The 72,089-nt window shown below is 30.8% G+C and overlaps 3 protein-coding genes and 1 long non-coding RNA gene across 5 annotated transcripts in view; 1 reads left to right on the top strand and 3 right to left on the bottom strand.

Moving 5' to 3' along the window:
* Positions 1–282, top strand: part of LOC105140196 (uncharacterized) — a 1,177-nt gene extending 895 nt beyond the window's left edge. The window contains exon 2 of the long non-coding RNA XR_845145.1: positions 1–282. This exon is cut by the window's left edge and continues 189 nt beyond it. This is a non-coding gene — a long non-coding RNA (uncharacterized LOC105140196).
* A 1,293-nt stretch (positions 283–1,575) lies between these two features.
* On the bottom strand, positions 1,576–4,124 carry LOC105140194 (ATP12 protein-like protein). Its single transcript, XM_011046933.1, has 4 exons — positions 3,552–4,124; positions 3,010–3,184; positions 2,035–2,312; positions 1,576–1,934 (listed from the first exon to the last, which is right to left on the bottom strand). The coding sequence occupies exons 1-4, from the start codon at positions 3,984–3,986 to the stop codon at positions 1,830–1,832; spliced, it is 993 nt and encodes a 330-aa protein (XP_011045235.1). The 5' UTR covers positions 3,987–4,124; the 3' UTR covers positions 1,576–1,829.
* A 12,366-nt stretch (positions 4,125–16,490) lies between these two features.
* LOC105140193 (phosphatidylinositol deacylase) lies at positions 16,491–32,772 on the bottom strand. 2 transcript variants are annotated; one of them, XM_011046931.1, is made up of 18 exons: positions 32,276–32,772; positions 31,227–31,475; positions 30,731–30,921; positions 30,473–30,644; positions 24,879–25,016; positions 24,629–24,806; positions 23,546–23,691; positions 22,968–23,144; positions 22,624–22,734; positions 21,532–21,651; positions 21,246–21,402; positions 20,682–20,845; positions 20,452–20,538; positions 19,435–19,763; positions 18,818–18,899; positions 18,203–18,342; positions 17,823–18,096; positions 16,491–17,227 (listed from the first exon to the last, which is right to left on the bottom strand). In XM_011046931.1, the coding sequence occupies exons 1-18, from the start codon at positions 32,567–32,569 to the stop codon at positions 16,898–16,900; spliced, it is 3,339 nt and encodes a 1,112-aa protein (XP_011045233.1). In that variant the 5' UTR covers positions 32,570–32,772; the 3' UTR covers positions 16,491–16,897. The 2 variants fall into 2 exon arrangements, with proteins under 2 accessions (XP_011045233.1, XP_011045234.1); XM_011046932.1 differs by having other exon boundaries at positions 17,823–18,072.
* A 27,084-nt stretch (positions 32,773–59,856) lies between these two features.
* LOC105140207 (putative UPF0481 protein At3g02645) lies at positions 59,857–61,494 on the bottom strand. The gene has a single exon (XM_011046947.1). It carries the CDS (start codon positions 61,492–61,494, stop codon positions 59,857–59,859), a length of 1,638 nt encoding a protein of 545 aa, XP_011045249.1.
* Positions 61,495–72,089: the final 10,595 nt, after the last annotated feature.

The following is a 72,089-nucleotide window of genomic DNA, read 5'->3' as shown; positions in this document are numbered from 1 at the left end:
CAAATGCAAAACTTATGCTTCCAAGTAGATTAAGACTAGCCATAGTAGAGAGCGTAAATGAGAAATCTTACCTCTACTATTCTCAAGCTGTCATGGTGTGCCTTCATTTACCATGAATGGAGAGAAAGATCTTTTACTTCTTTTTTTTTTTAATTATTCACTCGACGTTGAACTCAGTTAGAACCTTACAATCCAATATTAGAAGCTAGCACTGATGATGCTGAGAAATCTGTTTGTGAAGCTTGGAATTTGTTTATCAGTTCTAGTTTTATCTAACTTTAATATTTTGTTAATATGGAAGAGGATCTTACAACCTAATTAACAGCATAAAAAGAAACGATTAATAGACAAAAGTGGAATTGATTGCCATAAAAAAGGAAAGCAAGAAAAGGAAAGACAGTACCCTCCAAGAAAACTTGAATAAATGTCACCGGCTCACCGGTCGTATTCTAAATGATATTTAAATCATTTTTTCCTTTTATTTTTAGCAAAATTCAAATTTTATATTGGGTTTCTTTTTCCATTTAGTACTCTGATTCTTTTAGCTTGTAAAGTTGAGTTTAATACAGGGAGTAATAAAACCGGACCACATGAAAATTATAATTTCAAATCCGTCCTTTTAGTTTTTGATCTCCGTGTACGTCTCTGAAAGAATTCTGGCTCCAGTATTCAAGCTCAAACATGGTGAATTGATTTCTCCACTTCGTTATATATATATAAAAGGAAAGGAGCCATGAATATGGAGGAAAGGAACGCTGGAAAGTAATCATCATTTTATAAAGTAGGAGTTAATGAACATAGTTCCAAGACTGGTCCTTGTTTATAACCCTGCTTAATGTGAAGCGTCACAGGATGACTAAGATTGATTGGATTAATTTTTTAATCTAATTCTATATAAAATCCAGGTAGGCTAGATTTTAAATTGAAAAATCGCTAGGAATCTTATCTCATTTTATATAAAACCTGGATTAGACTAGATTTTAGATCAGATAATCACCTGAATAACATGTTAGTTCAGAATAGGTTTAATAAAATTAATTAATGGCGATATAAATGTTAAATTATTCCATTCATGAGGATTGTTTTGTTGCTTGTTAAAATTACACTTGTGAAATTAATCAGAAGTGGCTTTACCATGCCCTCTATTTCTACCAGATTTTATTTATATTTACTTGGGAGATACCGGCGTGGTGGTTCCTCCAGCTTCAACGTACAGTAAATTAACTTCCCAGTTTTCGCAGCGTGTTTGTACTTTGTATCTCTACTATTAACGGTGGAACATGTCCTGTTCAAACATTTCAACCATCAAAAACCACACATCAAACAGGGAAGCAGCTGGATAGAGCACAGAGAATCACATGAATACGTTGAACGCCAGGAACAGATACAAAGGGAATTGCCAGCGATAACATTTAAAAGCACTTGAACTCTAAAGTCAACTTTCTGGTTCTCACAACAGAACCAAAACCATGACTCCGTGAGGCCTTTCACAGATCTGCTGCTAATATTCTCAACTATGGAAAGCATATGATAAATTGCTTAAGTCAATGGCTACTGAAGAAGGCAGAATAGTAGTGATTGTTTAAGCAAAACTTCATTCTTGTTGACCATGATAAATAGTAGTATTATACTATTAGCATCATCAGTTCTCTTGATTGCATAAGCAAACGACACAATTATTGCATCAACTACATCTCAGCAAAATCACAACAAAAGTTCTTACAAAACCTTGAGAGTTAGATGTAGATCTTTGAGATCTACAGCTAAAGATAAAAGTAGTAGCACTGAAACTAACAACTGGGTTGAAAAATATCAACAGTGTACAGAGGTCATTTCCTGGAAAGGCCCAGGAAAACAGCAGCAGAGGAGATTTGTACCCTTAGATCAGCAATATCAATGTCATGGCCACCTTCAACCAAACCCCATGTGTCAACCTGCAAAGCAAAAAACAGGGAGAAATCCATAAAGTTTCTCAAATGTTTCTCTGTGTGAGAAAAGAGGGGAGGGCGAAGAGGAGAGATAAAGAACAAGAACCTGAAAGTCTTCTTCAAGTCTGATAAGCTCAATAGCTTCCTCAATATCCAATTTCCCCTTAACAATTCCAACAGCAATTATTAAAGAGTGTGCTGCAGATGCAATTGCATCAATAACCGCCAATTGATAATCATCGGTTTGTTTTAGAAGGTTTTCTATTGCTTTCACTAGACCTTCCTCCTGCTTGCCACCAAAAAGACACGAGTGCACAACAGGCTTAAAGCCAAATTCTGATTTTATCCAATCAATTAAGGGATCAAATTTCTCCACCTGCCGTTCTGACAAAGAAAAAAGAACAGAAGAGCAAATATTTAGTGTTACTTCGATTAAACAAATATCCATGCATAAAACTACTGTTTACAATAAGTCAAGAATGCATTAGGTGGAGCAGAAATAGGATGACGATTGCACCAATTCAACTCTAAAAGTACTTTCTGGATCACAGTTACTTGCAGGTTATGCCAAAAATGAAAGCTCCATTATTCATAAGCATTTCACTGAACACATTAAAATTAATTTTAGGATGTATTTTCTTGAGAAACTTCAGCAAAAATATCTTCCTAGACAGTACCGGAAACAGCAAAAGAACAGTAGAATTTTCATTTTGATGTTTTGAAACAAACTAAGACATATTCATCCATGCTATTGATGTTGAACAAAATGGAGCAGGTTATTAAACATTCACAGAAAGTACTAAATAGAAGCACAGACAACAACTCTATCCATAGAGAAATACAACAATAATGAAACCGTTAAGTTGCTCTGTGATGGTGAAATATCCACTTGCATTCAATTGAAAAAGAAAACATAAGACAAAAGAGATGGAGCTCTAAAAAAAAAAAAAAAAACTTACATTTCATGAAAGAACATGTCACCTACAGAAAATTGAAGAGACTAATTCAAAGAAAGAGCACAAACAATCAAATGATGAATCAAAACTGAATATAGCATCAGACTTGTGGATGAACAACATACCATAGACACCACTAGTGAGAACATTATCCTCAGGAGCACGACAGAATACTAAATCCTGACTAAATTTCTTCATCAAGTGTTCAATAATCATCGGCCGGGTGAGTGGGACTCTGTCCAATGCAGTGCATGCAAGTTTCATGAGAGGCATTGTAAAAGGCCTGATCCCATCTGTTTGCTACAACAAGTAACATTTCATTACTCCATCCAATCATTCACACATCACAAAATCAAAGAGGGAAAAGAAATGCAACTTTTGAATCGTTTCCATTTGACTTTGGCTGCCAAACGACATAGCAGAATCCCAATTAAAGGAGCATATTTCACATCCAAAAACAATTCAATAAGATTGAATAAACCCCGAAAATCAAAGGCTGGAAATTGAATCTTGCTAAAAACCCAATTGAAAATGAATATGAGGACTCCAAATCGAAGCCATAAAAAGAAGCCCTTTTGAACTACTATAATACACAAGTCAAGAAAGAAAAAAGAAACTCAATTCAGCTCTTACAAATCCAACAGCACTCAATTGAAATAAAGCAAACCTGATAATCCCATTCAGCAGCAATAGCCTTAGCAAGAGCTAGAGTGGGCAACTTGAGAGGCCTTTTAGAAGGAGTTTTAAGAGTTCTATAATCAAGCATCACATTCCATCCATTCCCATCATCGGCTTCTCTTGTTGTCACTTGCTTATAAAACCTCCTGCCCACAATTGACCCTGTCATAGATGACATCGGCATTGTCACAGAAGATGAATCCTTTTCGCCTCTCACATTACAATTTGGAGGTCCCTTCCTCATGTATATATTGCTGTCATTACAACTGCTACTGCTATTGCTGTCGGAATCAGCGTAAGTGAAAGAGGAAGAAGGGTTTTCGGATTGGACGGTGGCGATGGAGGTAAATTGGCGGGTAAGTGGTCTCAAAAGTTTAGGGTTTTTGATTGAGTTTAGGGTTTTGGTTATTAGTGAAGTTGCCATTTGATTCTTCAGCTGGAAATGGAACTGTGATTTCTGGTTAGGGTTTAGGGCACCGACTTTGGAGAAGCAGGGAGAATGAAAAATCGGACCGTTTTGTTTTAGATGATACCTTTTGAGTTGAACCAAAATTTCTTGCAATGTTTATTTTGGTTTAAAAATTTATTTTATTTGTATTAGGTCCTTAATAAGAGAGGAACTTGTTGAGAGATGACAATAAAGAAAAAAGGTGGTTGGTTGTTGCGATTCTTTGCATAAAAAAGATAAAATTTGATGTTTAAATATTTTATTTGATAAGGAGAGTTGGATTGTTGTGATTTTCAACATTTAAATTGTTAAAAACAAAAAGTATATTGGGGCACAAAAATATTGGGGATCTTTGGTTAATTTTTTATTTTGATTGATTTTTGGCAACTTTAAAAATATAATTAGATTTATTGAGTTATGTGTGTTGTTTTTCAAGTGTATTTATTAAAAAACAAGTTATTTGGTCTAAAATATAAAAAACAAGTTTTAATCTAGTTTCTAGTCACTTGGGTTGACAAGTGAAAATTGAGTTGTTTGCTGCAATAAACAACATGTCATCTATATTACAAAATAAATTAATTATATTTTTTTTATTTTTTAAGTTATTTTGTTGGATTGATTGTTTAAAATCTTTAGTTTTTACCCAAATTCAATGAAAAAAATAAAATTATTTATTGTGGACTTGTTAAAAATAATCTGATCTAATTTACAGTTTATTAAAAATAAAAAGTGTTTTGGTAGGATCCTTACACGTATTTTAAAAAAAAAAACCTATTGAGAAGTAAATATTATCAAATTAAAATGCTAGAGCACTGTTTATTCTAGTCTCTCAAAATGATTAATTTGAATGAAATTTGACTTTTTAGTTCTTATAATATCACGAATTAATGAAATAAAATAAAAAAATTCTAATTTTGTATTTTAGCTTAAATGAACGAACTATTTATAGTTGCTTTTTTTTTTTTAATTTGATTGTTATTAGATCAAATTATAAGATCAAAGGAAAAAGGAATCAAAGTTGAAAACATGCTGGGAATGGATGGCTTAAAAAGTTTAGACGAAATATTTAGTATAGTTCTTGTATTTTATAAATTATAAATATTAGATTTTTTTCAGTTTTAAAATTAAAATAAAAAATCAAATTTAATCTAAAACTTTATTTTTTTTATTTCTAGTAAGAGCAAGGTGAGATAAATACATTTTGTCTATTTTATGAGTGATATGTGGCTATTTATTTTTCTGGTTGAAACCATGACTTTTTTTAAAAATTTAATTCATGGGAGGAAATATATGGTAATATATGTGGGAATTGATGAGTTCATGAAGAACCTTCATAGAAAAATTGGCTAATGATTTTTTTCAATGGTGTTGATTTTGTAAAACAAATCTCTTATGAAATGAGGTATATTTTGATGTTTAAATTAATATTTAAATTTATTTAATTAAGTAACAAGCATATATAAAATTAAAAGGATAAAATATATATTTTCTGTCTGAATAGATGCTAATTATAGTGTTTTCTGTCCGTCTCTTGTTTTCCTTTCTAATTTTTCAGCAACTTTTTCAGATTCCTGTTCTTGTCGATCCAGCAGCCATCCTTTACTTTTAATTACTGACATCACTTGGCAACTATTCAACTAAACTACTGAGAAATAACTAGTAAAAATCTAAACGCACCGTCGTTTACAAGGAAAACAATTTAAATATAAACACATATGATATAATTTATTTGTTTGTTTTTATATTTTAAAAATATTTTATTTTTATTTTATTTTTTTTATTAATATTTTTTTTGTTTTAAATTATTTTGATGGCCTAGTATTTAAAAATAATTTTTTTAAAAAAAATAAAAAATATTATTTTAATATATTTTAAAATAAATAATATTTTAAAAAATATCCACAACAAAACCCTACCAGATTATATTTGAAAAAAACTTAAATATCTGGACAATTTAAAAAGAACCTGTGAGCTATCTTTCATAAAATCGAATTATTAGTCGAAATGGCTATCGTGGATCTTAATCTAAAATATAAATTTCACATATATAATTTCTTTTCCTTTTACTGTTCAAATCGAATGTAAAAAAATACGTAAGCAAAAATTTAAGCAAAATGGGTCACAAATCGGTCTTCTTCCTGGTCTCCTGGATTAAATGAGATGATGGAACAAGAAAGAAATAGAAAAGAAGAAAAATAAACACGATTTCTGAATTTAATTCCTAACAATATAAAAAATTACTGTAGATGTACAATACAAAATATTGTTTACATGTCATGAGTTTTTTATTATTTTAATTACACAATGAAACTATCAGAATAATTTTAAAAACAAAAAACTTAAATATAATGTTAAGGGGTAATTTCATATTTTCACAGTAACTTTTTAGTTATTATAATTTAAGTTAAGTAACAATTTATTATTTTTAAATAAAAAATAAAAAATAATTAAAATGCAAGTTAAAACAACAAAATTACCTTTAAGGTAAAATAATAATAATATTAAGCAGGAGGTCAAGAGGTATTTTTTGTTTTTCAAAATGAGTTTTTATGATTATAAAGTTAGCTCGATGAAAATTCTGTATTTAACTAAATAAAAAAAAACAAAAAAGGTGGACAGGTGAATGACACACCATAGAGCACTTAGGAGGCACCCACACCATTCAAGTCGTTGGAAGCGTTATTGTATTGTCTTTCTTTTAAGACGATGCTTGTCATTGGTGGTGATCTAGTTTAGCGCTGATAAGCCTTCTCTCTCTCTCTCTTCCTTCCTTTCTTCTCTCTCTTCTCTCCTAAAAATAACTCAGTGTGTGGGTGACGTCCATGTCATTTAGTGTCTTTTTTCATTTGGAGCGACACGTAATAGCTTACAGTAGTCGAACTGTCACCAATGATCGTTTGATTTTTCTCCACTTCTTTTCTCTGTCCTGACAGATAACGTACATCATTATCTTCTTTGTTTTTTTCCTTTTCAATTTCAATTCTCATTTTGTTAATTTCTTATTTCGTTTCTTTTCATTTATAAAAATTTTATACTTTTCAATTTAGTCCTTCAATTGTAATTTCTCATATATTTGGTTTTTCATTTTGTTCTTCATTTGTTTTAATTTCTAATTTTATCTTTATCACTTTTGTTAAATGTTTTTTTTTTTCAATTTCATCATTCAATCAAATTTTTCATTGTTTTATTTTTTTTCAGTTTGACTATTATTCTTTTGATTTTTTTCTCATTTTATTAAAATTATTTTTCAATTCAATCAAACACTCTTATTGAAAATTTTTATCCCTCTAATTAATTTTTTTCTCTCTTATTTTTTTGGGATCCTTTTATGTAATTTTTTTCATTGTTTCATCTTTTGACTTTTAATTTGATGGGAATTCAGCTTCGTACAATCATATTGTTATGCATTATTTTGTTTTTAATATTGGTTTTTTTATTATCTTTAATTTTTTTATAAGGATTTATTATGGTCTCATGACCCAAGTCATGATTTTTGCATGCCTTTTTTTATTGTAAGTTTTTTTTAGTTGTTGTGTTTCTATTTTATTTTTCAAGGTATTATTTTAATTTATCTATAATTTTTTTGTACAAATGAAATTTATTTTTTAAAATAAAAATATATATTTTTTTAAATTATATTGTTGATGTGTTCAGCCTTGCGTAATATTTTATGGCATGATTTTATTCAATTAATTTTATTTGTGTTTATCTTTTAAGTTATGAGTTTTTTAGGGTGTAATTTATCTTTTATTTATTTAAATAAATAAATTTAATAAATACAATCAGATGAGAGTCTTATTTTATGTTATAAAATATTTTGATCTTTCTTTTATAGGCTTTTTAATTTATATTTTGAGTGTTTTTAAATTGAAGCAACACGCATACCAATATATATATAAAATCATAACATGTGGAATGTCTGGTTATAACAAAAGCTAAATGTGAGGAAAAATCATTGTAAATTATAGTAATAGATCCACTTTTAATTTTTTATCTTTTCGTGAGATGTTTTTTTAACTTTCTTTTTCTTCCTAAGCGAGTGAGTTGCCGCTAGACCTAACTAACTTAGATCTGACATAGCTTCCACACCCAACTAGCTTGGGTTTGGTATGGATGCCAGACCCAAAGCACTTGACATGATAACAAATTGACATGACAACAAACCAAGCTTAGCAAACGTAGGGCTTGGCATGACAACAAACCAAGTTTCTCTAACCTCAATATGATATAATTGTCAAATCCAATTATCATAGGTTTTGGTTGTCAGACCCAAAATATTTAGGTCTGGAATGGTTGTCAAACCCACATGTCTTGGTTATGACAAAGAGTTAAGTGGGGGTTTAAAAATTAATTCACTAGTTTGGGCTTAATATCATTATTACAACATTTTCTTTTAGATAATAATATAAATTATATCTTGAAATTTTACCTAGTAGCTTAAGGTACTGGATTGAGATGATTATTTAATATAGTGTAAGAGACTTGATGACCAAGCGGTCACAAGTTTAAATCCCATCATCTCTATTTATTTGATAAAAATATGAGTGTATATAAGTTTCAAACCCAAATAACTTTTATTTAAGAAAGTATATTAGAGAATAATATAAATTATATCTTAAAATTTCACTTAATAGTTTAAATTATTAAGTTAAAATAATTTTTTAATTTTTTAATTTTTTAATATTGTTTTAAATATTAATATTAACCCACAAAAAAATCACTGGTGAATACCTAGTTTTACCTAAATGTTGTGCATCCCTGAATGAACACATGATAGCTACGAGATAGGAAGGAGGCACTTCTTATCATGAGAAGTACGAGTATTTTAGTTCTTCCCCCACGAACGAGTTATAATATTTTTGGCTTATCTTTCGATTGCCACAGACGGCATTACCACCCTGACGTTTGAGCGTTTTTGTTCCATTCTCTGTGTAATTCATGAGTGCAGATATGGGGTAGAAACCTCGACATCTTTGCATGATGTTGACTCATCTAATTAATAAAATCACTAGACATGCATCCTCTTATATTCTGATAATTGATTATGGAAAATTCTATTCAAATCAAAAAGTCATGCACAAGAATCTTACATGAGATAAATAATGTTGTATAAGCGATTTTCTTCCTATTATATGCGATTGATAAACCATTATATTATACGTTAGTATTCTTTTTTTAATAAAAATAGTTTTTTTTTTAATTAATTTGCAATTCAGTCAAGAATAAATCAATTAAGATTATTTATGTTCTTAAAAAAAATTATATATTTCTGCTCTAAGATTAGAAGAGTTAAAATAAAGGATAAATAGATAATTAATCTCTAACTCTGTGTTCGTTTAAAACATGTTTCTAATTTAATCATTTTCTTTTAAATTAAGAAGAAATTACGTATAACCTCAATGGGTTCTTACTATGCACAATATTTTAGGCCATTGAATATGGACTAAATTGAGGTGAAGATATAATTAAAAAAAAGGATCAAATTAAAAACTCAATTTTGTGTGAAAAAGTGTGTTTTTCTCTACTCTTCTTTATTCCTTTTGTTTTAAGATTATTAGTTTTAATTTATAATTTTATTTTATTCACATTTTAATTCTTGAGATTAAGAGCCGAAAGAGAAAGTCGATATAAATAAAAAATGTGAAAGAGGAAGTCGATATAAAAAAGAAAATGTGAATGAAAGTTGTTTGTTGTCTAAATTCCAATAACAAAAAATAAAAATAAAATTGATCCTGTTGATAATGGATTCCATTTAATGAGTGTAATGTTATTAATGTGTTTTTTATCCTCCATCTTGCCTATAGAAGTTGATTGGAATTCAATATTTTTTTATTCAGGGTGATTTTTTAGTTTTTTAATTAATTAAAGTCTAGTTTAAGGTGGGATATGAGGTTATTAAGGTGTTTCTTGAATGTTTTTAGATAAAAACAAAATTGAAAATAATTTTTTAAATCCAAGAGATCTAACCCCTTCCAGACTTCTAAAGTGTCTGAAATCTTACTAGAATAAACTATAATTATAGCATAATACTATTAATTAGATGAATTTAAGTTACTAATTGATCTTCGTCTCTAGTGTTAATGGAAGAACGCAATAATTAATCTTAGAATAATCGTGTGACTAATGTATTTTAGCTTATACATTAAATGATGATCAATTAGTAAATTTCATTATAAAGTAATTAATTTCTTGGGATAAATTCGCGTGCCTGTAGGGAAAAAAAACCTCTGAGAAAACGACTCACCATCTGCTATAATAACGAACAAAAATCAACCAACATATGATATTATTTCCGCTCTATGATTTATTATTCCAAATCCCTTCTTTAAAAATTATTAAAATGACCTTATTAAATGTATGACTTAATTATGTAGTAAATTCTACAATTATTCCTTTTCATATTCCTCTGAAAATAATAATATGAAAAAAAAATATTTCAATAATTTTATTTAACTCTTAATTATATGTACCTTTAATCGAAGTCAATATATCATAAACAAATACTAAACTATTATTGATAATTTCTTATTATTTATAATATATGATTTTTGATACTCAAAAAACTTAGAGTGATCCATTGAGTGACATATTCGTAAAATATGTAATATCTACCAGCTCAATTTTTAATTTGTAAGAAAAAAAAATATTTGACATGACTTGTATTTTGAAAAATAAAGTAATAGATATTTAGGCATAATATTTTTTTATTTCTTGTATATATTATTTTAAGAATAAAGAAGGGTCATTTTGGAATTTGTGACAATGAAGATTTAAATTAAAATCTACAAAACACATTAAATAATATTAGCTTTATCTCTGGAATATAAAATGACGTAAAAATAACAAAAATTTGGATGAGAACACAACCACCCAAAACAATTATTCATTAACTTCAGTGTTCGGTTAGACTAAACGAGGTCATTGATCTGCACTTTGTTGTATATCAAATAATTTATATATATATAAGAAAATGTAAGATTTGGTAATATAATTTTTTATTTACAAGTAAAATTTTAACTATACATTCAAAACTTAATATATTCAAAGTTCTTTTTTTAAAAACATATTGAAAAGATAACATCTTTAATTAATCTGGTCTAACTCGAGCTAATTTATCAAACTTGAAATTCGTGTATTTAGATTTAATAATATTTGTTTTTTAAAATAAATTTTTTAGTTACATGACAACAAAATATACGTTATCAAAAAAGCATATAAAAATAAAAAAAATACTAATATTATAAGAAAAAATATTATAGTTTTAATTAATCTAATAAATTTTGATCAATTTAAATTAACCCGAGTTAATATATCAAACTTGAAACTCGGTTAATGAATCTGATTAAGTTTAATAATATTTATTTTTTGAAACAATTCTTTTTAGTTATGAGACAATAAAATATATAGCATGAGAAAAGAAACCATATATAAAATAAAAATGCTAATATTATAAGAACAAGAATACTATATTCTTTATTAATCTAATAAACTTTAAATTAATTAGTTGTAGAAAATAAATTTAAATTAAAAAAAAAAACAAAAAAAGCCAAACACATAGGCTTGGGTTGAATTACTAAGCCAAATACTATATTCTTTTTTTGGTTTTTTTTAAAGGTAATAGGTCACTTGTAGTCATAGTTATTAAATTCAAATTGACCTGTCGAGTTGACCCAACCCGGTTAATAGACTAGTTCGGGTTTGCTAAAAGAACGGTCGACTTGCCATGACCCGGGTGATCCGGGCAAACCCAAGTAAGACTCGGTTTTTTTTTTTTTTCAAATGTGGTTTTTCTTCTATATCCCTCATTTCTCATATTTTTTATTTGGTTATTAACACTTTTTAAAACTCAAGATATAAATATTAGAAAAATGATTTTATTTTTTTAATATAAGATTTGAAATCTTTTTGTATATATACTCTATATTTTTTTTAAAAAATGTGTTTTTCAAATGTGGAATTTGAAACCTTTTAGTATATTTACTTTATATTTATAAAAAAAGGTTATGTTTGTTTTTTTTAATGTGAGATTTGAAATCTTTTAGTACATGTATTCTATGTTTCTAATAAAAAAGTTATTTTTTTAATGTGGAATTTGAAGCCCTTTCGTATATATACTCTATGTTTAGAAGAAAAAAAAATGTTTTTTCACTATGAGATAAAAACCCTTTTGGTTTAAATATTTCAACTTAAAAAGATAACATAATATATTTTCAATGTGAGATTTGAAGCTCTTTAGTATATATACTTCATGTTCACAAAAAAAATTATGTTTTTTCAATGTGTAATTTGAAACCCATTATTATATATAATCCTATGTATATATTCTATATTTACAAGAAAAATATTATGTTTTTTTAATTAGGGATAAAAAAACTCTTTATTTTAACTTAAAAGCATAACATAGTATCTTTTTAATATGTGATTAAATTTTTTTTAAAATATTCTTTTAAACTTTATTATTTATAACATATATAGCCTATATTCATATAGATTCTTTTTTAATTTTTTCATATAAAAAATTAAAATTTTAAATATATTTTTTGAAATTTTTAGGGTTGACCAATAAAACTTAGGACGAGACCTCTTGGCCACGTCAACCCCTAACCAGGTTTGTTAACTATACTTGTAGTGACAAACGACCTATCTCCTACTAAGCTGTTGCTCAAAATTATGGCTGAAAATTATGGCCGGAAAATCAAATGGGTTCTGCTTAAAAATCTATTTTCCATGTATGTATATCTAAAAACACCAAAAATTTCTATAAATCAATTATCGGTTCAAAACACTTAAAAATCACTTAAAAATAAAAAATCAAAAAAATCAAAATCAAGAAAATTAAAATCAACTTATATTTTGATTTTCTTATTCAACTTCTCTTATTAAATAAATTCTATTGAGATAAAGATATTTTGTTAGTAATAGGATTGTGATCAAATAACAACTTTCTCTCACCTATATTTTTTTACGATTTTCTCTTTTATCTTTCAAACTTAATGGGTGAAAAATAAACAAATAAGCCTCTGGATTGAAATAAAATTTCTAAAAACTTTGTGATCGATTATTTCCTTCATGTTTTATACTGTGGTAATCTTACTTTTAATTGTATCATTCTCTTGTAATTTAAAACTTTATCTCATGCAATTATACTATAAAAAATTAAATAAAAAAAGAAAGTTTAAGGACGAAATATTTGGCTCGCTGGCCACAACCCTTTCCTTCCAACCGATCGGGATTTACACCAAAGTCTCAAATCGGGAATTTAAAAAATAATAAGAAACATTGCTTTACTGTTTAATTGAAAAGTAAAGTACTATTAAAAAAAAAAACTAAAATAGTGTATAATAATGCTCTCTCTGGCCAGCCACTTGGAATCTCCCCTCCGCCATGGACACCACTTCTTCCCCTCACCCATGGAGAGAGGAATATTTTGTATTCAGTGCCTTTAAGGACGTGGGGATTTCATAGCATGCTTTTGGGCGTTGTGTTTTCGTTTTGGGGCCAACGGTTTAGATTAGATTCAAAATGATCAAAGGGATGAAAATCATTTCCTTTAATTTAATTTAATAACAAAGTCATCTATATAATTTAGCTTGGTCAACACGATCATCTAATTACTCACCGACCTGAACGCCTTGCTGCCTAATTTTCTTTCTGATACAAAATATTCCGTGCTCCCCAAGTTCCTATCACCAACTCAACTTCCTATAAATTGAAACAGGCAACACCTTGCCTTTCATCATCAAGACAGTTTCTTCCAAATTCAAGCCCGCAATCTGAAGTAGGCAAGATGAAGAGAGAGGGACGCCCACATGGAATGGTTAGGACCTACACGATCTTGCCATCTCCATGGAACTCTAAGCCTTCAGAAAAAAAATTCAATAAGTTCGATGCACCTCCAACAGCCGGATTGTTCGCCAAGGTCCCATCAAAGCCCACAAACCACTCCAAGTTCACAGGAAAATGCTCTAAGCCACGGTGCACAGGGTGTCACATGCACCCATCTTGCAAGTCCAAGGACAAGACCAAGGGATCCCATAAGGTAAAGTCACATGATAGGGTCATGACTTGGGGTGCCGCATTTGAATTTTCTGGGTTTTCTGCGACGGCGATGCTAGACCATTTGGCTACCGACGATGAAGTATTCTGGTAATGATTAATTTGATCCTGGCTATTTGGGCGGCTTTCACACTGGAGGGGACGTCGTGAGGGGAGATATTGATTCACGCTTGAAGATTTCAAGAAATTACAGACTTCAATCATGACGTTAAAAGCTTCGGTGCTGATTATGATAATATCAATATACAATATAATGAAGAAGAAGATGGCCGTGTTTATATATGAGTTTTTGTGATGATGGATTCTTGTTGGACCAACATGTTGAATCAAGGTTAATACATGATATGATCATGTATTAAATGCTACCCTTTTATCACTAAACTATCCTTTCAGTTTACAGAAATCTTATATGTAAACCTACATGCAATAAATGCTAATTTAGACTTGATGATGCGTGTATGTATGCACCTTATCTTAACGCCCATCACATTTAAATTTGAACCAAAATTTCCTCTCATTTTCAAAAAAAATAAAATAAAATAAAATAAAAGATAAATTATCTTATTTGTTAATTGAAGAAATTGTTCATTTTCCTATGATAAAAAACTGGTTTTTGAGTTGTTGAGCTTATCATTGTTCTTGGATGTCGAAATATTAAACTACAGAGTTATAAAATTAAGAACACCAGATTGAATACATAACTTTTATATAAGAATTCTATAATATGTTTGCATATTTTGTGAGAATATTTTGCATACAGAATAACTTTTTTTTTTGAACATATATTTGATAGATAGATTGTTAGAAACTGAAAGCTTTATTCAGTGTATAATGTAGATAGATATGTGAAAAATTACATATTATTCATTGAATATAAATTTGACTTAAATAGAATTACAAATAACTAAATTGCAGAAAAATAGCAATAACTATCCCATGACTAACAAACTCCTAATCAACAGGGATTCTCCTAAGGAATGGGTAAAAATAACTGATTTCATAATAAATTCCTAATAACTAGGAATTTATTATGAAAACAACCAAATAAAAACTCTTAACATAAATATTCTAGTATTAATAATTTCTTCATATTTTTTTAGAAGTTTGTTAATTTTTCAAGTCCAAATAATCATTGTCATAACTCAATTTTGAATCTCATTTTTATATATATTTTAAAAAAAATTAGATTTTTTTTTTAAAATATGTATTTTCAGTAAATTTAGTAAATTTTAATCATGTTTATTTTTATTTAATTTTTGTGTGTTAAAAAATAAATCATAAAAAATAAAAAAATTACAGAAAGTGAAAAAAAATTAGAAAGATAAAAAAAATATAATTAAAGTTAAAATTAGACCAACAATCATCGAGTAACGTGTAAACAATTGAGGAGTTTGGGTCATTAATTATGAGGATTTAATTAAAGAGAAATTGAAGAAAAGGGATTTAAGAAAAAAATTTATTTCAACTTAATTGAAGAGAAAAGGTGAAAATGAAGAGTTAGATAAGTTATAATTGCATAATTTTGAGAACTAGGGATGAAGGTAGCTAAATCTAGGGTCTAAACCAATTTAAGGATCATCAATTCATTCCCTCTCTATACACCGCCGAATCCAGCGACCATGAAACCAGTAGCATAACATCCCTCACAAACCCTCAGTCGAAACCCACTGACCCATTAATACTGGAAATTCTTTTTAGCCTTCAATCAACACAACCAGGCCACCATCACCATTGCGGTCCTGTACTTGATATAGCCCACCACCCTTTTCTCGCACTTGAAGGACAGTGCTCCGATGCTTGAATGGGGAGGAGTGATTGTAAGCTCCAAAACAGGTGGACAATACACAACAATTGAAATGGGAAGTAGTCATTTTCATAGAGAAGGCTTTGGAAAAGCTGGATACTTGATAATATTCAAATTATTGATCCTTGTCACTTTTACCTCCCAATCCAATTGCTATGATATCCATGAGGGTCATGTTAGAGAACGGGGGGTCTGGTGGATGCCCTAGCTGCCCATGATCTCATCTTCGACAAAATGATCGAGTATCAATCTGTATGGAAGAGGACTTGATCAAGGAAAAAGAATTGGTTCTAGTTCTAAACCTAATCGATAATGTCCCTATAGACTGCAGACCTTTTTCAGGTTTGCCCAAAGAAAATCGATGCTCTTTAATGTCCTCGGCCAACAACTAATCGTCCAGAGCTCACCGGAAGCTTCATTCTTCCTGCCTGCATTAGCTATAGGCATTCATTGCCATGAATAAAAAGATTAGCTAGTCCCATACCATTAGCTTACGAGCACCTAAAACCCCAGACCGCTTCCACCTGTTAAATCCCATCGCCTGCTGTTAGTTGGTCTAACAGGCTAGCCATAAGATCTATAGATCATAGCTGATTCCTGGCTTGATGCAATTTCAGACGAAGGTAATAATCTAACAAAAATCATAAATAAAACCAAAGAGACCAAATCTTCAGCAAGTAAACTCTTGAAGGATTACCTTGCTTTGCACAATCAACAATGGCCTTGTTTTATGCCAAATGCAGGATGTATTTTCAATTGCAAAAGCAAGTCCCTCCTCTCCTATGATCTCAAAACAAAATGCTCATATACATACAAAAATGCAAAGCCATAAAAAATCGGCCCAATGGTACAACAACAAAATTTGCTTCTTTGTTTCTGTATTACCCTTCACCTGTTAGCAAGATCACTTCCCTTCAAAGATTGCAGGCTTATTATCTGCAGAAACTGAATGCTCATTTCATGACACCTCCCATCACAAATGCTTGTACAGGATATCTTCTAAAATTCTGATGCTTTTTACACGTCCTCAATGTCTATGAGAACGCTTTTTTCTGCCAAAACGTGGCTCTCCCTTCTCCCTGCTTCTCCTATATAAGATCCTCATGGCACAAGATATGAACCCTATAGCAGCCATGGCATAAAATACTCTGTATGGCACCAAGCCCAAACCAGCAACATAGGAATAGTAGCCAGCGAGCAAGTAGATGAAGTCCAATCTGACTTCCTTCCCAAATATTTCGGGGAAGGAAAACATGGAGTTGAACTCAGGCTTCGAGTTGAGGATACCATGAAGAATGACACCAATGCAAAGAGCTGAATCAAGGAACCATGGAACGCTATGACCCATGCCTATTCTCTGCAGTCACACAAGTTCCTCTATTAAGGACAGATCATGTTCAACCAGAAGTGCAAGGAGAACAGTGCATACACTATGAAGATCTTGGTGCTATAGCATCCTTGTGAACTAGAGATGAATTTATGAAAGGTACGATATTATGCAAGAGCACACAGAATATGCAAACACCACACGGTAGATTGAATATCGTGCAACAGTAACCACATAACTACACATTCATAAACTATTTCTAAATTCATGTGAATCATATTATATATTTTATTTTTTACTGAGAAGCAAACAAATATAACATATCATTGAGCAATATAATCCATTTGAAACCATGCATGAGAGAGAGAGGGAGGGGGAGATAGAGAAAGTGCGGCAAGGGTGGGGGGCTTTTAAACTATTATACCATTCGTTTCTAAAGTTGGAAATTTGGAAGCAGCTTATAGTGGTCATAAAATAATGTCTCAGCTTGAGTTGCCAGATCTATGGGGATTATATTGGCTGTGTGCCACCACAAAAAATCAAAGCAGATGGTCAAACTAAGTCATTGCAGAAGTGATACATTCAATACTCAAGGCCAATAGAGGAAAGAACACGTTTTTCATACCTGCAACCAAGCCACAAAAGAGGGCACAAACATTAGCGCTGCAAGAAGATGCAGAATCAATAAACCATGCCGGTGATGGAATATCTCTAATTGGGTGTCCCCAAAACTTCTTGAAGAGTCTGGACTACTGGAGCTGTTCTCCTCCAGCTGGAAATTCTGGTCGAGTCCAGCATCATGTTTAGATGCAAATTGCTGAGATATTTCATTCCCAACATCTTTAAAATCAAGCAATTCTTTCATTCGTGCATGGCTGCGAAAGGAAGCCGTAAAAAAACTGTTACACAAACATGGAGAAACACTTAGGACGGGTACCACTTGTTCTGAAAATGAAGTGAATGCGCAACAATGATAAGTAAAAGGAATTCAAACTTGAAAAGTACCTGCACAACGCATTATGACAGCACAAAGCATGAGACAAGATCAATATGAATAAACCCAGAGCTGGTTGGACAAAGCACCCCAAGGTAATAGCAGTCAGTGCAGTAACAAGTAACGGATTGACTCTAAGAACCCTCACAACCTGCTTTATGAACAAATTAGATCAGGTGAGCAAGCTAAAGCATAACTTGTGCCCATAAATTTGGGGAAAACAAATATAGAAGGAGATAAATATGCCCTGTGACCATGAGAGAATAAAGAGAAATCAGCACAAATAGACTACCGAACAAAGTTCTACAGGCTTCCTGTAAAGTGGAGTGGTTTCCAGTACAAAGGACTACTTAAGGCTTGATTGAGAGTATAGTTGAGATTACTTTTCAAAGTGCTCAGAAATGCATCAAAATAATAGATTTTTTTTATTTTTTATTTTTAAAATTTTATTTTTTACATTAGACCAAAAATAATTTGAAGCTAAATAAGAAAAGAATTCAAGAATTTTCAAAAACATAGTTAGACTGCAATGCCAAACAGGGCCTTAAACTCTTGTTATGCAACTGATTATGCCATTTTACATCGAAAATGGAGATGACACAATGATTTATCCCAGTGTGCCTTACCTTTAATGAAAAGAAACCAGAGGATAAATTAATAAACCAATGAAGAAATGCCAAGCAAATATTTCCTTCACGTTCTTGCCACCTGCAAAGTATAAACTCTTGCTGTTCAGCATCAAATGTGATACTTTAACATATTAATACCAAATGGATAACTCGTTTGAAGTACAGGAAAGAAAATAGGGGCTCCATTATGCTATGATAAAGAGGGAAAAGAAAAGGAAAAAGAAAAGGAATCCCATCTTAGATCCTGTGTGCATCACATGATTATCAGTTCCCATCGATAATCTGCAGACACCTCTAGGGTAAGGTTGTGGATTGTGATGGTCAAAATAAATTTAATTATGCAAAAGAAGTTAGTTATGGGCATATAATATATTCTTTAATAGGAAGGTCACTTCTCACTTGAAAAATTGTGAACCCTCTAGCTTTATTTAAGCAATATAATAACCAATCAGATATGGAATGATAAAACAGCAATTTTCTTTTGTTTTCATTCTCTCCCTTGCACACCGCCCCTCCTTCCCCAGGGGGGTCTTTGACTAAGACAATTGAAACATTGGTAAACATGTCATCCATATCCACATAGTATGAAGCACAGAGAAGACAAGCATACCAACCTTGACTTGATGAAAACATGTATGATTGCAACCCCATAGAACACCAATTGTGAAACCAATACCAGAAGAATCACAGATCCATTGGCAAAAACATAGCAAATCATTGATACAAAGACGAAGCTTGCCAATGGTGGAAGCGGTTGAGACTTTAGCAAGGAAATGAACAAGGAAAACAAAATGGGTACAAAGCCTAGAAGCAAAAATGGCCATGGAATTCTCAAATTGGACTCAACAGCCACCAGCATTGAAGGCATGGGCAGATCAAGATCCCATGCATGTGCTTGTCGCATCAGAGCAAAAAAGATAACCGCAATGGAGAAGCCAACTATCTGCATTAAAGAAAACTCATGACATGATATAACTTTGATTTACCAAGAAGTAACACTAAGAATCATTAATATAAGCATGTCATCATAACAGCATGAAGCCATTCCCATCTCTTGGAGCATCTGATTTGACAAATGCAAGCATGTCTCCAACAAGATATAATCCCATATATGTGAAGGCTCATTGTCTATATGGATAAATTAACCAAGGAAAATAATAATGCTTCCATGTCTCTATCCAATTTTGGTGTTTCTCATGGTTAGATACTCCCATCTTAAGGACCTTTGGATGACCCAAAACTAATTCTTTCTACCTCTGCATTCCACATTAATCCTGCAACTGCAAGTCTTTTCTTTTGGCCTTGTGTTTTAAACACCATTGCAACACAGAAGGTTGTAAACATTATAACACATCCTCCTCCTAATTAAACTCAGGTCTGAATTTTCATTTCATTACTCCGGTAACTCTTCAATGATTTAAATCATACCAAAAAACCCAACCAATATCTAACCACAATTGCATGCTCAAGGAATTGCCTTTAAATGACAAGTTTCAAAGAAAAGCAGTAAAAATAATAGCAAATTACAAGAAGAAAATGCAAGAAAACAAAGGCACTTTCCAAAATTAATTTTTAAAGTAAAAAACAGAAATGATATTATGCAGAAAATTCACAGGAGGCTCTAGAATTACCTGTGAGCTATACAAAAGCAAAAATCTGCTAGCCGCTGCAGTTTCTGAAACAGCAATTCTTGCTTTATATGAACAATGAGGATCAACCTGAAGAAGCATACAGAGATAAAGACCTCTACTGGTTAACAATTAAAGCTAAAACATTAAATCTATACATCTACAGTACAAGAGTACACATGCAACCACTGTCATAAGAGCACACAAACACACACATGTAAACAGCATCATACCAGTAACATAATGGTGGTTTTTTCAGACCCCTGGGTAGAACTCCATAGAGCAGGTGAGGAATCAACCACAATAGTTTCACTGAACAAATTTGGAAGGATGTGAAGACCTGATGTATGATCCCAGGCAAGCGCTACTGGTGGGAAACACCGCAGTTTACAAAGCCCTGGATTCCAGGAAAGCTAACTTAGTGGAAAAATGACACACGTGTAGGAGAACCTTCAATTGTAAATAAATCCACATGGAATGTGATAAATGATAGCTGTCTACAGGTTTATTTCATATAACCAAAGGGGTTTGTATCCAAGTCAAAATCAAATTACTGAAATAGGGCATGGAATGAGTTCACAAGAGTTCAAAACCCGCAGTTCAAAGTGCAGTATTGATAAATCCATCAGTGAAACTAATTTGAGAAGTGAAAATGAAGCAGTGTGGAAATCCATGATATCATATAGAACGCCTCAGACAGATTTGTAGCAATATGCATGCTTGAGAACAAGAGGATTACATGTAGATCCATTGATAATAAAACAATTGGCTGACTAGAAATAAATTAAATTCCTTACTACTGTTTTCCATGTCTCCAACCTCTTCTGCCAGAAAGCCAGACCTTTGAATTCCACACCCTGTGGTCTTCAAAGATAACGAAATGGGCAGAAGGCCTAAGCTAACAGTGAATGATAAATTGAGAGCTAGGGGATGATCCTCCTTCAAAAGTAATTCCTGCACAAAAAGAAGTTATGATACTTTCAAGGCCAGTCGTCTGAAAAGGCATGATTTAACTAACCCATTATTTTAAGATTCCATGTCTTACAACCCTAAGAAGTTCATGTATTTAAAAAAAACATTAACCTTCTGAGAATGGCTAGATAGAAGCATAAACTGAGCAGATAAATCTCTCTTTCCGTCATCTGGGTTAAAGAACTGACCAACTGCCATGGAAGCTGCTGGTGGAGGCCTGCCTGAAATTGTCTGACCATCAGAATTAATCACATCAATTACCACCATTTCAAAGCATCAGTGAACAAAAGTATAAAAGCACCATTCAAAAGAATGCAGAGATGAGAAAAGGCTAATACAAACAACCCTAGTACAAGAAGCAGTAACTCAGCTCTTTTGGTGATTGAACTACTGGCGGAGATCATACTCCGAATTGCCAAAAATCAAAGCATGTGATTTACATATTAGTTATATTAGTTGAAGCATCAATGGTGTGAGATATTTTTTAGGTTCTCCAATATTTACTTGAAAGAACACTTGTCTGGATTAAGAAACATGTAGGAGACACAAAAGTAGGACACAAGAAGGCATTGTTGGAAGGAGTGATAAGTTGTCAGTAGTAGGGGGGAAGAGGGGGACCTAAGTTATCGTGAAAGTAAGTAGTATTGGAGGATTTAAAATCTCCCAATTTTGAGGCAGATTCAATACAAGATCACATGGAATGGCACAAAGGATCCATATAGCCAAGCCCAACTAGTTCAGGAGTGGTGCTTGGTCGTTGTTGTTGTGTCAAACACAATAGTAGATGAAACTATTATTAAATTACAAATTTATTTGCCAAGCTAATTCATAATCACTCTTCTGTTGAACTGGCAGGCATTTTCAGTGGACATGCAACTAAGATTTGATCGAGGTTAATTCGCAATCCTGTTACTAAGCAAAACCTCAGCTGCTTGTGAACAGCTTGGTGTAGCTGCAGCCCAGAGTCGTTTCCCTTCCTCCAAAGTTTATGTTTGCAGCTATCACTAATTTGACAAAACAAGGCAAGGCAAGGCAATGATGTCGAACATATGCTCCTAAAAAATAATCTATGAGAGGAATAGAACTTTGAAAGAAAAGTGAAAAGATACAGATTAATTTGATGATTGAACTAATATGTCGAACATAATTTGATGCAGAAACCATTCATGGAAAAGGAAAAAAAGCAAGAATGGCCAACAATACCGGACGAGGAGCAACTGAGACAGTCAAGAATCTGAAACCATGCATATCTTCAGGACTCAACCAGAGTACAGCAGATGGAGGTGCTTGCTCAGTCTGACTTCCAGGTTCAATCTGATTAAAAGAGAGAGAGAGAGAGAGAGCATATTCAGAAATAAGAGCAAGTCTATCACACACTTGAGAAATAACAGTCCAGCTAATCTCTGATCGCTAGAGAAACTAGACCTCATAACATATTATAAATTTCCCTAATACAAGACACGGAGTGAATGTAAATGGCAGGCAGCACCAAACATAATTATGGTAAATATATTTAAATGAAAGAATGCAATAAACATATTTATTACCTGTCTTGGTGCTGGTCCTGATGGAATCTGCACCAATTTTGCTGTAACCTCTAGAACCCTTTTACTTGCAGCCATTTCTGACGCAGATTCCCCCTTATCAGGCCATAAATGAAGTCTAATCCCAAAACATGGAGCGAGATTTGTTACAAACATGAAGTGTCCTTTTCCATCCGACCCCTATGCACATAAATTGCAGATAAGTAACTCCACATTTTTTAGAGTGGTCTATCAGAAAGAAAAAGTTGAATATTTAAAACCACAGACCTTTCTTTAAATGCACAAATTCAGAAGCTTGAACTACAAAGCCTAGAACATTATTCAATGTTTGTAGATTATTTATCAAATTCCAGGACAGTTAAGTTGGACAGGTATTGAGGCTCATTTACATGCCAAATTTAAATGAAAATGAAAGGAGAAATATAACCAGGTGCCAACCTGACTTAAAATGGGAGGTTAGGCTTAAATCGACTCTTGAGAATCAGCAATTAAAACATTTACATGTAGGAGTCAGGTTGAAGAGAAAAAATATAAATTAAAACGTTTTGGAACTACTAATGAGAAGCTTTAACGAGGCTAACCAATTTATGTATATCCAACCATCGTCTCCTCCCATCCATTGCCAAAACAGTCATGGTAGTTGTCTGGATATATAAATCCCTATCAAGGCCATCATCATTCCAGTGAACATTGTTGGGGCAACTGGAAAAAGTATGCACTTGAGACCCTGCAAATACAACATGGACTGTCACTTCAAATTTATAATTAGTCAAAATAAATCATTGACAGTTTGAAAATAAATTCATATAGTTACAAGAAAAACAATGTTGTCCACATTATGCAACCTAAGAAAGAGTTCTGCCAGCTATAATCCCAAAACCAAGCACGCACACTCTAGTTGTTCTTATACCACTCATTCTGCTTTCCAGCTGTATTCACATGATAAGCCACTTTTAAACTGCTTGACTGTCATCCAGTGGCCAAACAATATGGAAGAAACCCAAGGATTAACAGGTTCCAAATCACACTTATGGAATTCATCTGCAAAACATAACGCTGGTTTAAAGAAGTTTTTCATTTCTTTTTCCTTGCCCTTCAAAGACCTGTTTTAAAGATGGCACCCATCCTTTAAGTTTCCCAAACTCAGATGCTTGGTTAGTACTCGTAGTGAAAAGCACCACCTCTAACATGGTACAAGGAAAAAAGAAAACAAAGCATAATCACTAACAAAAGATGGCATCAATAGGGTATATATAAAGGTGACAGCATCAGTGGCAGTGAAGGTGATGACAGCAAAATGTGGATGTGATATCATCTCCCTTTACAGTACTAACAACAGGCATATATCTAACTATTGATCTTTAATTAATCATTCACTTGTCTTTATTGCTAATATATTTGCACTCGTGAATTCTTTCTCTTTCTAGTTAATTCTTTATTTATTTATCATCTCAGTGAAGAGGAAAAAAATTGAACATTTTAATCCATCAAATTTCCCGCTACTGCATGTCACAAATATTTTTACATTACCTAAATGATTTCACAGACTTTGAAAGTAGTTCATAAAACACAATCATTTATTTTCTTCAGCAAGCTTTCCTAAAGAAATTATAAAACTTCAATAGATGTCAGCTGATAAAAGATAGAGTCAAGATAGACAATACCAGTTGCATTTTTCAAGTCCTTTAAGCGAACATATGTTGATCTATGAGATGACATCCAGTTGAAACTCTGTGGTATCCCACTACGAAGCATCCTTACAAATACTGCAAGTCTCTTATTAGCTTCAGGAAATGGCTGGCCTGTTTTGGAGTCTATCAGACTAAGGAGAGTGTGTGACACCTACATGGAACATGTACATTTCAGCAATGTTTGTGGTACAGGCATGTATTCTGGTAGAGACCGCACACTTACTTGCACAACTAACTGGTTGCACCACAAAATAGCCTGATGTTCCATTGACAACCAAACATTTTTCATTCCTGTACTACTTATCAAAAAACCATTGGTGGGTGGCACAATACCATCAAGGGACTCTAACTTCGTTCTAACCTGAAAGTCAAAATGTAAAAAGTTTTACCATATGATGAACAAGTAAGAGCATAACAAAAAAGTAAGAATTATGCCCAACGCAAATTATTGATATATTGTATGTGATAAAAAAGTTGAGCAAAGTACAATTTTTTCAGGTGTTAAGTTTGATAACTATATTTGAGAAAAATAATAAAAAAGCATCGACTGAATGAACTAGTGTATGCCATGATGAGAAAAGTAGAGCAAGAGGCCAAGCATCTGCATCAGAGTATTTAACAAAAGAATGAAACAACATGTAGTTGATTGTGATATTTCCCTTTGTTTTTCCTTTTCCCTTGGGTATAGAGCATCTCATCATCCACCAAAATAGTGTCTATACACACTATCATCTCACAAGTCACAACTACCAGAGGCCAACATGTACAATTCAGTTACAATCATTCTATATGGACATGATGCTTCTTGACTATGTTAGTGTCTGTATGAAACAAGGAAAAGGTTAACAGCTATCTTACAAACTTTTGGAACACTTTTCACGACAGATAATCAATTATACATCAGCAAGCATGCTGGACTTGGTTAACCAGCTCTATTTTGCTAGCAACATCTAACCAACCTCTGTAGATAAGTGATCCCAAAAGGGGAAAAAAAAACCCACATTGACATCCTCTCATACACTCAAGTAAATAATTAATAAACAAAGGCAAAGAAATGGTTTGGTTTCAAGTATTTACAGCAAATTGAATTTTAACTATTTTCAATCATATTCCAATTTGATATTACAAAACTTCATCAGAAAGCATATCAACAATGAAAAACAATTTTGATTCCATATGAAGAGCCAATCCAACATGGGGTGAAACTGAGCCAATGCCAGAGTATACAAATGCTCAGACTCAGCTTGGTAAATATCAAAACGGTGGTTGAACTCAGCTAGAGTCATCTTGTTAAAACTTGGATCATTAGATATGTAGCGGAATTGAAGCCCACTTGATAGGCTTGAAAACTTTTACAAGTCCAAACTTTTGAGATTAGTAGAAGCCCAAATTAATTTCGAACATAATAAAAAATATGTTAATATTGTGATGTTTTATTAAATATCATGTTTTTTAATTAAGAAACATATGCATGATTTTTTTAATCTAAATGTTTTTATTTATTTTATATTGGAGGTTTTTTCTTTAACTAAGAACAAATGGATTTTATTTTTATAAATACATCATGTAAATAAAACTTATTTATTTAAAGTATTAAAAAATAATGATAAATTACAAGAATCTCTTTAAGACATCATCAAATTTAAAAAATAACTACTAATTAAAAAGCATGAAATAAACAATTTTTTTATTTAAAAAAAAAAAGAGAGGGTGATATTTAAATTTATTTGTTTTATTAACAATTTGTTTATCAATTTGTTGGATAAAACTATTATGAGAATAACAAAAGAAAATTTTAGTAATAAAATAATATTTTCATAGCCATGCCAAGGACGTGTTTCAAATATTAAAACAATACATTTAAATTTGTTGGAGCCTATTTCAACGTAATCATGTGACAGTAAAAAAGTTAGCAAAGAAAAGGGAAAAAAATTAAACTTGGGGGAAAAGACAGACAAATCATGAAAGATGAGAAAAATAAAAATGTTCAATAATTTTATTAAAAACAATATCATTTTAATATTATAAAAAGCCTTTTCTAAATATATTACAAAAGTTTATTTCAAATCTTTCAAAAAATTTAAAAAAAAATCCAAAAAATAAAAATGGGTTAAAGAAAAAAGGGCAAACATCTCACCCATTGAGAGATTTAAGTGCCTTACACGACTACATGTCTAAACCCTTTCTATATTTTTATTTGACTAAAAGGACAAATGATCCATCGTCTATTTTTTTAAGTTGTTTTTTAAAATGCTTTTCACTCATAAATATATCAAAATAATTTTTTTTTATTTTTAAAAATTCATTTTTTATATCAGAGCATCAAAATAATCTAAAAACACAAAAAAAAAATATTAATTTAAAGTAAAGAAAAAATCAATTTTTTTCAAAATCGCTTTTAAAATGCAAATACAAATAGGGCTCGATGACATGTTTGCTATTGTGGTGAACAAAATATTAGGTAAGAGGCATATGCCCTAAAAATCTATTTTTCAATCAATTTTCATCTAAAAAAACCATAAGAATCTATATAAACTACTCAACAACCTTAAAACATTCCAAAATCACTCACAAAAATAAAAATCAATTGAATCCATAAAATCAAAACCAAACTCAATCTACCTTCCCATTAGCTTTTTCTCTCCTCCATTTCAGTGAGTTTCTCTTTCTTCTCTCTAATTTAAGAACACAATAAATTTTTGTGTCAAAATAAAAATTATAAGAATTTTGAGATTGATCATGAAGTTTCTATGTGTTTTACATTTTGGTGCTCTTACTTTAGATATTGTCTATTTAATTCAATTGAAAATTTTATCTCATGAAATTAGGTCCACAATAGATCACATCAAAAGAAAATAGTTTTAAGAACAAAATTGGAAAAAAAAAAGATAAAAAAAAGGATGACAAGTGAAGTGTTCTTTTAGTTGAGAAGGTAATTCGGCTTGCTCGAGCTTCAAAACTAAGAAAGTCTTTCTATAACTGCCAAGAAAGTGAACAAAATGGGTCACCTAGAGATGTGGAACATCGTTTTTGTATAAGAGTAATTAAATAAGTAAAACGCCTAAGCAAACAAAATAGAAGTTGTCATACCTACCAGGAATCCACATCCTCTGGTTCATATTTTCACCACACGTCATCCTCTCTAGGTTAAAGGAGACATGTAAATATTATTCCATAAACAACCCAAGAAACTGTTTTATGGAAGCTAAATAACAATAACAAAATAAACTAAAAGGAAAAGGGTTAATAATAGTGTATTTTCTGTAGCTATCTACTCAAATCAACTTTGGACTATAATAGTGGATTTACAAATTTGCCCCTTAAAACCAAAAACAATTGGGTTAGCTATTGAGATAGGAGAGACTTTTTCTTCTTTAAAATACCCTTGGGAAAAAAAAAACTTAGACCTTGCGTGTACGGATAGTTTCGGGATTTCACTTTTTCAAGCATAGTTAAATTACTTCCCTACCCTTATAGTAAAAAAACCCTTGCATTTTGCCCAAGGTTAGTTTCATTTTTTTATCTTTTTTTTTTTAATATTAAGTGTGTTAAGGGGCAGGTTTCTCTTTTACATTATAATAGCTTAAAAAATTGTTCACGAACGCGTTGCATGCGTGATTGTTGGCCACCGTCTTTGGGCGGCACCTAGTGACTAGACAAAGGCTTTCAAGGTGTCATCCAATTCCTCTCAACATTCCCTTCGTCATTGGCTAACACATGCTGTCAACAAGCATTCAGTTTAGCGCCAACAACCTTTTTTTTCTTCCTTACTCTCTCCATCAAGGTTTCCACACCTAGCCCCTCAAATTTTTAGAGCAGCCACTCAATTGTTTTTTTTTTAAAAAATTTGATTCATGTTATTTTGATTCCTAGTTTTTTGTCCTTTGCCCTTTTGTAGAGTTTTGATTTATTTTTTTCATTTTAGTTCTTTAATCTAAATTTGTTATATGTTGTTTATCCTCAATATTTTGATTTCTAATTTCTTTCCTTAACCCTTTTATGCACTTTTTATTGGTTTTCAATTTCACCCCTCAAGCCAAATTTATGAAATATTTTTTTTTTTCAATTTGATCCTCATTCTTTTGATTTTTTTATCCTATTATTCAAGGTTTTTTTCTTTCTAGTTTCACCCTTCAATATTACATGACCTCTGATTTATTTTTTATTTGATTTTTATCCTCATTTTTTTAATTGTTCTTTTTAGATTTTTATCCTTTTATGTTATTATTTTTTTATTCAATTTCATCCTTCAATCTTTGATTTGTTAGGGATTTAGATTTTTGATTTTTTTGTGTATGATGCTTATGATTAAATAACACAGGTCATGAGTTTGAAAAGTTAACAGGGATCAGTATCTTTTTTTTTGTTTATTTTATGTTCCAATTTTATTGTTTGATATTGGTTTTTTTATTAAAAAAAAAAAATGGTTTTGTAGTTTCCTTCAATTTATATCTAGTTATCTTAATCTCATGACTCAAGCTACAAATTTGACTAGTTAACTCAGGTTGGCTCAACTTTTATTACCCAGGTTACATATTTACCATGCTAACCCAGGTTGACTCAAGCTATTTTTTTTCTTTTTTTTATCCAATTTCATCCTTACAAGGTTTTCTTCCAACTTGTCATGTCATGATCACTTCTTCTTTTTTTTTAACTTTTTATGTGTTTGCTATCGCTGCTTTATTTTTATCTACTACTTAAAATAAAACCAATTTATTAAACTCAACCAGGTCTATAACTTGAGTTGTTGATTTTTCTTCTTTCATTGAAACATAAACATCATTTTTTATAGGAAAAAAATTTGACCCACAGCATAGCACAAGCCCACTTATAGTTACCCCCTTGTTCATGAACTACATACAGGCTCACTCATCTTTTCAATTGAACCTAAAAATTTGATCAACCTTGATTCACCATCATGGTCGAGCTCTAAGATGAGTCAATCTTGAGTTACTCTGTTCCTTTACAGCCGTCATCTCATCATATTTCCCTAATAGATCAATGGAAGAAAAAGTTGAATAATTGGAAATCTTCACTAGAATGAAGATTGCTTTTAGAAATTATTCTGAGATGCAAAAGCAAGAAAGAAAATTAGCTAACCCTGGCTGAAGCAGTGCAGAATTACTGGGGACTTGTACCATATGCAGAACATAGGGATAAACAACAATAATCATACATATGAAACTTCACATCAGTTTGACATTCTTTAGCTGTCATAATTTAGTTTAGTGGATGTATAAAGGGTTTTGCATCAACATCAGCAAAAACAGATAAAGTGCTCAAAGAAAACACCTGACAATCCTTGTTCAATTTAAATACTCCCACCCCTTCAAAGAAATAAAATAAATGCTCCTGTAACATTCTGTGTAACTTCACACAAATTAAGAAAACTCAATAAATATCATGCCGACTCACATTTTTTGCGCACCCTTTTAACCCAAACAAATCATTTATTCTGTTAACGCTGAATGGGTGGTTAAAGTCTTTTCCAAATGGGGGGATAGTATGAAATAAAGCGATTTATTATTTGACAGGACATGCATCTTGAGACAAACCAACATAGAAACCCAAAACCCAAGTGGGTTTGGTCTAGCGGAAGCAAGCTAGGCTTGCAAGTGGGGTGGACGCTGCTGAGATTATCCTGGTAATAGGAGGTCTCAGGTTCGAAATCCAGCTTGTGAAAAACAACCATTGGAGAGGGGGCCTACCCAAGTTGCTCTCGGCCCCAGAATGGTAGCTCACTTGGCCACCATTTTAAAAGAAAAACAAAACACAGAAACCTAAACACTCTATGGAACAAAGGGAGTGTGATTATACCTGATAATCGTTATAGCCACCAGAGATGGAGACAACAACTACACGAGAGAGTAATGGATCAGACACATAATGTCCTGTCTGAGTGGTTTGGACCTCATATCCCTTTCTCCATTCCTCATTTACCTGGGAAAAATAGTGACCCAATGATGGCTGCAATGCCACAGGAGGTGATCTGGATAAACAGGTGAATTAAGTAAAAAACTAATCAATGAATGAAATTTCATACAGATACATGAATGAAAGGGCTGCAAAGCTCACTGGTGTGGTGTTGAAAGAGTAAGAACAGTCTCGACAGCTGCCTTCCTTAAACGAGGGTGGATGAGTGCAGCTCTAGCAACAAAACCACCCATTGAATGTCCAACTAATATGACACTTTTTGGCAAACTACCATAGGCAGCAGCACCTTCTTTTTCTCGGGCAGCACGAGATTCTTCATATTGATCCAGAATCTGCATGCACAACCACTTAATAAGTAATTGAGGAATTGAAGTTTCTAATTGTGAGAAAGCAGGGTATCGTAAGATAACATAACCAAGGCATGATTGATGAAGTTCAAGTGTAAGTAAGGATGTAGAAAGAGAACCTAAGGAGCAGTTAGTGAAACTAATACCTTCAAGATTGATAAAAGGTACTTAAATGCATCAACGGCATAAATTGATGGAAGTGCAGCAGGTTGTAAAGAAGAAACAACTGGATGATTAAACTAATTTGGTGTGCTATTTGCATATCAAAATGTAAACACAATAAGCAATACCCTGTGGATGGCATAAACAACATATTCTGTGTGCTCTTCCAGTATCCGACCATCCATTGCAGAATGTTCACCTTCAAGGTCTACAGCAAACCAATCCAGTCTTCTACTATATTGATTAGGCAACTGGAAGCCAGCTATATCCATATCTTCCCCTCCCTCCTCAGGAGTCAGGGAAGCCTCTTGATAAAATGCCTGTTCAAGTGGACCTCCCTGATACGCCCTATCACATTCTGCAGCCAGGGATCTAACCTGTGAAGAGACCAGCATAAAAATATAGCTCAATATTTCAAGTGTTCTAATGTGCAGTGCAAACAATCCCTCTTACACCAAATAAATGGGGCTGTCGTGTATGATATACATCTAAACTTTCCACTTCCATTTCTATAGGTTGCAGAATCTGCAGTTTCTTCTGCCAAAAAGAAAGGTACCATAAAGAAACTCAATCGACCAATTGTTAACCCATTTTTACAACTTGTTGATTTACATATAATTCAACAGGTTCAAGATTTTTCTATCCTTGCTAGGTAGGACATTCATTTAACATCCGATGAACAAAAACGGATTTTAGACCAGAATCTTCCACTCGTAATCAACATTATTTAAGTACGGCAAGGCAAGAAACTAAAACCCCATTTCAACAACTCAACATGACCATAATTGAATCCGATAGTCTAAAAAAAACCCTTAAAGCCCATTTTTATTGTTTCAGAGCACAATCAATCACATAGATAAAATAAGAACACGCGGAATTTACATAACCCTAGATCTAATTTTAAAAAAAAAAAGTAGTTCAAGATCTCATTAAATTAATGCGAGCTGGAATTACTCATTGCAAGATCTCTTAATAAATAAAGAAAAAATAAAAGAGCAAGGTCTCATTTAACTAATGCGAGCTGGAATTACTAATTACAAGATCTCTTGATAAATAAATAAATAAATAAATAAATAAATAGAAAGATCTCTTTAAAAAAATGAAAATAAAAAAGAAAAACAATTAAACTACAGAGAATCCAAAAATAAATTTAAAAAAAAAAAGAAGGAAAACTTACCTGTTTGTAACTGCCACCATTTCCAGGAATAAAAAGAAGAGGAATTCCACTAAGCTGCTTAAGATGCTGATTGAAATCAATCTTCTTCCAACCTTCATGGTATAAATACAATCCATACTTAGCAGACGACACGCCGCCATTTGTAGAAATAGGAACGTAAGTAGGATACATGTAAGTCATTATGCAGCCATTGGAGATCGGCTTTAATAAACCGTACAAAGCAAGGATTCCTATCCATGCTGATACTATAACTACTATTGCTACTCTGATTTTGGATCTCAATCCTTCCATCATCTTCTCATATTTGAGGTTTCCCAAATTATAATATATTTAGCTGATCTGATTTGGAATGGGAGGGTGATCGTAGGGAGATGCACCCACCGGAAAGATGCTAAATACGGTAGTGATGTGATGATGGAAAGTGGAAGAGAAGATGGTACTACGCAAAAAGATGGTTGAATTAAACTACACTGGCACTGGGAGCCGAGTTGTAGGTAAACAGTTTTATGAACATCCCTCTACTATTGAGATTTTCTTAATGCGACCTCTTTACTTTTTAATATTTATTTTATCCCTCTATTCTAGACAATTCTTAATTTGATCCCTCCAATGAGATTCTGTCCAATTTTCTCCTAAAGTTGCATGTCATGAGAGGTAAGATTGGCATGTGGCAAAAACTTAAATTTTGAAAATTCGAGATATTTGTATAAATTAATAAAATGAAAGTGAAAAAAATTAAATATAAACTTTTTTTTGAAAAATCTTATGCTGCTCAAGTTATAATTAATAATATTTTATTAGTTACTCCTTTAAACTTACTTTTAAAAAAAGAGATTAACATAAAAAAAAAACAATGATAATAAGTCAAGATCCATAAAAAATTATAAAAATATTTTCATCTATAATTTATTTCCTATTTATATTTCTTAATTTCTTTAAAGTAAAGTCCAATAAATAACAAATAAGATATCATTATTCTCTTTAACATATTTTTTATGATTTTAAACTCAAATCTAGAAAAATATCAATTCCTTATCAAGAAAAAAAATCCAATAAAAAATTAAATAAATATAATGTACAACAAATCACCTATATGCCTAGAACATGCAACAATCCACACCTATTTTTTCCTCTGTTTTTCACATAACATCTCACATTCAAATATTTGCAAGATTTAAACTACTATTGGATAAATATTTGAAATAATCTCATAAGTTCTTCTTATCATTATCTTTGAATGATGCAAAACCATGTATTTTACCATTATCAAGTTCTAAATCCTTAAAATGAAGAAGAGATGATTCTTTTGGAACTTTAAGAGTCCAATTGTGTAAACTACTCTTTGTTTTCTAAGGATTTACATGCATATCTTCATATATTTATATTACTTGTAATCAAATTGAACCTTTAAATTATAAAAATCTCTAATTTCAATTCAAATTAATTATTAAATTTTTTTTAAAAAAATAAATAGACTTAGTAATACAATTTATGTAAGGGTTAGATAATCAGATTTGGATTTTAACATAATGTTACCTCTTATTCAATATACACTAATGTGCATAACTTTTAATTTCACCATCGGATTAGGCTAAAATTTTACCATAAATTTTTAAAAGTATTTTTTAATATTAAGTTAAAATTTCAAGTTAATTGAAGTTTAGAAAGACATCATGATAAAGGCTAGAATGTGTTAGATGGATTTCACTAGTTATTATCTTTTTAACTTATGAACTTTTTTAATGTTTCAAAATTTTACTTTTTACCTTTTGATATTTTAAATCAGTTTAGAAAATGATTCAAAATGATATGAGAATATCCAACAACTTATTTTTTGGAGTTTACTAATTCTACTAAAATCTTTAATGGGCAACAACAAGGTTTTCAAGTATGTCAAAGATTTTTATAATTTTTTTTAAAAAATTTTTTTTATAAAGATTTCTTATTTATCCTAACTATATAAAAAAATGATGAATGGTTGTATTTAATAGCAAATTACTTTGCTTATTTTGGGCAATTTCTCTTTTTATAAATTGCAAGGATTTTATGTTATATAATGAAGTTAAAGGGTGGCAAAATATGGGGTCTAATTAGCAATTAAAATAAGAGTTGTCCTAGTTAATTTGAGACATTAAGGGGTGGCTACAACTATCCTAAGCCTTCTAGGATGTTAAATTCAATCGTAGAGGATTCTAGATAAGAAAAGTAATTGTTTTAGGCTATTTAAACTTGTTTCATAAATAATTATATTTATTATTTAGATTTTATGTTATTTTAATAATTTAGACTTGTTTTAATTTTAATTTGGACTTTTACTTTAATTTGGGTTCATGACAACCTATTAATCATTGTTTAGGATTTATTACTAATGTTGGACTTTAGGGTTTTTTTTTAGGAGGTTTTTGGTCTATGATCCATTAAGGTTTCTAGGGTTGTTAGTTAAGTCTATTAAATTGTTTATTGTTGTCAAATTTGAGTAGTCATGGATTATTGAATAAAATTGTTGGTTTATTTAGGACAACATGTTTCTTTTTTGTTGAACAAAGAATAATTAAATATATCAAAGTATAAATAACTTTGTGGTATTCTTTGTATACTATGGGTTTCTAATTCTCTATAATCAATAGGTCTAATTCAATTTTAATACATTTGGTTCTTTGATACAAGGTTATCTTTAGATCTAGATTTTATCTTAAATATGATTTTTAGATTTTCAAGATTGTGTTAATCTTACTTATGAGTTTTTGGATTTAAAGAACTTTAAAGATCATGTTTGTTTTCCAAAAGCTGGTTTTCGGGAAACCACTTTCCAAATTTTCTTGTGTTTGTTTGTCATTAGAAAAGTTGGTCAACGAAAAACACTTCCAATCAAAGGAAAATTTGGCTTGGTTTTTAGAAAAGTGTTTTCCTGGAAAATTTGGGTGAAAAACACATTCCGGAAGTTGTGAAAAATTTAGAAATATCATATTATTTGCTGATTATATTAAATTTGATCCTCAAACTTTTGATTGTTATATATATTTTGTTTTGAATATTTATTTTTCAATATTATCTCTTAAAATTTAATTTTTATATTAACTTTGGTCCTTATTTTTATAATTGTTATTTGTTTTTCCCTTATTATTTTTGTATTGAAATTTTTTATCTATCAAATTTGATCATCATTCTTTTGATTGTTACTTATTTTATTTAAAATAATTTATGATATGTTAACTATTATTATTTTAATTTATTCATCTTTTATTTATTTTTTATTTTTTAGATTTGATCTTTATTATTTTGATTATTATTTATTTTATTTGAGATAATTTAGGAATTATATATTTTTTTAATTTCATTCTCATTCAACCTTTTAATTTGTAAGATTTTATCCTTATTATTTTAATAAACTTGAGAAAAATAAAACATTAATAAGTTATTTTTCAGCTCATTTTCCATGACATAACCAAACACTGAAAAGTGTTTTCCAACTTATTTTCCATTACATTACCAAACATTAGAAAATAATTTACTTTCCCGGAATTCACTTTCCAAAAGAAAACTATTTTCCTGTAAACAAACGGGAAGAATCCAATTGTGTAAACTCCTTTTTTATTTTCTAATGACTTACTTGCATGCCTTTTCATATTTGTATTACTTGTATAAAATTAAACCTTTAAAATATAAAAATCTATAATTTTCATTTTATTCATATATAAAACCTCAATTGAAATTAATCATTAACATTTTCTTTAGAATAAATAGATTTAGTAATAATTCACTCAATTAAATCCCAAATTATTATAAGCCCATCATGTATTCATCTATAAAAACCATCATTCTAAACTGTTGATAATAAGATTTAAGGAGTATTCCATAATGGAGAAAATAAGAGCGAGGAAGTAAGATGAAAGAGCTAATGATGGTGATTGTGGAAGTAAAGAACATAAAGAAAGGAGAAGAGAATGTAATAATAGAGTTATGGAAAAAAAAATTGAAAATGAACTATTGCAATTAATTAGGGGATTTCATAAGATTTTAAAGTTTAGGTTAAAGAATTAGGACTATTTAAGTTTTAAGGTTTTTTTAATCAGTTTCAATTAAAGAGTTGAATTAATGGGCTCGATTGTTGCTAATGTCCTAGATGGATGTTTTATACTAAATGATTTTTTTGCTTTCTGATTAGTACTTAAAAGTGCATTTTTATCATGGTTTTATATCATCATTTTGCACTTGAAGTATCAATAACTCCTTAACTAAAGCATGTTTTATAATAATATATCTAATAATATAAGATACCTTTAATTTGTAGTAAATATTTATTTTAAATGTAGGCCTATCACATAAATGAAAGGATTGATTGATGACTTTAAGAACTTAAATTGCAAGGGCAAAAAGATGACCAAAATTAGAAAAGAGATGCCGGTGCAATCCAAACTGAAACACTGTTCGTTAATTGAGTCATATCTGGAGCTATAGATCTCAGATTTGAGTCTACTTTATATGAATGAAAAGGTAAGACATAGGCCTACAACTTTCATATGGAGCCCAAGATCTAGAAAGGCCATTTTCAAGTCCAAATTGTAGCAACAACAAAGAAGCCCGAATATGTCCTCCAGCCCAAGCACTGTTCGGTATTTTGGCCATATCTAGAGTTTTAGAAGTCCAAATGAGCTGAATTTTGTACACAAGATATCTGAGACAATTTCCTACAACTTTCATGTTTGCAAGTGGTTTCAATTTTGACGTTATCAATAACGTTTTGGGCAGACAAGAGAAGATAAGGATTGTCACCAAGTCAAGAGTTGGCCACCCACTTATCAATTAGTCATCAAATCAATAGTTCTCAATTTTGGCCTATAAAAGGAGGCATTTGCCATGCATTTAGGCATCTTGGTTTCCAGATCAAGATCATACTCTTGCTTTCTTTCTTTGTATTTTTTGTAATGTTTATGCTTTGCTTTGATTAATATCAAGTTTATGCCTTTCATTTCCTTTCATTTACTTAGTTAACTTTAATCTTATTCATGTTCTTATTTTGTTTATTTATATTTCTTTCTTTCATTATGTCTAGCTAAGTTTATTATGTCAAGGTGAAAAGTTTACACTAATGGTGTAAAAATAAGTATAGTGTAAACTTAATATGGACTTTAATGTTTGATACTAACATGTTTCATATTTGTTAACTTGTTCACTCTTTAATACTTTGCTTGTTAAATGACTAATCTTGATTTATGTTGTATAACACTTGGTACAACAAATGCTTGGCACTTTCATAGTTCATACTATATGGTATAACCGACACCTGAGCTATGAAAGGAACTTGATTTGTTGTTAACATAAGTTATAATCATGAATGCTTGACGAGATTTACAAGTACTAGCATTAATTGAATAAGATGACTAATGTAATCATGTTAACAATCTATAATCTTATTGGAACCTCCTTTGTGTGTGGTTTTCAATTGAATAATAAGAGTTTATACTATACTTGTTTGACATACCATTAGTGGATCCTCTAACCTTGACATTTGTTATTATCATTATTTAATTGTTACATAAATATTCCATCTCGAAGTTCTCATTTTCTTCCTCTTCTTCTCCTTCTTTTTCTTTATTACTACTACTATTATTATTATTATTATTATTATTATTATTATTGTTGTTGTTGTTATTGTTATTGTTGTTATTATTGTTTATAATTATTGTTTATAATTTGTACAATTAACCTCCCTATGGTTTGACCCTAGTCTTGCCGGGTTATTTATTACTTTGACACTCCTGCACTTGGGAGAAGACATCAATCTTTTAGTTGTGTCACTCAATCCTAATATGAAAGAAGTAGTGAAAAATGAAGTCATTAAGCTTCTAGATAATGAAATCATTGATCCTATTTCTGACAGCAAATGGGTAAGTCCTACCCAAATTGTACCCTAGAAATCTGGAGTCAGTGTAATAACAAATGAGAACAATGAGTTAATTCCCACTAGGACTGTTACTGGTTTGTGCATGTGCATTCACAATAGGAAACTTAATTCAATGACTAGAAAAGATCATTTTCCTTTACCTTTCATGGATCAAATCCTAGAAAGAATTGGAGGTTATGAATTTTATTGTTTCCTAGATGGCTATTCCGGATACAACCAAATTGAAATTGCATTGGAAGATCAAGAGAAGACTATTTTCACATGTCCGTTTGGTACTTTTGCATATCGAAGGATGCCTTTTGGATTATGTAATGCACCAGCCACAATTTAAAGATGCATGCTTAGTATATTTAGTGATATGGTTGAACATTTTCTTGAGATTTTTATGGATGATTTTTCTGTTTTTGGCGATTCATTTGATGATTGTTTGACTAACTTAGAAAAGGTTTTGAGTAGGTGTGAAGAGAAGAATCTTGTACTGAATTGGGAAAAATATCACTTTATGGTAACAAACAGCATTGTACTTGGTCACATTGTTTCATCAAAAGGAATTGGGGTTGACAAATCTAAAATCGAGTTAATTGCAAACATGCCAACACCAAAATCTATTAAAAATGTTAGATCATTCCTAGGACATGCTGGTTTTTATAGAAGGTTCATCAAAGATTTTAATGTAATATCTAAGCCTTTAAGTAACCTTCTAACAAGGGATAATATTTTTGAATGGGCTGAACATTGTGAAAAAGCCTTTGTTAAACTTAAAAACTTGCTTACTTGTGCTCCTATCATTCAACATCCTGATTGGTCATTACCTTTTGAAATAATGTGTGATGCTAGTGATTATGCCGTAGGTGCTGTTTTGGGACAAAGAAAAGATAAAAAACCTTATGTGATTTACTATGCAAGTAAAACTTTAAATAGTGCTCAAATGAATTATACCACAACTGAAAAAGAATTACTTGCAGTAGTATTTGCATGTGAAAAATTCAGGTCTTATCTTGTTGGCTCACCTATTGTTGTTTTTAGTGATTATACAACATTGAAATATATTTTTTCTAAGAAAGATTCTAAGGCTAGATTGGTGCATTGGATTTTGTTACTTCAATAATTTGATATCACTATCAAAGATAAGAAAGGTAGCGAAAATGTTGTCGCAAATCACTTGTCAAAATTGACAACAGATTTGAAAACTAACATCACACCAATCGATGACTACTTTCCCGATGAATCTTTACTTTCTGTCTTTACAATGCCTTGGTTTGCTAATATTGTCAATTTTCTTGTTTTAGGACAATTGCCAGCTCATTGGAGGACCCAAGATAAAAGAAAGTTCTTGAACGAAGTGAGGAACTTTTATTGAGATGATCCTTATTTATTCAAATATTGTCCTGATCAAATATTTCAAAGATGCATTCCTAACAATGAGGTAAATAGTGTCATTAAATTTTATCATTCTAAGGCGTGTGGGGGCCATTTCTCATCAAGAAAGACAACTATAAAAATCTTACAAAGTGGATTTTATTGGCCCACCATGTTCAAAGACTCACATGCATTCTACAAGTCTTATGAAAATTGTCAAAAGTTGGGATCAATTTCAAAACGTCACATGATGCCTTTAAATCTTATTCTTGTTATTAAGATCTTTAACTATTGGGGTATAGATTTCATGGGTCCATTTCCTCCATCATTTGGTTTCTTGTACATATTAGTCACAGTAGATTATGTTTCAAAATGGATAGAGGTAATTCCAAGTTAAAACAATGATAAAGTTTTTGAAAGAAAATATTTTGAGTCGATTTGGAATCCCTCGAGCTATAATAAGTGCTGGTAGAACACATTTCTACAACAAGCCATTTGAGTCTTTAATGAAGAAATATGGAATCACACACAAAGTTGTCACCCCTTATCACCCTCAAACAAGTGGATAAGTTGAGCTTATTAATAGGGAGATCAAACACATTTTGGAGAAAACAGTGAACCCTAATAAGAAAGATTGGTCTTTAAGACTTAATGATGCACTTTTGGCTTATCGAACTACTTATAAAACATCATTAGGTATGTCACCTTATAGACTAGTATATGAAAAACCTTGTCACTTGCCTGTGGAACTTGAACATAAAGCTTATTGGGCTATTAAAGCTTTTAATTCAAATCTGGATGATGCTAGTCAACTGCAAAAATTATAAATAAATGAGCTTGAGGAAATAAGAAATGATGCATATGAAAATTCAAGAATTCATAAAGCAAGAATCAAAGAGTTTCATGACAAGAATATTCTGAGAAAAATATTCAATATTGGTCAAAAAGTCTTGCTTTATAATTCTCGACTACATTTATTTCCTAGAAAACTAAGATCAAGATGGAGCGGTCATTTTATTGTGAAGCATGTGTATCTATATGGGGCCTGTGATATCGAGAATCCAAAGAATGACAATGTTTTTAAGGTAAATGGACATTGTTTGAAAGTTTACTTTGATAATTTTTCAGTTGAAAATGACTCTATTGAATTAGGTGATCCTATATATAAAGATTGATTTTTTTTCTTTCATATTATTTTTGTGTTTCTTTTTGAGTGATGTTTACTAGCTTCTCTCACCTTGGTCAAATGGCGGACAACAGTACTCCATGACTTAAGTCGGTTCTTTCAGTTTCCCATAATAACTAATATCTGTGTATATATTTGTGCAATTCTTTGAATCTCTGTTCTAATTCTCATTTGATAATGGACACTAATCTTGAAAAATTGAAAAAATATTTTCCCGCTCTGCCTCAGAATGTGATTACAAAAATTTATCGTGCTAGATGTGCAAGATTGAGGTTGTTAATGAATCATAGAATTCCTGAAGATATTCGCTGGTTGATTGAAGCAAAGGTTCGATTATCATGTGAGTCCTCTAATTTCTTCATTTCACACATGCCTGGTGATTAGTACTTAAAAGTGCATTTTTATCATGGTTTTATATCATCATTTTGCACTTGAAGTATCAATAACTCCTTAACTAAAAAATGTTTTATAATAATGTATCTAATAATATAAGATACCTATAATTTATGGTAAATGTCTATTTTTAATGCAGGCCTATCATATAAATGAAAGGATTGATTGATGACTTGAAGAACTTAAATTGCAAGGATAAAGAGATGGCCAAACTTAGAAAAGAGATGTCGGTGCAATCCAAACCGGAACACTGTTCGGTAATTGGGTCATATCCAGAGCTATATATCTCAGATTTAGGTCCACTTTATATGGATGGAAAGGTAAGACATAGGCCTACAACTTTCATATGGAGCCCAAGATCTAAAAAGGCCATTATCAAGTCCAAATTGTAGCAACAACAAAGAAGCACGAATCTGTCTTCCAACCCGAGCACTGTTCGGTATTTTGGCCATATCTGGAGTTCTAGAAGTCCAAATGAGCTGAATTGTTTACACAAGAAAGCTGAGACAATTGCCTACAACTTTCATGTTTGCAACTGACTCTAATTTTGACGTTATCAATGACGTTTTGGGCAGACAAGAGAAGATAAGGATTGTCACCAAGTCAAAAGTTGGCCACCCACTTATCAATTAGTCATCAAATCAATAGTTCCCAATTTTGGCCTATAAAAGGAGGCATTTGCCATGCATTTAGGCATCTTGGTGTCCAGATCAAGATCATGCTCTTCCTTTCTCTCTTTGTATTTTTTGTAATGCTTATGCTTTGCTTTCATTATTATTAAGTTTATGCCTTTCATTTCCTTTCCTTAGTTAACTTTTATGTTCTTATTTTGTTTAATTATTTTGCTTTCTTTCATTATGTCTAGCTAAGTTAGTTATGTCAAGGTGAAAAGGTTACACTAATGGTGTAAGAAAAAATATACTGTAAACTTAATACGGACTTTAATGTTTGATACTAACATGTTTTATATTTGTTATCTTGTTCACTCTTTAATACTTTGCTTGTTAAATGACTAATCTTGATTTATGTTGTATAACACTTGGTACAACAAATGCTTGGCACTTTCATAGCCTATAATGTATGGTATAACCGACACTTGAGCTATGAAAGGAACTTGATTTGTTGTTAACATAAGTTATAATCATGAATGCTTGACGAGATTTACAAGTATTAGCATTAATTGAATAAGATAACTAATGTAATCATGTTAACAATATATAATCTGATTGGAACCTCCTTTGTGTGTGGTTTCCATTTCAATAATAAGAGTTTATACTATACTTGTTTGATATACCATTAGTGGAACCTCTAACCTTGACATTTGTTATTATTATTGTTTAATCCTTACATTAATTTTCCATCTCCAAGTTCTCATCATCTTCTTCTTCTTCTCTTTCTTTATTATTATTATTACTATTACTACTACTACTACTACTATTATTATTATTATAGTTATTGTTGTTATTGTTGTTGTTGTTGTTATTATTGCTATTATTGTTGTTTATAATTTTTGTTTATAATTTATACAATTAACCTCCCTGTGGTTCGACCCCGGTCTTGCCGGGTTATTTATTACTTCGACACTCCTACACTTGGGAGAAGACATCAACCTTTTAGTCGTGTCACCTGGAATAGGTAAAAGCACTTTTGCAAAGAAACGTCGTGCAAAACGACTGAAAGTCTGTCATCGATGTGCCAGATGGACTTGTAATGCACAATGTCGTTCTTCAGGAATGGTATCTATAAACCGTGAAGATAAAATACAATTCATTAAGGATGGCTTGAGTAAGGAGTCTTTAGATAATCTTCTATTAACTCTTCAGATGCATCCTGGTGGAGGTGTGCATCGTGCAATTCATGATTTATGACCCCATTTTCATAAAGAACATGATCGACTTAGTCTTGGGAATCTGACTAAAAAAGACCCTGTTTGCCAGTTTTTAAGAAAATTGGATGGGAAGCCTATCCCCGACCCATAGAGGGCATTTAAGTCGTTTTTGAATGTAAAACCAAGGGAAGATGTGTGTGTGAGAGACTCCAACTGGCCTACATATAGATGGTATGATTGCCTTTCTAATTTCTTATCTATAAAATCCTCTCTTCCTTCCTTTCATTTCGACTCAATCCATACATTCAACAAATACAAAAGTGTGTAGAATTGGCAAGTTCCTTAAGTCATCAAATAAAAAGTAGTGTTTTCGGTGGATCTAGTCCTAGGAAAGAAAAGGAGTTTTTAGAGTCAGCAAATCATCTTGGTCAGGTCCTAGCTGCGAGAAAGATTCATTTAGTGTATAGGGGAGGAGGCAGTCTAGGGTCAATGGGAGGTGTGTCAATAGCTGCATTTTTAGGAGGTAATCAAGTTTTGGGGGTTGTCCCTGAAGCTTTGGCACAAGGGGACATCATTGGAAAAACAATTGGAGAGGAACTATAGGTCTCCACAATGTCTGCTCGAATGAATGCAATGTTTAACCATGCTGATGCCTTCATTGCCTTACGAGGTGGTCTAGGCACATTGGTAGAGATCTTTAATATTTTCTCTTGGGCCCAACTGCACATTCACCATAAACCCATAAGTTTGTTAAATGTTAATGGTTATTATGATAAGTTGTTGTCTTTTCTTGATCATGTTGTGGAACAGGAATTTCTAACATCTTTTGCATGATAAATCATAATCTCTGCTACTATTGCTGAACAATTCATTGACCAACTACAATCTTTCATTCCTATAATTGATCCTTCTATGAGTCGCATAAATTGGTCAACTAAGGAAAGCCGTAAAAAGCTTATAATGAATTTGAGCATTCATTTGTGAATCTTTATGTCTTTTGGTTTTATTATTATGTTTTATTGTTTCTTATATTTGTTTTAATGTATTTCAGGTTTGTCAAGGTTCGTTATTTCAGGTGATATCTTCTATACTCTATCTTTCTACCTTAGAACATTGAGAACAATATCTCGTTTTGGATGGGGGGAGAGGTTAGTAGCTTAAAAAAATAATAAAAAAAAACTAACTGTGTTTTCTATTTCATAAAGCATGTGAAAATTTTTTGTTACTATGATGGCACAGTAAGGAGAACTTTTTATGACTCTTGAGAGTAACCATTCGTAACAAGGTCTATCATAATGCTTCTTGAAATATTCAAGTTTACAAACTCTCGCATTGTTATCACTTAATTCTGCTCATATACTTATTTAACATGTATTCTTAAACCTTAATTTACACACACACACTTTAAGCATATGATTGTGGGTTGCATATTGGATTATTACATTATTTGTATTCTTTTGTTAAAGGTAACAACTAAGGGAAATGGGTGGTATATAATTAAAAAAATAAAAAATAAAAAAATAAAAAAAATGAAATGATGATAATAAAAATGTAGATAAGTTTGGTTTCGTAGCCTCCCTAACCTAAGCAATTAAGCCCGAAGGGGTGTTTTAACACTTAATACCCTAAAGTCAACTGACTTGGGAGCTATTGGCTCAACGCTTGCTATATGGGTTGAGGAGAAAAGCTTAAGGGAATCAAACATTGCACTATCTACATATCAATATCCGCGACCCGAGTTACTAAGCTCGTAGGGGTGTCTCAACACCTAATGCCCTAAAACCAACTGGTTTGGGAGTCATTAGCCGAAAGCTCGTTACATGGGTTAAAGATGCATGGTGTTTTAAGTTATATGTATATATATTTAAAAAAAATAATAATTATCCCAACCCAAGGAAGTTAACCTTAAATATTAGAACAAAATTTTTGTTTTCTTTCATGAAAAGCCCCATAATTATGTGTTGATATATTGAGCATAAAAGAAAGGTTTGTTAATGTCTTGTTAAGAGGTATTGAGCAGATATATAAATTTAATGAGAGTTTGTTTATCTGGATAGATTAATGGAAGTTGAATGATGACTACCTTACTTTATGGAATTTGCAAAGTATTTTTCTATTTTAACGCTTTGATTACCAAGGACTAGTAATAAGCTGGTTGGGGGGGTGATTAATATTTAAAAGTACATTTTTATCAAGGTTTTATATCATCATTCTGCATTTTAAGTATCAATAACTCCTTAACTAAAACATGTTTTATAATAATATATCTAATAATATAAGATATCTTTAATTTGTGGTAAATATTCATTTTAAATGCAGGCTTATCACATAAATGAAAGGATTGATTGATGAATTTAAGAACTAAAATTGAAAGGACAAAGAGATGGCCAAACTTAGAAAAGAGATGTCGGTGCACTCCAAACCGGAATACTGTTCAGTAATTGGGTCATATCTGGAGCTGTAAATCTTAGATTTAGGTCTACTTTATATGGATAGAAAGGTAAGACATATGCCTACAACTTTTATATGGAGCCCAAGATCTTAAAAGGTCATTTTCAAGTTCAAATTGAAGCAACAACAAAGAAGTCCGAATCTGTCCTCTAGCCCGAGCACTATTCAGTATTTAGGCCATATCTGGAGTTCTAGAAGTCAAAATGATCTGAATTGTTTATACAAAAAAGTTGAGACAATTTCCTACAACTTTCATGTTTTCAAGTGACTCCAATTTTGACGTTATCAATGACGTTTTGGGAAGACAAGAGAAGATAAAGATTGTCACCAAGTCAAGAGTTGGCCACCTACTCATCAATTAGTCATCAAATCAATAGTTTCCAATTTTGGCCTATAAAAGGAGGCATTTGCCATGCATTTAGGTATCTTGGTTTCCAGATCAAGCTCATGCTCTTGCTTTCTCTCTTTGTATTTTTTGTAATGTTTATGATTTGAGTTCATTAATATCAAGTTTATGCCTTTCATTTCCTTTCATATACTTAGTTAACTTTTATCTTATTTATGTTCTTATTTTGTTTATTTATTTTTCTTTCTTCCATTATGTTTAGTTAAGTTTATTATGTCACGGTGAAAAGGTTACACTAATAGTGTAAGAAGAAGTATAGTGTAAACTTAATATGGATTTTAATGTTTCATACTAACATGTTTTGTATTTGTTATCTTGTTTACTCTTTAATACTTTGCTTGTTATATGACTAATCTTGATTTATGTTGTATAACACTTAGTACAACAAATGCTTGGCACTTTCATGGCCCATACTGTATGGTATAACCGACACCTGAGCTATGAAAGGAACTTGATTTGTTGTTAACATAAGTTATAATCATGAATGCTTGACGAGATTTACAAGTATTAGCATTAATTGAATAAGATGACTAATGTAATCATGTTAACAATATATAATCTGATTGGAACCTCCTTTGTGTGTGGTTTCCAATTGAATAATAAGAGTTTATATTATACTTGTTTGACATACCATTAGTGGATCCTCTAACCTTGACATTTGTTATTATCATCGTTTAATCCTTACGTTAATATTCCATCTCCAAGTTCTCATCTTCTTCTTCTTCTTCTTCTCTTTCTTTTTCTATATTATTATTATTATTATTATTATTAGTATTACTATTACTACTACTACTAGTAGTATTATTATTATTGTTGTTGTTGTTGTTGTTCTTATTGCTGTTGTTGTTGTTTATAATTGTTATTTATAATTTGTACAATTAACCTCCCTATAGTTCGACCCCGGTCTTGCCGGGTTATTTATTACTTCGACACTCCTGCAATTGGGAGAAGACATCAATTTTTTAGTTATGTCAACTGGATTGACCTCCAAATCAAGTTTTAAAACTATGATAATAACAACTTTTATTTTATGTTGACTCAGTTTAACTCGGGTATTATATCAGGTCGACCCTTGAGTTAAAATAATAACAACTTTTGTTTTTATGTTCACTTGGGTTAATGGTTAACCTCGCTTATGACCTAGACCTTGTCTTGAGTTGATCCCTAAATCGAGTTTTAAAATATAATAATAATTTTTTTATTCTTACGCTAACTTAGTCAACCCATGTCAACCGAACCCCTGACCAAGCCTGGACTAGTGACTCGAACTCTCAAGTTGAGTTTTAAAACTATGATAATAACTATTTTTAGCTTTATATGTCTTGCTTAAATAATTTTGGTATTGAAAGTTTTTTGCAAGCATGTTTTAAGAACAAAAAATAATAAATATTGTTTATAGAGACTTGTCCTTTTTATATCTCTTGTTTTGAAAGTACATAAATTTACTATAAAATTTTTTCAGAGATAAATTTATTTTTATGTTTTTGTCACTTTAACAAAATACATGTCTATTTTTGCTTCTTCTTTTTTATTATTATTATAGTATAATAACCAAAGACCACTTATGTTCTTAATTGGCAAAGTCAAAATGCCATCGCTCAAAATGATGTTCTTCATAGAATTGAATCTAAGGTTGATTTGGTTCAAACTAATATGAAAAGATAACAGTCTCTATTGATTTTTGAATTCTACATCTTGAACAACTATGTGTTGAAATTCAATATAGGAGCTCCACCATCCTTTTTTGCTTAGGGGAGTCTACGTCCATGACTGAATTACAACAACTATCACAATTGCAAGTGTCTAAAAAAAATGGTTGTCTTGAGCAAAAGAATAGACAGGGAGGCCATTTATAGAGAAGGACTTTACAGGTACTAGGAGAGGATCTTAAACGGGTTACACCATCGCGATGGAGAAGGAAAAGATCCCTAGTAGAGAAGTGAAAAATTCTCCTTTCTTAAAGATGATTTCAACAGTACCATCAGTTTTTTTGGTGAACTCAGGTTTTGTGGAATGTATAAGGACAGAGTTTGGATGCAGCTTTTCATAATTGGTAATCTAAGTACAGGGAAGTAACTTCCCTCGAAGAAGAAGCCTCTTCAATAATTTTTTTTGTTTTTCTAATCCTCTATTCTTCAAACTTTTACATTAAAAACCTAGAAGCTTTTGTTATCATCCAATAAGACATGACTTCAGTGAGTAGCTATTGAAGTGCCTATAAGGATGGCTTGTTAAGCCACTTCGTCATAGTATTTTATCTTATAATTATGGTAAGTGTTGTTTTTATTTTAGATTTGATCTTAAGAGACATTTTAAAGAAATGTGCCGCCAATACCATATTCTCTTTGGCCTTGATGACCCAAGCCTCAAGCATGCCTTTTTGGCATTCATCCCTAGAGATCTGGCTGACAAAACTTTCACATTATTCAAAACTAGAAAAAAAGTTATTGACAACCAATCTCTCGGCACCATATTTCATCAGATGTTAGAAGCACTTGACAAAATGTGTGATCAACGCAAATATTTTATCAAGATATTACAGCCTGATAAAAATATGCTCCGAGCTTATGAATAACCAGATTTGCTGATTAAATGCTTAGTGATTGCAATTGTTCAATAAAAAAGAAGAAACATTTCAAGAAAATTCACTGATCTTCTTTTAATGGCCGGCGGAAGAAATGGAAGTTCTTAAGATGCTGCCACACTAGATACCCGAAGCATTTCACTCCCAGCTCCAACAGATGCTTCATCTGTAAGTGTAAAGGTCTTTGAAATGCTTTTTTTTTTTTTTCATAGAATAATTGCAATCATTATTATCTGAGCATCTAATCAGCAAATCTAGTTGTTTGCAAGCTCAGAGCATATTTTTATCAAGCTGTAATATCTTGGTAAAATATTTATATTGATCATATATTTTGTTGAGTGCTTCTAACACCTGATGAAATATGGTGCCGAGAGATTGGTTGTTAATAACTTCTTTTCTAGTTTTGAATAATCTAAAAGTTTCTTCAGTCAGATCTCTAGGGATAGATGCGAAAAAAGCATGCTTGAGGCTTGGGTCATCAGAGCTAGAGGGAATATGGTAACATAAAAAATCAAGAGTGCATAAATTGTTTTTTAATCATTTTCCAAACAAATGCTCCATACTTTAGACTTAGTTTTTAAAAGCCTAGTGAATAGCCACATCTATTAATTATTATTTTTTGTAAAATTTGTTTTTATTTCATCCATGCAAAATGACTTCAAAGTTATGACTTGATATTTCTCGTATGTTTTTATTATTAAGATTACTATCATTACAGCTCAATGAAAAAAAAAAGAAGGGGTATTTAATTTGACCTTGCATAATAAATAAATAATTATGCAAAAATATAGTACCCAATGTTCAACCTTTGTTTACCTAAAAACACTTTGAAAACATCTTTCAAACATCAATGAACTCATTTCCATGGTTAAAACACATTTTAATTAGGCTAAAACTTTAAAATCAAATATAACCAAATCAAAATTTTTAGACACTCATTTTTATTTTTTTTGCATGATTAAAGATTAAAATTAAATTCATTTAACTTCCCTTGTTAAGATGAATATACATCAAGTTTAACCTTTTTATTATGAAAATATGGCTAATCAAAAGCTTTCCCTTATCTCATTTCTTATTGACTTTTTCTCTTATCTCTCAATTATTAGAGATTGAAACATAAAAGAAATTAAGTTTTATAATTGAAATGTAAACTTTGAAAAAAGAAAAAATCAAGGTTCATTTAATTCCAATGTAGATGAATATATCCATTCAAGAGCTTAGGGTTTACACATGCATCACAATTAAAATTTTATTATCTTTATTTGTAAATTTTAAAATATTCATTTAATTACATGCAAGTAGTTGTTCAACCTTAAGATAAAAGTAAAACACATGGCACATGTTGAAGCTTCAAATGTGAGGCCTATATTGTTGAAGAGATCTTAACTTTTATCTTGTACTATTTCGAGCCTTAATTGAGAACAAAAATCAACCGTGTTCTAAGGCATGATGATGGTGAGAAAGTGCCTTCAAGTGAAAACTTGTCAATATTATCTTATCCTGAACGATTTGTACTAAAAAATATTGTAAGGGAAATATATTTTTCAAAAATAAAATTCAAACAAACACATAATTATGTGCTATTTAATTATGATGAACTAAGACCTTTTATTCAGTAAGTAGAGTACTTAACATATTGTTATTTTTTAACAATTTATCTCTTATAATATCATAAAGTAGTACATTGTTGAATTTCTCATAGGCAACATTGTCAATCTTTATTATCATGAAACTCATAACTTACTAAATCTCAAACAATTTTATCACAAGATAAATATTTTTTCACATGGTTCAGAATATATGTAATTACTGTTTAATTATTGTTTTATCTTAGGACACTTAATTTTACTACAAATTTCTTGTTAACTATTCATAGTTGTATTTTATGTATTACGTTTATCAATTAAAAATAAATGCTAGTACTACTTTGTCTGGAAAAAAAGGTGAAGTGCTACAATATGTATTTTGTCAATAGATATATGTTTCATACCGACTAATATAGGCAGAGTAGAAAGATATATAACTGTGGGGGTTTGTGTTAAAGGATTGACTTCTAATGAGTTTGAAGTTGACTGCTATGAAAAGTTAAAAGAGGTCATTGAATTGCAATATCATAACGAGCAAAATAGAATATTTTTATTCATATGCTATTGCTATCACATAACTAATAGAGAAATTAGAGTAGCTCCTTATCATGGTTTGGTCAAAATTAATTCAAAGGCTTAAACTCTACAATGTTGAAGATGTCTTTGTTTTTTTCAATCAATGACAACAAATTTATTACACATACAATCCTTTATTTAGAAATGATCATTTAATAACTGATTGGTTATTCGTAATGAAAACCAAACACAGAGGTTGTGTCAAGGTTTTTCAGGATGACAATGATGAATGAACTATATGTGATAATGTTTTTGAACTTGGTGAGTTAATGGGTCCATATCATATTGCTCCATCTAATAACTTACAAGAAATTTTAAATTTTTACACCACCAAGAATATTTTTATTTATGTTAACGCTGAGGATTTGAATGATGTTTTGAACTCCAACTAACATACTCAAGTTGATGAAGATGATAGCAATAAAATCAATATGCAAGATTGCGATAGAGATAAGGAAGAGTCAATTGATGAAGAAGAAAAGAATTTTTATTAATTTTCACAACATAGCCATAAAATTTAATGTAATATTTATAGACAAAATTCACTTTAATGCAATGACAATGATGTTAATTTATTTTTGAATGACAAGGAAACATTTATTATATTATTGTTATGTGAATTGATGTTATTGCGCTGTGCGTGAACATATGAATTTAAGTATTTGCAGGATAGATGAATAGGGAATACATTTAAAATTTGGTATCAAACATTGTTTTACACTGATAGAAATACTGATAGATTATACATTACATATGAGTATACCAATAAAATATATCCATCGGCATATTCTAGAGACTATAAGAACTATTCCTTTTCACCATGACACTATTCATATTGTTTATTATATACGGGTATATTGATGAAATCTGTTGAACGGTATATTCTAGAGACCATGGAAATTGTTATACTTCAACTTGATACTGTTCGTAATGTGCATTGTATATGAGTATACTGACAAAATGTGTTTATTGATATATTCTAGAGACTATAGGAACTCTTCACTTCCCAATAGCACTATTCATAGTGTTTATTATATATTGGTATACCGATATAATGTGTCCGTCAGTATATTCTAGATATCATGAAAACTATTCACTTCTCAATACAGTGATAATTAATAATATTTTTACTGTTCACGTTTTTCTCAATAGAATCACTAATGGAATGAAAACCCGTTAATAATATTTAAATGGTCTTTCTGAAAATTTTTGTGTAAATTGAAAATTTTCATTTGACTTTACAGACGAAATCACCAATGAAAATATTAAAACTATTAATATTTAATTGCCCATCTGTAATCTTGTTGGTAAAAACTAAAATAAAAGACTAGAATCATGATAGATCAAGGCTTCATCTTCCTCTCTAAAACACTTGTTTCTCTCCTTTTCTCTTCTCTTCTCTCTGTTATTCTCGCCCGAGATCAAGTATTCTATTCTCTTCTCATCCTAAGGTATGTTGTCTTTCTTTATTTTTCTTCTTATTTTTTTTGGCTTTATTAAAAAATTCTTTTTTTTTTAATTAAGAGCCAAAATAAAGCACACCATTAAGGTAATAAATGTCTCATTAATTTCTTTTTTTTGTGTTCTTTTTGCATAATTTTTTTCATTATTTTTGTTCAATTTTGTGTCCTTAATAATTTTATGAATTAATAAATGACATGAATTTTAATTGTTATTGAAATAATTATTGCATTATTTTATTGAATTTTAGTTATTGTTTTTACAAATATTTTGTTCAATTTCAATTAAATGTGTATGATCAATTTTAATCATTATTTTGTATTTATTCCATTTAGAATAAATTTTTGTAAATTTAGGATTAAAAATATTATTACTTAGAAGTAATTGTGTTAAATTTTAATTGTTATTCTAATAATTTTTACATTATTATTTTGTTGAATTTTAGTTGTTTTCTTTTACAATTTTGCTATTCAATTTCAATTAAATGTGTAAGGTTAATTTTAATTATTATTTTTAATTTTTGTAAATTTAGAATAATTTCTTGTAAATTAATGATTAAAAATATTATCACATAGAAAATATTTTTTTAATGAAATTGAATTATGCTAAATTGTTAGAAGAAATTGAATAAAATCAATTGGTTTGTAGCGTATATATTATGTATTTATAGGTTTAGAAATTTTACGTAATCTCGTTATAGGGGAGATGCTGCCGAATGTTTTTTTTAAATAGGAATCATTTTATTTTTTTTATTCGATAATTTGTGTAGATGCATAGAGAAAAGTCTATTACACGTTGCAAGGACTTAATCACTACTAGTTCTTTTAGCAACGATACTGACAACCATGAGTCATTAGGTTTCGACCTAGAACAGGCATCTGAGGCACATTCATCGACTCACAATGTGGGCTTGTCGAGTGCGATGCCGCAACGTCGAGGGGGTTTCCTTTACAACGGGATCCATTTACTCGCAAATATGAGACCTAATGAAAGGGCGACTGACATGACTAAAAGATTGATGTCTTCTTTCAAGTGTAGAAGTGTCGAAATAATAAATAAGTCAGCAAGACCGGGGTCGAATCACAAGGAGGTTAATTGTACAAATTATAAACAACAATTATAAATAACAACAATAGTAACAATAACAACAACAATAATAATAGTAGCAATAATAATACTAATAGTAGTAGTAGTAGTAGTAGTAGTAATAAAGAAAGAGATGGAGAAGAAGAAGAAGAAGATGAGAACTTTGAGATGGAATATTAATGTAAGGATTAAACAATGATAATAACAAATGTCAAGGTTAGAGGATCCACTAATGGTATGTCAAACAAGTATAGTATAAACTCTTATTATTCAATTGGAAACCACGCACAAAGGAGGTTCCAATCAGATTATAGACTGTTAACAGGATTACATTAGTCATCTTATTCGATTAATGCTACTACTTGTAAATCTCGTCAAGCATTCATGATTATAACTTATGTCAACAACAAATCAAGTTCCTTTTATAGCTCAGGTATCGGTTATACCATACAGTATGAACTATGCAAGTGCCAAGCATTTGTTGTACCAAGTGTTATAGAATATAAATCAAGATTAGTCATTTAACAAGCAAAGTATTAAAGAGTGAACAAGATAACAAATACAAAACATGTTAGTATCAAACATTCAAGCGCATATTAAGTTTACATTATACTTATTCTTACACCATTAGTATAACCTTTTCACCTTGACATAATAAACTTAGCTAAACATAATGAAAGAAAGAAAGAAAAAAAAACAAGAGCATAAATAAGATAAGAGTTAACTAAGTAAAGGAAAGAAAAAGGCATAAACTTGATATTAATGAAAGTAAAACATAAACATTACAAAAAATACAAAGAGAGAAAGCAAGAGCATGATCTTGATCTAGAAGCCAAGATGCATAAATGCATGGAAAATGCCTCCTTTTATAGGCCAAAATTGAGAATTATTGATTTGATGACTAATTGATGAGTGGGTGACCAACTCTTGACTTGGTGACAATCCTTATCTTCTCTTATCTGCCCAAAACGTCATTGATAACGTCAAAATTAGAGCCACTTAAAACATGAAAGTTGTAGGAAATTGTCTCAGATTGCTTATGTAAAACATTCAGGTCATTTGGACTTCTAGAACTCTAGATATGGCCAAAACACTGAACAGTGCTCGGGTTGGAAGACAGATTCAGACTTCTTTATTGTTGCTCCAATTTGGACTTGAAAATGGCCTTTTCAGATCTTAGGCTCTATATGAAAGTTGTAGGCCTATATCTTACCTTTTCATCCATATAAAGTATACCTAAATCTGAGATCTACAACTCCTGATATGACATAATTACCGAACAGTGTTCTGGTTTGGACTACACCAGCATCTCTTTTCTAAGTTTGGCCATTTCTTTGTCCTTTTAATTTCAGTTCTTAAATTCATCAATCAATCCTTTCATTTATGTGATAGACTTGCATTTAAAATGAACATTTATCATAAATTAAAGGTATCTTATATTATTAGATATATTATTATAAAACATGCTTTAGTTAAGGAGTTATTGATACTTGAAGTGCAAAATGATGACATAAAACCTTGATAAAAAATGCACTTTTAAGTACTAATTAGCAACCTTTTGATGTAAGTTTATTTTGTTTTCACAATGACATATTTAATAATTGTTTTAAAAATAATATCATTTAACGAATGCAATTTCAAGTTTACAAATATTAAGTAAAATAATATCAGATTTTAAATCGTTGATGAAAAATTTATTATTTCAATGAAGTCAGGTTTTCACACATCCTGAATGAAAACTGCAGGTCCATACATGATTTTCAAGGTTCATTGTTAATATTAACTTAAATATTTTTTATTTTAATTTTCACTATTTATTGAAATTATTGAAATTTTCCATTTAAAAATTTTTACTTTAAGGAAAAATTTGAATGAGAGAGAGTTGATATAATAATGTTGCAAAGAGGGTTTAGAAGAATCATGTTGTAGTTAAGTAAGATTGAAATCATGATATTTTTTAATTCTAAATATTAAAATTTTATTTTTTATTTCCTAACATATAATTAATTTGTATCATGTAGGTTGTATGATTTTTGGCATGAGACGCAAAAGAAAGCCAAAAAAATGTATGAAAGAAAGAGAGCTTCTAGGCTGGAATGACATGGTGGTTGATTAGTACTAAAAAGTGTATTTTTATCAATGTTTTATATCATCATTTTGCACATGAAGTATCAATAACTCCTTAACTAAAGCATGTTTTATAATAATATATCTAATAATATAAGATACCTTTAATTTGTGGTAAATGTTCATTTTAAATGCAGGCCTATCACATAAATGAAAGGATTGATTGATGAATTTAAGAACTGAAATTGAAAGGATAAAGAGATGGCCAAACTTAGAAAAGAGATGTCGGTGCAATCCAAACTGGAATACTGCTCGGTAATTGGGTCATATCTGGAGCTATAAATCTTAGATTTAGGTCTACTTTATATGGATGGAAAGGTAAGACATAGGCCTACAACTTTCATATAGAGCCCAAGATCTAAAAAGACCATTTTCAAGTCCAAATTGTAGCAACAACAAAGAAGCCCGAATCTGTCCTTCAGCCCGAGCACTGTTCAGTATTTTGGTCATATCTGGAGTTCTAGAAGTCCAAATGAGCTGAATGTTTTACATAGGAAAGCTAAGACAATTTCCTACAACTTTCATGTTTCAAGTGGCTCCAATTTTGACGTTATCAATGATGCTTTGGGCAAATAAGAGCAGATAAGGATTGTCACGAAGTCAAGAGTTGGTCACCCACTCATCAATTAGTCATCAAATCAATAGTTCCCAATTTTGGCCTATAAAAGGAGGCATTTGCCATGCATTTAGGCATCTTGGTTTCCAGATCAAGATCATGCTCTGCCTTTCTCTCTTTGTATTTTTTGTAATGTTTATCCTTTGCTTTCATTAATATCAAGTTTATGCCTTTCATTTCCTTTCATTTACTTAGTTAACTTTTATCTTATTTATGTTCTTATTTTGTTTATTTATTTTTCTTTCTTTCATTATGTCTAGCTAAGTTAATTATGTCAAGGTGAAAAGGTTACACTAATGGTGTAAGAATAAGTATAATGTAAACTTAATATGGACTTTAATGTTTGATACTAACATGTTTTATATTTGTTATCTTGTTCACTCTTTAATACTTTGCTTGTTAAATAACTAATCTAGATTTATACTATATAACACTTGGTACTTGTTGTTATTGCTATTGTTGTTGTTTATAATTGTTGTTTATAATTTGTACAATTAACCTCCCTGTGATTCGACCCCGGTCTTGCCGGGTTATTTATTACTTTGACACTCCTGCACTTGGGAGAAGATATCAATCTTTTAGTCGTGTCAGTGGTTCAGAAGGATTTCAGACCATTGTATGTCTCAGAGAATGTACGGACGGAATACATTCAACATGTAATGTTCATGCATTTCACTAGACGATCATAATCCGATTCAAATAACCAGAATCGATGGGTTCACGATTTCATTATCACGCATATTGGTGGCTCCATTTCATTCGTTTCACATACAAAGAGGATGGTATGATTTTTTTTTATTACATCTATTTTTTTATTAGTTGTTTTTTTATTAATATATTTAAATGACAATATTTTTTTTTATTGCAGGCAACGTTTCTTAGACGCGAACCAAGCTTAATGGAGCTTTCAAACTTTGGAGTTTATGGTGATATTAGACCAATAGGTATAAGATTGGACAACCCATCTTAATGATAAATATGAACGACTCACTGCTAATTATAAAAAACTCCTTCAATTGGTAACGAAGATAAGATTACAGATGGGTGGTTCATGTGCACCTCCTAATTAGCCCTACAGTCCTGACGATGACTAGCCTTCTCCTCCTCCTTTATTGCTACCTTTATTTTAGATTTATTGTATTTGAACATGAAAATGCTTAAATTTGTATTAAATATTTGATTTTTACATGAATTTATTTGATTTTAATTATTTTTCTATTTCTGTTCAATATATGTTTTTAAAATATTACTGACGTGGTTACCGGTGAAACTAGACTATCGATATATTCTAGAGAGTCGAAAAAAATTACAGCAAATGTTATTGCTACTGTTAACGCACTAACATAATTATAGATAATATTCTACTGATGATATGTTATATGTACTGATGGATATACTGAAGGAATAAAGCAAATAAATTTTTTTAGCGCGCATTGTTCGTCTGTAAATCCATCAGTATATTTACTATCGATGGTGCATAAATTATCGATGAGAGTTTTTTTGACGGATTGTTTCCATCCGTGAGTGCTTCAGTTAACATATACACTGATAGACTTCTAATATAAATATTGATAGAAATTTTTGTCGGTAAAATTATTAAATTTGGTAGTGTTTCTCACTATACAAGAATTAGAATCAACATAAAAGATGAAAGTAGACCAAAAATGATTTCAAAATAAGTTTTTTAAATTGCAATAAACCAACAAATACCTTTAGAAGGTGAAAGAGATAAAGAAATTTCAATCTTTTTGACGAGAAATAAAGAATATATATATATATATATATATAAAATAAAATTATAACCCAAAAAAACACTGATCTATCCCACTTTATTAGGATTTCAGAATTTCCCTCTAACCATATGAAAGCCAACTTTTCCAACTAGCCATGACACCGACCATCCCTAGTAGTGCCACGCACCCTACGACTCTCTGAAATCCTCTCTGGCACATCTGCTCTTGTACTCGGACTAAACATACCAGAGCCCTTACCAGTGTAAACCTGTTGCCTTGACTCAACTTCGGTCTCTCCTCAGTATGTCAACAATATTATTAGAAGGAGGAACACAGGCATTTGCAGACGAAAGCTTGTTGTCAGCAGAAAATAGATGGAAGGTACTAGCCTACTAGGACTCCTGCTCATAGCTATACCCGACGCTAGCTAGCTGCTCTCTTTCTTATTTCTAAATTAGCATAGAGACACTTTCCGCGCATCAGATAAATATTTTTATTTAAATTTAATATTTTTATATCATCTTATATATTAATATAAAAAATAATTTTTTTAAAATAAAAAATATTATTTTAATATATTTTTAAATAAAAAATTCTTCCAAAAATAATCATAACCACACTTTTTTAAACTGACAAAGCTACATATAAAAAATCTGACATCTCTTTCGGCCCTTTGACTTTGGGAACGAGAACAGCATGCGTGAACTAACTTTTTCCTGGTAATGACAAAGTTTTTATGTCCGTTTTCAGTAATTTGTTTTTTAACTACATACTAATGTGACTCAAATAAGTTGACATTAAAAAATATTAAACAATTAAATTAAGAATATATTTTATATTATTAATTTAACTATAAAAATCAATTATAAAGAAGAAGAATAATTCTCGTAAAGATAGGATAAGACCGGATAAGTATGTCCAATTGCTTCCATCTTTGTTTTCAAAACCTACCTGGCCTTCATTTCATCTCTTAGAGCAAAAATTTATTTTTGAGACAATTCTTCAATGGTCGGTGTTTATTGCCTAGGACAGATTATCAAGTGTTCATGGTAAAAATATTACAACTCAATTTCATATCTCGAATTATAGTTATAAACATATTATAAACTTGATTTTTAAAAACTTGCATCAGCCACCCATTATAATTATAAATTGTATTTTGAAAGGGTTGAAGGATCTCTTCATATTTGACATAATAAGTATTCCATAAAAAAATTCCATAAAAAAAATAAGTTATAGATTTCAACAAAAACATATTAGTTTAAAAAATATAAAAATAATTTCAAAATTTACTTATAACAAACACTTTAGCTTGATTGTCTATGAAACTGTTGCATTTTTTTTCCATGTATGTTTCCACATATAATTCAATTAGAATTGGCTCGTGCCCAAACTAGATAGCCTATAAAATAAATAATTAGTTAAATATTATTACAGATAATTATAATTATTTTAAAAATACTTAAAAATAAAATATAGCCTTACTAAACGCTTTACATTGTTAATAAAAAGAATCGACCTCCCGATAAGTTTGCTAATATAGCTATGAGTTTCATTGTTTCTGTTCAACGACTCAATTCATGATTGCCTTCTAAAACTATTCAACGCTAATAACTCTAAATACCTATCTCAATTGCTCTATGATATAGGAAGATATAAAATTCTTCCATACCTCAAAATTATTTGACTATCTTCTCCTGTTAGCATATGTATATATTATACAAAAAACCACGCAAAATAGTAGCAACCCTAAGACTATATATGCACCACCATCGGAGGAGCACGCCACTGACCCTCAATACTTTATCCTTCTATTTTATTAGTAATCATTGATTTTAGGGTGATTATTTATCATATTTTTAAAATGAAATTCATATGTTAATACTTGCTTGTACGTATATTATACATATCCCGTGATGGGTAAGGTTAAAGCTCTCGGAACTTTGTACGACTTCAGTTTCTCTTTCGGAAATGAATACAACGATGACATATTGCAGTAAATACACAAATCTTTCCTTGATCATAAATTTTAATTATCACATTAATTAATATCTATAATTATGCATCTTTCTTTATTCTCACAGAAGGAAAAAACAAAAAAATTAAACAAGGACTCGTTATTTCTTGAGGAGAAAACGTTAAAAAATGCTAACGCCTCCCACTTGTTGGCCCCGCACTGGTCTTTGAAAAAAATTAAAGTGGGAAAGACAAACACGGCCTTCCATGTCGAGCAACAACCAGTCCAGCTTGTTACGATATGGGGAATGTAGACTCCAAAGACTAGCTAGTAGTGGATACGAAACAAGCGAGCACAGTCATAAACTGAGCAAAACGCTTGCAGCGATGTTATGAGCAAGAGCAAGATGGAAGCTAACAGTGTGAGAAGCTTCCATGAACTAAATACATGCAGCTTCATGAACTTTTCAACCTTAACTTTAAATAGTCCATCATGATACTTGTTAACATCTTCAATCACCTTATCCATGAATGGAACTTTTGTCAATCTAATAGACCTGCTCATCCCATTCCATATGTTGGCCACCTCTTCATCGTTCTTCAAATGATTCAAAATAATGCCTCTTTCTCTAAGTATTTTTGCGTCCTCCTCGGTATCGATAATCCCATTCATCAATTCTGTGTAACGTGTAAAAACCATCGGACCTGATGCGTTTGATGCTTCATATGCTACCAAGTTTCTTAAGACTACATCACTATTTACATCCAAGCTAACAGTCGGGAGGTAAAATGTACATGTCTTCTTGTCAAAGTTGATGGTTGAGATGCTGCCTTTACTAGGCACAAAACGCACCCCGCATTTGGAGAGCTGAGTGACGGAAGGAATTGTGATTTCTTCAACCCGAGGTGATTGGTCAATGCTGGAACAAACACTTTGAGATTCAGAGAAAGCGTCAGGTTGTTTCGCGGATCCAAACCCAAGAACATTGGAGAGGATTGGCCAAGGCAATTTGAGTATCACTGCAACAGGTGCTGATTCTAGCAATTTTTTGAGGAACCTTGCAGGATCTATGTTTAGACTTGAAAACAGATTCCAAATCTCAATCATTAGTTGCTTCATGTAAGTAGAGCCAACTGAAGACTCTTCGTTTTCTTGTTTGGCTTTGGTATGGTCCTTAACTTCTTCAGGTATATTGACAGACTCTTCAACCTTGGGCACGATAATGTGGTACAAAAAGTCTAGCAAGTGGGCATGTTCCGAAACTCTTGCTACTGGCAATCTCACCATTGTCTTAAATGGAGAAAGCTCTACACATGATCCCATTAACATGGAATACAACATGTCGTCGGCGGATTCTAATGACAGAAATCGAAATTCTAGCACCTTCCTCAATGTGAATAGTGGAATTTGATTCTCCAACATCACTATATCTCGAAGAATTGCATTACAGCTTGATTTCCTATTGGAATATTCAAGAACATGAGGCGTTCCTGAGGAAACTTCGGATAGCATTTTAGGGCCACGGAGATCATAGACTTGTAGGAACTCAAGCAAGAATGATGCATCAATGGCCATCATCCATGCTAGAGTTTCACTGTTGAAGTGTAAGTACTTGTGGTAGCATGCACGAATCTTGGATTCGAGCTTCATTAATTGCTCAACAAGATCTCGAAATTTAAGGCTTTGAAGCCGCTTTTGACTTCTTTTTGCCGCTGATAGCTTATATCTATCCATCTCATGTAGCTCAAGACGTGAGTAATGGTATGGACCAAGTGAAAGTTGTCGTGGAGTATAAGAATCTGGGTCACTAGACATTAGGGCTTTGGGGACATTAAAAATGCATGTGGGAGTATTACTGTCATCTTCAACCTCGTCTTCGATTGTTCGACGGATTGTATTAACCCATTGCAGCTCATCGAAGATTAGGCTGGAACAAGATGACAGGGTGGGTTGGAGAGAAGACATGGTTGCTTTTGTTATAAAAAAAACTTTTCGCTAGCAAAACAGTCACGGAGCGCAGTCGTTCGGCGTCAGTACTTGTGCAGTTCAATTTGGTGGCTTCAGTGGATGGGGGGATGTATGCTTTTATATGGTTTCTCGTTCTGGGCGCAGGTTTTATTTTATTTTTTTCAATTTAGTATTTTTTTTTAGTGTGTTAACAAATTTTATGACGTCAAGCTATATAATAAATAATAGTTACATATTATATGAAAAATAGAATGAGGAAGTTAAAGAAATAAGAACGAGTAGATAGAATTTTCGATCACTTATCTCTTTTCTTTTTTTTGTGTATGTTTCTCTCCCATAATTGTAGCTAAATACCATATTTAAAATAAATAAAAAAATATTACAGTCCCCACTTGCGTGCAAAACAGAAATTTGTCTATATAAGAATCTTGACAATGCAGGGTTGCCATGTTGACTACGGATGTTGCAGTACAAACATACAAATTAAATAATACACATAATTCACCAGTTTTGTGCCCTACAATTGGGACCCACCCTCATTTCCTACCTCCAAGTCTAAATATTTTATCTTATTTTCTCCCACCTCAACCATCGCCGGCCTGTTTATCAAACGTTATTTTACTGTTTTAAACAGTAAGGATATTTTAGGTTTAGTTTCATGTTTGGATGCTCTGTTTTCCATAAATTCGTTCCGTATTTGGATTCCTTTATTGATCCTCAACTCCTCCCTGCGAAATTACTTTTCTCCATTTTTTTTATTGGATCGCAAGAACATGCAAAATTCATTGGGTGGTTTTTAGTTCCGGGTAGGGATCTCAGGATGGTTTAAGAAACAATTGGATTCTAAAATTCCAAATTAAAAGCTTTGTGAAATTAATCAAACCGATTATAAGTTGAAGATAAAAGTTGTGCCCTACAAGGGAGGAGAAAGATATTAAGAAAATGTAGTGATCTTAAAAGATAAAGGAAAAATAATTGGTTTCATCTGCTGTACTTGCAGTTAGGTCTAGACTGGTAGTTTTTTTCTCGTGTGAAATGGAGCTAAGATCGACATCATGGTCTTGTGGGATTGCAGGAGCAAAGAACTTTCATTTTGTGGAATTATGGGAGACTTTCTGAGGAGGCAATCTGACACGATCACTGAAAGAATCACTCGTAGCTGCAAGGAAATTCCATACCGTGCAACTCTCTGAAAATTCACGATGAGAACCCAGAATTTGATAACGCGTAACCACAGTAATAAATTGACTGAAGACCATGGATGGATCATATGGCTTCTGGTGTCTCGTTGTTGCAAACACAAGCCGAGTTTGAATTAATTAGTGGGTTGACTGCCTAATTGACAAACGAAATTTCAGTTCGGTCGGTAGGATTCTTGCTTATAGCTAGAATCTTCGTTCTTCTTACCTGTCCAATGTTAAAACTGAACACATTAAACACGCACACGCTGCTACGATATCCAGCATTTTTCAAAATCTATTTTTATTTAATTATATAAAAATTAAAATAAATATTTGTTAAAAAACCATTGATTAAATTCTAAAAGAAAAATATCTTGTTTTACTCAACATTATCTTCACTCAATATTGTAGTATTTATTTTGTTTTAACATTAATATATGTTTTTTTATTAGCAACATGGTTTATTTAATAAGAATTAATTAATGGGTAATTATAAAAAATAGTATTAATAAAAATTCTAATGACTTGAATTAAATTATTTCTTTTATATATATATTTTTAATCAAAAACTCTATTTTCTTATTTATTTATTTATTTTGTTTTTAGAAGCATTGATGTTTTTCAAATAAAACTTTATTATCAACATAAAAGCAACTTTTAATAAAAAACAATTATAAAACAAGCAAGAACAGCCATGAACTGAGCAAAATGCTTGCAGCGATGTTAAAAGCAAGAACAAGATGAAAGCTAACAGTGCGAGAAGCTTCCATGAACTGAATACATGTTGCTTCAGGGACTTTCCAACCTTAACTTTAAATATTCTGACATGATACTTGTTAACATCTTCAATGTAATGGAACATTTGTCTTTCTGAGCCAATGTGTCGTATGCTGGGAAAAAATGGATGTTACACGATATTTGTTTTTTTATAAAGTAGTTTGTTGTAATTTTGTACAATATAAAAATTATTTTTTATCATATTAAAGGTTGCTCACAAAATTTTTATTCCAATAAAAAAAAAATTTGTCTAAGTCTTTACGCAAGTTTAATTAATGAATCTGAATTAATATAAAAATAAAAATAATTATTATTATAATTTTAAAACTTGATTAGAAAATTGACTTAAGATAAGACCCAAGTTATGTACTGAGTTAACTATTGACCCGGGTTAATGTAAAGATAAAAGTAATTATTATCTTAATTTTTTTTTGTATTTTTAAAATATAGGTCAAGCTTCCATAGATTTTATAAACTAGTTATTAAATCCAATAATGCATGCAAAAATATCAATAAAATTATTTTTTTTTTGAATTTTGGTATTTAAAAAATGTTAAATCATGCCATGTATTTTTTTTTTGTTTTTATTATTTATAAAAAATAATTTTTATTTGTATTTTTTAGAGTGTTAGCCATAAGAAAATTAAAATAAAGTTGTATTTTTGAAAGTAATATTTTTTTTTATTTTTTTAGAAGGAAACCGATATATTAGATACGAAAAAAGCGCCTCGCGTGTAGAAAATAATTTCAAATATTAAATATGAAAGGATAAAAAAAATGAGGAATTCAAAGTTAATTTTAAGATGATCTTTAAAAAATTTGACAATTTATTAAAACTAAGACCAATGACATATTTGGCAATATGCAAAACAAACAGAAAATAAAGTAAAAATATCACCTATTTTAATCAGGATGTTAACTCAATGCTAGCTAAATGTTAATCAACTTAAAATCAAGTAACATAAAAAATCCACCAACTCTTATTAAATTCAAGTACATAATTCAAATGTTATTCCAAATCAAATAAATCAATATAAATCCAAACATAATCCATGAATCATTATTTAATATTCAAATCAACATAAACCCAAAAGTAAGTCATGAACCAACATTTAATATCCAATTAACAATCATAACCCTAAAATAGACTCACAATTTGACATACATCAATCCATGTAAAATAATGTTCAAACAATCTAAAATTTATTCATAACAATGAGCATTTTGTCAAGGATATAGATGGACAATTTGTTTTAAAAAATAATTTGAAGTCATAAATTAACATTTTAAGGTGGATGTGTCAAGAATATACCAAAATCAACACTAGAAGACTACTTGAATAATGGCTATACATATACTTGGCACCACCACCATTACCAGCATGTGGGTTCATATGATGAAGTCTGTTGTTATCTATAAAGTAAAGAAAGACCATATAAAACAGTAGATTTTATTTTCTTCTTTTTTCTTCTTTTATTATCTTAGTTTATACTTTTTTTATTGTTTCAATCTTTTTCTCCATGAGCAAAGCTAAAGGTGTGATGGGTGTTTCATTGTTGTTATGAGGAGGCAGCGTCAGAAGACATAGGGAAAGTCATGACTAGGTGTTTGTGCAGGAGTGTAAGAGGGTTTGATGCGAATTTCTTAATCATGTGGTCAAGCAACCCCCAACAAAATAGATAACAACCCGGAAAGACAGGTTTGATAGATTCTTGACCTAAAGATATCTTTATACCTAAGAATCAAAGGTATTGAAAAAATGTTTGGACTTATAGATAACCTTGTATCTAAGAACTGTGAGTATGTAAATGATATCACAAAACTAGTTAATCTTTAATAAGTTAGTATACGATCTTTGTCCCCACAAAAAAAATGTTGTTCTTATCACAAACAAACAAATAAAAAACTCATGTCTATTCTTCAACTTACTGCTAAAATTTACAATTAAAAAAATACAATATAGTCTTTTCTAACTAACCCTAGTGGATCCATTTTGGGTTGCAAGCTAGTAGTTCTAAACTAGTAATCAACTAGCATAAGTTTATTAATTAAATAAATCTTTAAATAATGTCTAATTGGCTAGAATAAGCTCAAATTAAAAATTATTATTCAGTATTAAATAAATAAAAAATTATTATAATAAAAAAATTATTTTCATGCCAAAATTCCTCCATGTTGCTCGAATTTTTAATTTTTGCATATTCTTGGTAGATTTTCAGTGACTTTAAACATGTTATTCTCTCTCATATGAATGAATTACTAGGTCTATTATATATGGTTAAAAAGATTAAGATGTATAGTTTTCATACTAACTTGAATAGAAAAACAATACTCCACCTATAGCTTTAAATATGTCATAAACAATACACAATGGTCTAATATGGCAAATTTGACAAGATTTATCTTGTAATTTTGACCATCTTTAATAATATGTTCTTGAACTTCATTGGACTTGCAAATTTACTATAATATAGTTCCATGTGTCTAGTATTTCTATGTATAATTTTAGCTCGTTCCAATTTACGGTTTAATAGATATGATTGATCTTGCAAAACTGATCAGTAGACATTTTAAGACCAAATTCATATTTGACTTGGTTTGTATCACCCTCCCCTTCTTTAAAAAGATTCGATCTCAAATACATACCATGTAAAAAATCATCTAAGGTAAAAAAATCATTACCAAGCTAAAGAATAACATTATCATTAAAACCAAGAAAAATCATATTAGCAAAGAAGGTCTCCTTGATATATAAACTCTCATTTTCAACCATCTTTTACTTCTTCAATTTTAGTTGCTCCTCATATATTTGCTTAGGTGTCAAAAATATAAGAGTTATAGGTCTTCCATTCATCTCAAAGGAATACCTATTTTTCACTTCATCATGTATAACTCTTTTATCATATTGCTAAGATTTCCCAAGCAATAAATGACTAACTTGTATTGGCACAACATCACATGACACCACATCATAATATTTACCAATAGAAAAGGCAACCAAAACCTGCTTATTTACTTTTACTTCACCTCCATCATGTAACCCCTATAATTTATAAGGTATTGAATGTTTAGTTGTGTGCAAGTTCAACTTTTTTACCAATTAAATACTACCTATACTAGTACAATTATGACCATTTATAATTAAGCAACATACCTTATTATAAATATGGCATATTATATGAAATATGTTCTCCCTCTAACGTTCTGAATCATCAACTGAATATTCAACACAAACATCATCAGTATCTTCTAATGACGGCATCTTGTCCTCTTCATCTTACCCATTGGTCTTAACCTTATTATTAGATTTCATAACCATGAATTTATTATTTGGATACTGTAAAGCAACATGATCAAAACTTAAACAACAAAAATATTTAATGTACAGTTACAAGAAGTAAGAGTAACATTGTTACCTTTAATAATGATCAAGGTATCTTTCTTCTCTCTAGGGTATTTAGTCGTGCCCTCCTTATTCTATTTTGATGGATCACCCTTAGTATTAGCCTTCTAATTAGGTTTTCAAGGTTCTGAAGGGCTTAATAGTTAACTTTACTGAATGGTGCCTTTTCATTTAAGTTGTTTTTTCACTTTCATGGCCATATGCACCATCTCCTCTAACTTAACAATATAACTTCATAATATCAGTTATATCATGATTAAGGCCATTCATAAATTTAGTCATGGTATCCTCCTTAACATTAGATTGAATCATAACAAGTTTTATGTCCTGAAAGTACTTATTAACACTTTTTGTACCTCAACTCAAACACTGCAACCTTTTATATAATTTTCTATAAAAGTGGCCAGGCATTAATCTTCTCCTCATAAAGGATTTCATCTCATCCCAAGTATCAACTTGCTTTTCATAATTTTCCATGCAGTTTGTCACTAATTGATCATGTCATACAATGGCATAGTCATTAAAAGTAATTACAACAAGCTTGACTTTCTTGGACTCTAGATAATTATGATACTAAAGAATTCACTCCTTCTTCTCCCATTCTAAATGAACTTTAAGGTTATTATTCCCTTGAAAAACTGATATTTTTAGCTTAATTGTATCCAAATCTCCACCTTAGTATTGTAGTCCTATTACCTATAATTACACCTATAGCCAACATTAGTACCATATCTTTCCCCTATAAACTGATAATTCTGTTGTTTTCCAAAGCATTCCCCATGTCCCATGGATATATATTCAAAATCAACATCACTCATGTTTATATTATCAACTACAAACTTATCTACATTAGTGTGAACTTGCATAACAACCCTCCTAACATTAAATTCTCTTCGCCTAGGCTTGATTTGAACTCTATCATAATTATTAACATGTTGCCTCACCAACCTATCCAACTTATCTCCAAATTCATTAGGCATTCAATCCATTTGTTGATTCATAAAGCGTAACCGAGTTAAAATTTTATTATCTCCTCTATGTAGTGTTATGTTGTTCCTTGCCTTCAACATCATTGAATTTAAAATTTGGTTAGTTAACATGAAATATATATTCCTCGCTCACTCCTTCATGTATTTACACTCCTCTCGTGTTTCCCTTAAATATAGGCTTTTCACTCATTACTACACCTTTTTCATCTCATCTCACCTTTCTTTGACTTTTATAGAACTGAAATTAATAACAAATATAATGGTCATTGACATGACAAAAAAAATTGATGTCTTCTCCCAAGTGCAGGAGTGTCGAAGTAATAAATAACCCGGCAAGACCGGGGTCAAACCACAGGGAGGTTAATTGTACAAATTATAAACAATAATTATAAATAATAACAATAGTAACAACAACAACAATAATATTAGTAGCAATAATAATAGTAGTAGTAGTAGTAGTAGTAATACTAATACTAATAATAATAATGATAATAATAATAATAATAATAATAAAGAAAAAGAAGGAGAAGAAGAAGAAAAAGATGAGAATTTTTTGAATTTTGTTGATATGAGTTTCCCTTCTTATACAAATCTAATTTAGTATGACATGTTTTAATCTCAACCTTAGTTACTATAGCAAACAATCTCTAAACAATCTCAATTTTATATAAGGTGTGATTAGGACACCAGAACCGGTATATAAAATTTGAAATTTTTTTGAATTGGTTTGGTTTAAATTATCTCATGTTTGTATTATGTGGCAAATTCGACATAAGCAACTTTTGTACATTTTTTTCCTTTTGTTTTACTCTTTATATTACTAATATTTTATAAGACGAAAACAAACAAAAAAATGAAACCTTTTTTTTTGTAAAGGAACTCTATATGTAAACTACCAAGCTTTAGACATGAAATAATTGAAAACTTAATCAAAGATAACTAAAGTTAAGGAAGTTAAAACTAACAAAAAGAAAATAAAGGATATAACCTGGTTTTTAAAGCTTAGCTCTAATACAAACTAATGCAAACCCCTTGATTACATAGTCAAACAACCCTTAATGAAGTAGATAAAAACCTAGAAAGCCAAAAATTAGGTTTGATAGAACCTTGACCCAGAGAAAACTCTGTACCTAAGAACCAAAGGTATTGGAAAAAGAGTTGAACCCAGAGATAACCTTATATCTAAGAACTTTAAGTATGTGAATGATGCCAAAAAGCCAATTAATCTTCGATAAGTCAGTGACGATCTTTGTTCCTGCAAATAAAAATTTTTTTTCCACAAACAAATGAAAAATCTCACATTTATTCTCCAACTTGCTACTAAAGTTTGCAGCAAAAAAGCATAATATAGTCTCATTTAACTAACCCTAATTGACCCTTTTTGGGTAGCAAACTAGTGGGCCTAAAATAATAATCAACTAACTTAAATTCAATAATAAAATAAACTCTCAAACAATGTTTAATTGGCCAAAACAAATTCAAATTAAAAATAACTAGTCAACGATAAAGAAATAAATAAAGTAGGACAATAAAAACAAAGTCTACATGTCAAAATTCCTCTATGTAGCTTGAATTTCTAATTTTCACATATTTTTGATAGATTTTCAGTTCTAACGTTAAACATGTTGTTCTCTCTTGTATGGATGAATTATTGGGTCTATCATATATGGTTGGAAATCTTGAAATGTCTGGTTTCCATGACAACTTGAATCATATATAAATTCCAATTATAGCTCCAGAAATGTTTTAAATAATACACAAAAATCCAGTTTAACATATTTGACAAGATTTTTTTAGTAACTTCAACCCTCTACAATAATATGTTCCTAAACCTCATTTGACCTAAAACTTTACCAAATATATTTCCATATGTCTCGTGTCTCGCTGTAAAATTTTAGCTCATTCAAATGTATGATTTGAGAGATATGCCCGATCTCTTAAAATTAGTCAGCAAATATTTTAAGACTAAATTTGAACTTGATTTGGTTCGTATCAGGGTCTAATACGTTTAAGAGGAGATGATGGTTTAATTTGGATCAATAGAGTTTGGATGTTTGCTGTTGTATTAGCTTTGATAGAGGTCATGGTCGTGATTCATAGTGAGAGAAAAAGAGAATAAAGTTTGTCATGGTCTTTTTAGAAGAAAAAACTCAGTTTGGATTCTTTTATGAGTTTGGTAAATGATGGGTGGCATTTGAAGTTAGTCTTGATATAGGAGATTGATGAGGTTGAAGAAGAATTTACTAGCTGGGGAAGAAAGGTTGGTTGATGGCAATGCTTTTCATGGTGATAGTAGGTGATTGTTCTTGGATTGGCAATCAAAATTGAAGCTCGTGGGCTATGATGCTAGTGTTGTGGTTTAGCTAGGTTGTTAGGGGTGGTTGATGGTGGTGAAGGATACCATTGCTGGAAGGAGAAGGTGGCACTATTAGTAACATTAATGGAAAGGATTGGTTTGATAATGCTCTTATTTTTCTTTATTTGATGATGATAGTAGAGGCTTTTTTCTAATGATTATTAAAGGAAATAGGGAAAGGTCACCTGATCTTTTTGTGTTTTTTGTCTATTCAAAGATTGGATTAGTACGTTTAATGTGTTGATATGTGTATGGGGAAAAGTTAAAGAGTAAAGTGAGAGCCATATTAGTAACATAATGTGTTGATATGTGTATGGAGAAAGGTTGTAAATAATGATCAAGGTATCTTTCTTCTCTCTAGGGTATTCAGTCGTGCCCTCCTTATTCTATTTTGATGGATGTGAGGGTCATGTTTTTGGCTTTTTTTTTTTCCCCTCAATGCTCTTCTCAAAATCCTCTATTTTTATGTGTGAGATTCCCTCATTACTTATAGATAAAATAATTTATCTTTTTCCTCCTAATTACGTGGTCCTTAAGCAAACTTGGTGACAAAGAACCCAAAATCACTTGGTCCCTCATTTTCTTCTTCTTCTTCATTTTTGCATTTTTGGCTCCTTTGTCCAAATTTTTTTATTATTTTTTTAAAATGCAATGTCAATGTTGATTCAATGAAGGAGACAAATCAATGATTTTGAAATGAGCATGTTAGAAAGTGAACGTGTTGAAAGAAAAATTTAAAATTTTAATTTCTTTTGAAAAGATCTGAAAATAGCAAAAATGACACAAATACATCAAAAATATTTTTTTAGATTTTTTTGTTGTCTTTTGCCCTTTTTTATGATTTAAAAAAAATTAGGAAAAAATAAGTCAAAATCAGGTTATGAAAATAATTATATGTGATTTAATTACAATGAATTAAGACCTTTTATTGAGTTAGTGCAATATTAACATGTTATTTTTAAGCACCTTTTCTCTTATATTCTCATAAATTGATAAATTAAAAAATTCCTTATAGGCAATGTTGTTAATTCTTACTATCTTGAAATTCACATTTGATTAAATCTCAAATTTCATGGTTCAAAATATATATAAGTATTACATAATAATTCTTATCTCTCGTAATATTTAATTTCATTAAACATTTCTATTAAACAATTATTGATTGTAATTTTATATGAGCTTTATCAATTAGGAGGGCATGCTAGTGGTAGTTTAAATTTATTATGTTTAAGTCCTGAAAAAAAGATCAGTGCTATAACAAACATTTTATCAATAGAAATCTTTTATACTAAAAAGCATGGTCAAGATAGAATGATCTATAATAGTGGAGTTTGTGTTAAGGGATCTATTTATAATGAGTTTAAAGATAATTATTATAGGAAGTTAAAAGAGGTGATTAAATTCAAATATCATAACGAGCAAAATAGAGCTTTTTTATTCAAATTCTATTGTTATGATATCAATAGAGGAATTAGAGCATATCCCCACAAATTCTTATTGTTGAGATGGCTTAACTTAGATCCAAGATAACTAAATTTAGATCATTGTAGGAGAAGTTGTTGTCAAATCTCATTTGTATATGTGGTTTACCTTGTCCCCCACTTGACCCGGGTGAAGATTTTCCTCGTCTTTCTCTTCTTTTAATTTTTATTCATTAAATAAATTGTATTCAATAATATTTTTTAAATTAATAATAAAAATTTAGTTTTTTATTTTATTTTTATTATCTTTTAATTTTTTAATTTTGTTTATTTTAATTTTTAAATTATTAAATATAATACTAACAGAATTGTGGATGGAATTTGAAACCCAGACATGATGTCGGGGTCTTTTTTTCATCAATTCATGCCATATTTGAATTACTTTATTAATCCTGAACTCCTACC

The sequence above is a fragment of the Populus euphratica genome, unplaced genomic scaffold, assembly GCF_000495115.2.
Source record: "Populus euphratica unplaced genomic scaffold, PopEup_1.0 scaffold256.1, whole genome shotgun sequence".
NCBI lineage: Eukaryota > Viridiplantae > Streptophyta > Magnoliopsida > Malpighiales > Salicaceae > Populus > Populus euphratica.
The sequence above is the reverse complement of the archived record's forward strand: the minus strand, read 5'-3'. Positions and strand labels throughout refer to the sequence as shown.

Coding starts and splice junctions, on each gene's coding strand:
- LOC105140194 (XM_011046933.1), bottom strand. CDS start 3,986: ATGGCAACTTCACTAATAACCAAAACCCTAAACTCAATCAAAAACCCT. Junction 3,185..3,551: donor CTGCTGAATGGGATTATCAG/GTTTGCTTTATT, acceptor TACTTGTTGTAG/CAAACAGATGGGATCAGGCC. Junction 2,313..3,009: donor TCTCACTAGTGGTGTCTATG/GTATGTTGTTCA, acceptor TTTCTTTGTCAG/AACGGCAGGTGGAGAAATTT.
- LOC105140193 (XM_011046931.1), bottom strand. CDS start 32,569: ATGATGGAAGGATTGAGATCCAAAATCAGAGTAGCAATAGTAGTTATA. Junction 21,652..22,623: donor TCTCAGTTGCTCCTCGTCCG/GTATTGTTGGCC, acceptor TCTGATGGTCAG/ACAATTTCAGGCAGGCCTCC. Junction 18,343..18,817: donor CTGGTTTCTTTTCATTAAAG/GTAAGGCACACT, acceptor TTCATAAAGCAG/GTTGTGAGGGTTCTTAGAGT.
- LOC105140207 (XM_011046947.1), bottom strand. CDS start 61,494: ATGTCTTCTCTCCAACCCACCCTGTCATCTTGTTCCAGCCTAATCTTC.